Source organism: Mauremys mutica, chromosome 1 (genome assembly GCF_020497125.1).
Source record: "Mauremys mutica isolate MM-2020 ecotype Southern chromosome 1, ASM2049712v1, whole genome shotgun sequence".
Taxonomy (NCBI): domain Eukaryota; kingdom Metazoa; phylum Chordata; order Testudines; family Geoemydidae; genus Mauremys; species Mauremys mutica.
In genome coordinates, this window is record NC_059072.1 from 146,124,842 (window position 1) to 146,196,930 (window position 72,089).

The 72,089-nt window shown below is 45.5% G+C and overlaps 1 protein-coding gene across 2 annotated transcripts; it reads right to left on the reverse strand.

Annotated features, from left to right (window-relative positions):
- Positions 1-9,018: 9,018 nt before the first annotated feature.
- Positions 9,019-50,154, reverse strand: YBX3 (Y-box binding protein 3). 2 transcript variants are annotated; one of them, XM_044999102.1, is made up of 10 exons: positions 49,799-50,154; positions 43,790-43,853; positions 41,178-41,211; positions 33,669-33,758; positions 32,676-32,798; positions 18,975-19,172; positions 15,451-15,545; positions 12,985-13,156; positions 11,860-11,960; positions 9,019-9,582 (listed from the first exon to the last, which is right to left on the reverse strand). In XM_044999102.1, exons 1-9 carry the CDS (start codon positions 50,028-50,030, stop codon positions 11,895-11,897), a joined length of 1,074 nt encoding a protein of 357 aa, XP_044855037.1. In that variant the 5' UTR covers positions 50,031-50,154; the 3' UTR covers positions 9,019-9,582; positions 11,860-11,894. The 2 variants fall into 2 exon arrangements, with proteins under 2 accessions (XP_044855037.1, XP_044855046.1); XM_044999111.1 differs by lacking the exon at positions 18,975-19,172 and having other exon boundaries at positions 49,799-50,151.
- Between the last annotated feature and the right edge of the window lie 21,935 nt (positions 50,155-72,089).

Below are 72,089 nucleotides of genomic sequence, written 5' to 3' on the forward strand. Positions count from 1 at the left end.
GTATTCATACCAGTCATGCATGTGCAGAGCCTGCCCCCCGCCCGCTAGGAGTGTACCTTAATAGTATGCATGCACGACTGGTCTCCTCAGTTCCTTCTCTACAACAAAGGCTACCCCAACTCCGAAGTAGAGGGGAGGAGGGTGGGTAGTGGAGCACCCACAGGGACACTCATCTCAAAGAATGTTAGTTACTGCACAGGGTGAGTAACCTCCTCTTCTTCTTTGAGAGATGTCCCTGTCGGTGCTCCACTCCAGGTGATTGAAAAGCAGTGTGTCTCAAGGAAGTAGGGACTTCGGATTTGATAGAAATGCAGTAGATAATACAGCTCTGCCTAATAGTGTATCAGAGAGAGAGCCTTGAGTAAGGGCATAATGCTTAACAAATGTTCAGAAGTCCAAGTGGCCACTTTACAGATGTCAGCCAGGGGAATTTTGCATAGAAAAGACATGGAGGTAGTCACAGATCTAGTGGTGTGAGTTCTGATGCCGGCTGGAGGGGTCACTTTCCTTACCTCATAGCACAGTTGGATACACTCAGAAATCCAGTTTGAAAGTCTCTGGGTAGAAATAGGTGTCCCTATGGAACACTCTGTGATGGAGACAATGAGTCTAGAAGAGTTCCTAAAGGGCTTGGTTCTATCCAAATAGAAGGACAAAGCCCTGCGTACGTCTAAAGTATGCATTGTGGATTCAAAAGAGTTTGCATGTGGTTTAGGAAAGAAAGTTGGTAGGTGTATCGACTCATTGATGAGGGATGACAAAGGAACTTTGGAAGGAATTTGGGGTGTAATCAGAGGGTAACCTTGTCCTTAAAAAATAGTATATACGGTGGGTCTGCCATGAGAGCTGGTATTTCTCCTGCTCGTCTGGCAGAGGTGATTGCCACTAAGAATGCTGTTTTCATAGAGAGGTGTAAGAGGGAGCAAATGGCTAGGGGCTCGAATGGTTGTTGAGTTAAGCAGGATAAAACTAAGTGTAGGTCCCACGGAGGGGTAGGAGGTTTAATGTCTGGGTATAGGTATTGGAGTCCTTTAAGAAAACGCTTGGTGATTGGATGAGCAAAAACAGAGGTATCATTGATTTTGTCATGAAAAGTTGTAATAGCAGTCCAAATAAGTGGACTTTGATGGAGCTGAAAGAAAGGCCCGATTGCTTGAGGTCTAATAGGTAGTCAGGTATGAGCGCAAGAGGTGCAGAAGTAGGAAGAAGTTGTTTAGTTGATCACCATTGTGTGAATCGCTTCCACTTTTGGAGATAGCAGAACACAATCTACTCGCATCACCTATGTAGGAGCACCCTTTGAACCTGCTCAGAGCATGCTAATTTGTTTTGGGAGAACCAGGTAGGAACCAAGCTTTGAGATGAAGCATGGACAGGTTGGGGTGAAGAAATTGGCCATGTTGCTGCGATAGGAGGTTTGGAGTGAGGAGCAATGAAATTGGTGGGCAGAGTGACATTCTGGTGAGAAACAGAAACCACAGTTGTCTGGGCCATGACGAGGCAATCAGAATTACCGTGGCATGATCTGTCCATATCTTTGTTAGAACTCTGTGGAGAGCTGGTATCGGAGAAAATGCATATAGCAAGTCCTGGTGCCATCAGATCATGAATGCATCTCCCAGGGAATGTTTGCCCAGCAATATTCGGAACATTTCGTGTTTTTCGCAGTTGCGAAAAAGTCTATGGTTGGGTAGCCCCAAATGCAGAATATGTTGTGGATGATCATCTCGTTTATCTCCCATTCATGATCCCAGGGAAAGCATCTGCTTAATTCGTCCACTGTGGTAGTCAGAGCTCCAGGAAGATAGGTGGTTGATATCCGAATGTTGTTTGCAAGGCAGCAATTCCAGAGCTTCATAGCTTCTGTGCAAAGTGAGTGAGAGCAAGCTCCTCCCTCCTGTTTACACAGAACATGCAGGCGATGTTGTCTGTCATTATCTGTACATGTTGGCTCCGGATTAATGGGAGGAAGAGACGGCAGGCATTGCGTATGGCTCGAAGTTCTAGGACATTTATAAAAAGCGACAAAGAGTCCTGTGGCACCTTATAGACTAACAGACGTATTGGAGCATAAGCTTTCGTGGGTGAATACCCACTTCGTCAGACGCATGTCAAATAAGTCTGTTAGTCTATAAGGTGCCATAGGACTCTGTCGCTTTTTACAGATCCAGACTAAACACGGCTACCCCTCTGATACTAGGACATTTATGTGTAGGGAGGTTTCGGTTGAAGACCATTGCCCTTGGGCTCTGTGGTGAGACATGTGTGCTCACATGGGATGCATTGGTAGTCATTATGAAGGATGGAGCATCCTGAAGAAAGGGAACTCCTGAGCAGAGGTTGGAGGGAAGCTGTCCACCATAGGAGAGAATCTTTGACTCTGCAAGGTATGGATAGAGGCTTGTTTAGAGCATGTACATTCGGTCTGTAAACCATGGCCAACCAAGTGTGGAAGCACCTCATGTATAGCCGTGCATTTTTTACCACAAAAGTGCACGAGGCCATGTGACCTGATAGTTGTAGACAGTCTCGAGCGGTGACCTGAGGATTGTTGCAAAGTTTTGTGGCCAATAGTTTTATGGTGTTGAAGCAATGGGCGGGAGAGATGCTATTCCCATCCGGGAATTGGGGTGTGCTCCTATGAACTCCAGGTGCTGGGTAGGAGATAATGTGGATTTAGTTTTGTTTATTTGAAGACCAAGGGATAGGAAGCAAGTGACGGTGAGCTGCGTGAATTGAAGCACTTCGTCGAGCATTGAGGCTTTGAGGAGACAATCATCGAGGTAAGGAAATATTATGACCCCTTGTTTCCTGAGATAGGCAGTGACTATGGCTAGGAGCTTGGAAACAACATGAGGGGCGGTGGATAAGCCGAAGGGTAGCACCCTGTATTGAAAATGTGTTGAGCAGAAGCTAAAATGAAGGTAACGTCGGTGGCCCGGATGTATAGTCACATGAAAATAGGCGTCCTGTAGGTCGAGGACTAAAAAACAATTGCCCTGCTCCAGTGCTGGGGTTATGGTGGTGAGGTAACCCTTTTGAACTTTTGCTTTTTGATAAATTTGTTGAGCCACCTGAGGTCGAGGATCGGTTGCCGTCCCCTGGTTTTCTTTTCTGTTGAGAAATAATGGAAATAAAACCCCTTCCCTCTGTGTCATTTGGGCACGAGTTCCCTTGCTTCCAATAGAAGGAGATGTACTTCTTGGAGGAGCAGTTGCTCATGAGAGGGGTCCCTGAAGAGGGGCGGGTAGAGTGGGTGGGAGGCAAAGATAGGAAAGGGATGGAATAGCCAATTGTGACGACCTCTATAACCCACTTGTCAATGGTAATGTTCTGCCATTGATGGGAGAATGGTTGTAGGTGGTGTCCAAAAATAGAGACATGCAGCATAAGCACTGAAGTGGGAACACTGTTTTCTAAACCTTGCTTATTAGTCGGAGGGGGTTGAGACACTGCCAAGGAATTGGGACAGTGATACTGGTATCTTGGTCTCTGGCGTTGCTGTTGTTGTTGTTCATGTGATCTATGGAATTGCTGGGTATATGCGAGGTAGCGTGGATGCTGGTAAGGTTGATATCTATATTGTCACCTTCTGGTCATAGGGGTTTGAATTCCTAGAGACTGGAGAGTTGCCCTTGAGTCTTTCATTGAATGAAGTACATTGTTTGTCGTTGAGGCAAAGAGTTTGTTGCCATCAAAGGGAAGATCTTCAATGATATTCTGGACCTCCCAGGGAAAGGAAGAGGAGGAGAGCCATGAACCTCGGCACATGACCACTGCTGTAGCAGTGCATCTTGCTGAAGCGTTGGCTGCATCGAGGGCCGCTTGAAGAGTGGTACGTGAGATGATTTGTCCCTCGGAAACTAGAGCTGTGAATTGTTGTTTCTTTTCTTCCGGAATGTCATCAATAAAATCCATGAAGTTGTTTTAATTTTTGTGGTCATATTTTGCCAGAACAGCAGTATAATTAGCAATGCGAAATTGTAACATGGAAGATGCATATACTTTACATCTGAGCAGATCTAATCACTTACTGTCCTTGTCGAATGGGTTGGAGCGGGGAAACTGGTGTTTGGTCTTTTGGTTGACTGCATCTACTACCAGCGAGTTTGGCGCTGGATGAGTGAAAAGGAATTCAGAGCCCTTGGAAGGGATGAAGTACTTGCGGTCTACTCCTTTACAGGTAGGTAGGCAGGCTTGTAGCAGGAGTCTGCCAGATGGCCGTAACAGGTTCCAAAAGGGCTGCATTGATCGGTAATGCAATCTTAGAAGAAGAAGAGGGCTGCAGGATGTCCGTTAACTCATGCTGCTGTTCAGGAACCTCCTCCAAGTTCATTCTTAACTCACTGGCAACTCTTTTGAAAAGGTCTTGAAATTTTGAGAAGTCATCCAAAAATGTCGGGGGAAGAGGAAATAAGGCTTCATTAGGCGTAACAACTGGGTCTACTGGGTTTGAGGCAGGTCATAACTGATCCTGCAGTTGTGATGGTGCTGCCTGGTGCCTTACATCAGTAGCAGATTCGTCAGCTGGCGGTGCCGGGCCAGGTGTCATGCCTGGTTGAGGTGGCATAGCGAGTGTGGTCTCGAGGATAAGATACCCATGGGGACCAATATTGCCACTGTAGTGGGAAGGGCATAGGTGGTGCTATCCAGGGGTTTACACACCATGGGACAGGATCCTGAGAGTAGGACGAGATAATTTTTCTATGACCTCTATTGTTTGGGGTCTGAGGGTGGGAGATTTGATATGGTAAAAATTCCCCCTGCAGCCCAGCTGCCTCATCACCGGAGGAAGGCTATTGGGACCCTGACTGAGCATTTGTAGAGAAGTAGGCATTAAGTAGGGGTGACTGCAGGATAGGTGATACCAGCAAGTCCCTTGACTATGTGAATTGCAATGCTGGAGCTCCTCTGTGAGGTGAGGGCTGTGCAAGAGAAATTTGCTGTGAAGAAAAGTTCCTCTGCACCAGTGTCCTAAGTATTGTTTCACTGCCGGTCAGCTCAGCGGGTGCCGGGAAAGCAATAGCAGCCTGAGGGGGGTCAGGCATGTCAGCATGCGTCAGCGCCGCTTCCGTTGCCGTGCCAAATGGTGCCTGAAGCCTCGGCACCAGAGCTTTGCAGTACTGCTGCAGCCACAGGCTGGTTTCGTATGGCGCCGGAGGAGCCCGGAGCATCGAAAGTGCTCATCCGGGGAAGTGCCGGGAGGGAGGCCATAGATCTGCTCGGGGAAGTCTTCTCCCTTTGTGGGTGAGAGAAGGTGTCAGTTTTTTGAAGTCTTTTTTGTCCTTTTGGGGGGGGGGGGGGTGCTGTGGCGTGCAGCGGAACTGGAGTCAGCACCCAGGTCTGAAGCTGACCCTAAGGATTTTTGAAGGAGCAATTTTATTTTCAGTTCCCTGTCCTCCCATGCCCTAGATTTAAGCTTGCTGCAGTGGGCAATTTTTTGGGGGATGTGCAGTTTGAATGGCCATCTGACAGAGGGATGGCATCATTGCAGGTAGAGCAGCGCTTAAAGCCTGGGGAGCCAGGCATGTTTGTTATAGAGGTGGATGGGTGAGATTCTGTGGCCTGCATTGTGCAGGTCAGACTAGATGATCATAATGGTCTCTTCTGACCTTAAAGTCTATGAGTCTATGTCGGAAGCAGCTGCCTCTGACAGGAATGAAGAAAAGAAAAAATAATTTAAGAGAGAAAAAGATAGAAAAGTGGTTACTAAGTACTACTGGACGGTAGAGAAGGAACTGAGACCGGTTGCGCACACGTACTATTAAGGTACACTGAGAGCGGGGGCAGGCTCTGCACGTGTGTGACTGGTACAAGTACTGCTGTAAAAATCTCCGAGCAAAGGCACAGGGACACACCAACACCTGGAGTGGAGCACCCACAGGGACATCTCTCAATATTCTAATATAATTGAACAGTATTAAGTGCTACAAGGCAGGACTGTGGTGAACTGGGAAAGCTATGGGAAGGATGGAACAAGAGTTCTAGTTCTTCCCTGCACTGAGCTTGCAGTTTTCCTTTTTAGAGTGTCTCAACATGAGACTTAAATAACTAATCCCAAAAGTGAACAGGGAATTTCTATTGCAATCACCAGAGGGCAGCTGGCTTTTCAGTTCCAATTCAGGTTCCATCACATTCACACACAGGAAGTGACAGAAGGAGCAAGTGGGGCAGAGAAAATATAAAATACCCCAACTTACCCGCACTGCAGCTGGAAGCAAGATGCCTTGGATCTCAGCTCTCCCATCTGACACCCTGCATCTTACTGTATCGCAAATGTGTGCTGGGAGGTGGGTAAACCAAAGAAGTGGGTCCCCACAGAACTTGATATGATTTTTAATTATTAAGCTGCCTGCAGAATACAGGGCACCAGTAACAGCAAGGAAACCAGAAAAGGAGAAATGGACAACCACCCCACACAATGCTCCCTGCTGCTTAATCACATAGATGTGCAGATGGCATATGTAAAACTTTAACCCTTTAAACCCTTCTCTATTTGCAGCATTCTATAGAAGGGAAATGGTAAGATTTGCAGCTAGCAAAAGGAAGGTGTGCATGTGGACGCAGGTAGACGCATGGTTTAATGTGTGTAGGTGGAGCACTTGCCAGTTAAACAGGCAGGAAAGCATAAAGTGGTACAGTTAGCGGGATGGGTGGTTCAAGGAGTATTCAACATTCTGGAGGAGACTGGCCACTAGGAGTGGAGTCATGGCACTTGCAAGAGTCAGGCAATTAGGACAGGCACTGGGTGGGAATGTAGCTGAGCTTGGCTGCAGGCAGACAGGGATCAGACAGCTCTTTTGGGAGCATTAGCAGCAGGATCAGCACATGCTGGGTGGAGGTGCTAAATAAAGTTCAACCACCAACCCACACAAGAATGAGAACTTTCTTCTCCCAGGCCATTACAGTCAGGAATCTTATACTGATTTCAAATAAAGAGGTTCTGTTAGCCCCACAGGATCTATCTTGCTGCTGTGGAATGAAGGCTTGTTTCAGGGACCTTTACAGTTGTAAGACCCTCTCCCGAGTGACAGTGAACTTGTAAATTTAGGTCTTAATGCCTGACTGAAGCCAAAGCCTGATGGAATAGGTATCCTGGTTTCTCCCTACCACTCACATAGCATGGCCCTTGAACAAGGGGCTCCTGTGGTAAAGAAAATGGTTACTAATGTTATGTAACCATTGTTGTTCAAGATGTATTTCACATGTCCATCCCACTCATGGTTTGCAGTGACCACAAATAGTTGGATTGGTAAATTGACCTGTTTAGTCCTGTCTACATGGAATGCCAAAGTTTTTCTAACATCTAGGGTGTGTTAGTGTTGCACCTCCCTATTGACATGTGGTTTTGGGTAAAATGTAGGTAAATATGATATGAAAATTAGATACTACATTAGAATAGAATCTCAGATGACAGCAGAAATTTATTTTATCCTTATAAGGCAGTTTGCATGCAGTTCAGCAACCCTCCTGACCAAAGTGATGGCTACTAAGAAAGCCAACTTTAGTGATAGATACAGCAAGGAAAATGTTGCTAGAGGTTCAAAATGGAGGCCCCATGAATCTTGACTAAACTAAGATCAAGTCCCAGGGGGAGGGAAGGGGAGACAGGCTCCCTTAGCTAAAAGGCACAACTTTTCCAGGCCCTTCAAAACTCTGTCATATTGTTAGAAAAAAATACAGTTATCCATGAGGATGGAAAGCTGATACTGCTGCCAAGTGGACCTTGAAAGCAGTAACTGCCAACCATTGCTGTTGTCAGTGTAATAGTCCAGGATATGCAAGATTGAGGACTGCATTGGTGAAACTCCAGATTAATGAGACCACAGGGAAAAAATGTTTCCACTTTGACATATAAGTAGACCTGGTGGAAGGCTTTCTACTATTTAATAAGACACTGCAAACTTTTTTTCTGAGCAAGACTGCTCCTTAGGAGTTACCCATGGAGCTTCCAAACTGTTAAATGAAGCACCTGCAGTTTCAGGAGGACTGTGATTTTGGGAGATTAAGTCTGGGTCCAATGGAAGCAAAACTGGAACCTCCCCTGACAGATGCAGTAGAGTGGAGAATTACTCCTGCTGGGGCCACTAGTATAACCCGAGAGCATGGTCCCATTTGATCTTTACCAACACTCTGTGTACGAGTGTGATCACAGAAAAAGTGTAGCCGAGCTTGTTCGATCAGGGTAGGTACTGTGACCTTGTAGGAAGCAAGGTTTTGGTCGCAAATAGGTCTCTCTGGATACATCTGTGCAGAGAGAGACCACTGTGAGAACAGGCTTTTCCCCTTGACTTGAGGTAATGATCCAGAATATGAGCTTCCCCTAAACATTTTAAGCAGCTTGAGTGTGGATTGCACACAGGCATTGGCCTAACACAAGCGATGCAGGGTTTGAAGTCTGGTGACTGAAGCATCCCTCTGCACAGAGAAATGGAAATCCCAAACCAGGAACTGAAAAAGAAACTAATCCTGCCTACGCTCTAAGTACTAATCTACTATAAAACCAAAAAAATTATTATAAATGTTCAACAAAATACACTAAAAATTTACTAAGGCATGCCAAGCAATTCTAATGACTGTCACAGGCTCTGGGGAAGGCTGGACCCTTTATACCAGCATACAGTGGCATGCAGCAGAGGGCACTCAAACTGCCCTGATGGGTACCACTGAGGGGAAAAATTTCCAACAACTGCAGGTGGGGCACATTCACACAAGGGTGGAATGTGCAATCACTCAAAGAAGTTTGCACATCACACAGTTTGGTTGTGACAGCAGGAGGGTAGTCCCAGGGAGGGGATATTACAGCTGCTTTGTGACAACTGTACACTGGCTGTGTTGGCACAAAGTTGACACAACACAAGCATGTCTGAATTTTTCTGTAGTGTCCAGCATGCTTTTGGGTGCTGTAAACAAATCAAGTGTCCTCATAACAGCAGCTACCATTTTGTTATTTAAGTGCTGAAAGATCAAAGTTAGTAGTTCAGGCTGTTTTAAAAGTAAACATGGAAGAGACACATCTACCTTTCATTTGTTTTGTTTTTTGGAAGTTAAATCACTTTTATTTGTGAGGAACGTCACCCACACTGCACATTTTCATATAGATCTTACAAAGGAAAGCAGAAATTTCTCCTCCCCGTGTCCTGAAATTAAACAGGACTGGCACAAAAACAAAAAATCCCTCATCACACCTGGGAGGTTTTAGCACCAGCGTCCAGTAAAAAAGCTTTTGACTTAAAATTTCATTTCTTTGGTTGGGGTTTCCCCACCACCTTCTCTTTTCTTAGTTTGGTACCAAAAGAAAAACTGGAGGGGGAAAAAAAAATATATATATATATAGCGAAATGGTGAAATTTTAAAAAACCCCGCAGTTGCCGTGGAAGCTGGGGAGGTCGCTCTGACTCTCACTCTCTCTCTCTCTTTCTATGCATCTGTTGCAGGCGTTCCCTGGATCTCGGCTGCTGGTATATTTTTTATTTCTCTTAAGTTCCGATGTTTCAAATCTTCATTGTTTTTGTCACTTGTTTTCATTTTATTGCTTGGATCTTTCTTTGGTGTTATTTTTGTTATTACACTTTAGGACACCTGCAGAAAAGGTCAAATTAAACAAGTGATTTCTTTATTTAATTCTTCAAATACTCCCCCCTCGTTTAACTCCTAGGCCTTGTCTGCACTAACTTTTAACCAAGTTTGTAGCTACATCAGCAAGGAATGTGGTATAAAACAATAAACCTGTAAGATTGTTGGCTCTAAGCACAACTTTTATCCTTGTACAACACCGTTAGTAGCTGTGACCAGTCACAGTGTGCTTCCCTTCTCAGTGACCTTGTCTGGCACATGATTGTCTACTTGTAACCAGTTAAATCTCATTTAGTTTGCAATGTAGACAGGACCCCCACTTCCCAACAACGCTTGTATAACCAGTTGGTTGATCCACCTTCCTCCAAGATCTCTGAGTGGGTGGCCATCCTGCAGTGCACTGCATTCCAAGCTGCTGGTGCTGCTCTACGTGCATGTCCGCCAGGCGCTCTGCCCCCTGCTGAGGTGCTATGCAACAGTACCAGATATTCCCAAAATGCACCGACACAAACAGTGAGGCAGTGTAGCAAGTACAGACACAAAACACCATTGACACATGTCTCATGACCTAGTTACAAAGATACTGTTGAGTCTGTTATATGCGTATTGTCTAAAAACTGTGATGGAAAACTGACTTTACTGGAACAGTGTGTATCTCAATACAATCATAAAACAGTTTGATATTCCTTCTATGGACAGAAAGAAAAGCATGGCCTCATGTTATGCAATGATGGTACACAGGCCTTTAAATATCAGGGGACCTAATCCATCTCTGATGCAATTCCTTTGATATCACTGCAGTTATGCCAGGCTTTAATTTGGCCCCAAGGCTGAGCCCTGAGAAAAATCTTCAGGATTGCTCCTGATAGATTCTATTCTGAGATGAAATCTCTCTTGCAGCCATGTTCCTCACCCCTATTCCTAATAACTGGTCTTCCACCCACACCTGAGTCCTAGATGAAGTGTGGGTTGGATACAAGCATGGGGACAGACCCCAAAACAGAGAAAAATAATTTTTAGGAAAATAAGGATGAGCAGATTGGACTTCAAGTGTCAAGAAAAAGTAATCTCCACCTGGAAATGCCTCTGGGATTGGGGCAGGGGACCCTGCACACGCAGCAAAAGGAACGGCGGAAGATTACAGAATAATTTCTGTGCTACGGAATATAATTGTGGCGCTAGCATCCCAAGGCTCCATGGCTGCCATCAAATAAATCCAACTCCCTCTAGCTGCAGTGTCTGAGAGGATATTGTCAGGTGACTTTTGTGAGCCTGTCCTGGAGATAGACAGCCCTGTCAATGTGAAAAGGGGAAATTAAGATGGTAGTGGCTTGCCAATTACTAGGCCATAGAGCAGTGGTCTCCAACCTTTTTATGCCCAAGATCACTTTCTGAATGTAAGGGCAACCCAGGATCTACCTCGCCCCTTCCCCGAGGCCCTGCTCCTTCCCCAAAGCCCCGCCCCACTCACTCCATCCTGCCAGCTCCCCGTCATTCACTCTCCCCCACCCTCACTCACTTTCACCAGGCTGGGGTAGGGGTTTGGGAGGGGGTGCGGGCTGGGGACAAAGGGTTTGCAGCGTGGGAGGAGGCTCTGGGCTGAGCCTGGGGCAGGGGGTTGGGGTGTAGGAGGGGGTGTGGGCTCTGGGAATGAGTTTGGATGCAGGAGGGGGCTCTGGGCTGGGGCAGAGTATTGAGGTGCAGGAGGGGGTTCAGGGTTCTAGCTCTGGGAGGGGGATATGGGCTGGAGCAGGGGATTGGTGCAGGAGGGGGTTTGGGATGCTGGCTCCAGGAGGGGCTCAGGGTTGGGGTGCTGCCTCCCGCCAGGTAGCACTTACTTCCAGCCGCTCCCAGTTGGTGGTGGAGCGTGGCTGCCACTAAGGCAGGCTCCCTGCTTGCCTCGGCCCCACACCGCTCCTGGAAGGGGCCAGCGCACCCCTGCGTGCTGCCCTCTCTGCAAGCACCGCCCCTACAGCTCCCATTGGTGACAGCTCCCCGTTTCCAGCCAATGGGAGCCATGGGGGCGGTGCTTGCGGGCAGGAGCAGCGTGCAGAGGGAGACCCCTGGTACCCCTGCCCTCAGGGCTGTGCTGGCTGCCTCTGGGAGCAGTGTGGGGTTGGGGCGGGCAGGGAGCCTGTCTTAGCAGCAGCCCCACCAGATAGTGTGATCGACCGGGAGATCCTCTAGGATCGACCAGCCGATTGCAAACGACCGGTTGGTTACCACGCCATAGAGCAAAGGAGAAAATTTTGCTCAAACTCTGGATTTTCCTATATTCCTTACCTGAGGGATGGTAAAGGTGCCTCGGGAGCCGGACATTATTCAGCACTGCTCTGCTCGGTCACTGGAGCAGGGTTCTCAGCAGGTGTTTCGGCCACCTTGATCTGACAGAACAAAGTTGCATGGAGTAGGCAAAGTGATGATTTCCAGCCCCTTCCTCCATTCAGTATTAGTATCAGCAGGCATGAAAGTAACTGAGGACACGGGGTGGGTTGGCTCTGGCCCCCGGAAGGGGCGGGGCCTCTGGCGGAAGGGGTGGGGCTGGGATCAGCATCCCCCAGCCAGCACTTCCAGGCCACCTGTCTCATGCTGCCCAAGGCTCCGTGTTGATTTAAAGGGTCTGGAGCCTCAGGCCCTTTTAAATTGCTGGCCCCAGGGCAATTGCTCCCCTTGCCCGCCTGCCCCCCTCCCACAAGTCAGTGGCTGGGTGGGGGAGCGGGACAGGCGCCAAAGGGGCATCCTTAAAGCGCTGCCAGCACTTTAATATGGGCTGGGTGTGGGCCGGTGCGCATACTCCTGAGTATCACTTTCACCCCTGAGTATCAGGAATTGAGGCTTGGAAATCCCAAGAAAAATGAATCCTCAAATATTGACCATAGTAGAGTTTTGCCTTTAGCACACTACTTCCAATTCAGCTACAGCATGGAGGGAGATCAGCTGTCTCATGTGGTTTGGGGAATGAAACTCAGAGCCTTTCATCACTAAGCTTCTTGCTGGACTCTGCAACTAGACCCTGTTTGAAGAGCGATGGATGGCTCAGAGGGAGTGGGGAAAGGCAATGGAGTTCCATCACCTAAAGGACACTGGTTCCAGTTCAAGAATGGTCAATAGTTATTCCCATCTGATGGCTGTTTACCATCCTGTGTGAAATGAGTTGTTGGTTCTTGAGCAAGTTTCTAGTAGGACAGGTGATTATATCAAATACAACCACCCTCACATTTAGCACCAGTTTTGGCAGCCTCAACACTTAACTATGATATCCCCTGCCCAAGTCTTTCAACACAGGGTTAGGCACATGGGCAGCAGGTGAGGGAAGCTAATAGCTACAGAGCTGTCTTAGGTGTACATGTTGGTAGCACCAGTCCCAGAACTCAATATACCTCTCCCCATTGCCAGGGATGCTCTCACCTCATTGCCATCTTGGGATGGAGCATTAGGCGGGCGGGGTCGGCGCCGATAATTGTATGGGCGCCGGTATCCACGACGGGATGGCTGCTGGCTCATAGCATTAGCCTCGTGCTGGTTCTCCTTGTTTTCAACCTCTCCGACCACTGGTGCAGGGCGTGGACGTGGGGGTCCCCTGAACAGGGGGCGATACAGAGAAAATAGGTATTTAAAAAACCCAATAATTGCTACCAGTAGAACCTCCCCAGGTGATAAGAGCCATCTCAAGCAAGTTCCCTTTGAACTCTATCAGACCAAACTTTAACTGGATTCAGCTGTGAATCAGAGATGGTGCAGACCCATGAATTCATCCAATCCATCTCGCTGCAACAACAAAGGACAAGATACCCACCCCAACCCCTTGTAGGCTTCCTTTCCTACCCTACAACACCACTTTTGGAGAGTGTCAAGCCAATACAATTGAAAACGGTGACCAAAAATATGTACTGCCCACCACCCAGTTTCCATTAGTTACATGGCTTAAGCCATCCTGACCCTCACCATAGGAACTAGGGGCCAATACAGCTTTCCAAAAATAGAGGTTTAACAGCAAAGCCTCAATCACTCTGGATTTACAGCAGGGCAAAATCCTGCCCACTGATCTCACACAGAAAACAGTATGGAATTACTCTGGCTTCAAATGTAGGAGTGAGTGATGTCATCCCCATAGGAGGAGCACACAGAGAGGATATGGACTAATAATAAGTCCAAGGTGTGCGAGGCTTGTGTTTTGGCGCTAAAGGACAATGATTCTAGTCCCAGTTCTAACAGAATGAGTGTGATTCATGCTGAGTCTGTGTGAAGAATGTGGCGTCATTACAGCTGAGTAGAAGATCTGACCTTACTCCAGATGAATGCAGTTCAGGACCTCTTATCTCACACTCACCATTCATGCCCTCTTTGTGGGATGAATGAGACACATCCAGGACAAGCATCTAAATGGTCCTTTCAAATTGGAGGGGCTTAGCTCATTAGAGGTGGGGCCAAGTCTCAAAAAGAAGTTTGGTGGTTTCCAGGTTCAAGCCTTGGATGAAAATTAGTCAAGTCTTGATTTTACCTAAACCTGTTTGTTGCACCAGTCCTACTCATGAAACCAAAGAGGACTCAGAGATCTCCTCAACCGATATGGTGGAAGCTCCACTGAGAATCATTTAACACTAGGATTGGAGAATTTCCTGCTGAGTGAAGGGAACAATCTTATATTGCCAGTGGAAGATGGAAAACATGTAACCCAAAAAGAGTCCATGAACTTGCTGTTGGAAGGCACCAGTGCTCATGTGAAATCCACCTGACCTGTCACTCTGTTATTTTTATCCCAGTCATCTAACCGGTCATTTTGTTTTCTGAGAGGGGAGTGAAAAGTTCTCTAACCTCTCCCAAAAGCACTCTGATGAGTTCCCCCCTTTAAAAGCACTACATTTTCTGACAGGAATGTCAAGAATAACTCTGCAATAACTCTCCTTGACCCCTGCCCCCAGTCAGTTATCTTGAGCATTCAACAAATTTAGGGAAGACACTGTGGAATAAGCTGAAGTTTGAATTTAAAGCACAATAGCTATTCCAGACTCTTATTCCACAGTAAGAGTGCCTTTGTACAGTTTAGCTTAATCCACTTTCCCAAACTGATTTAATTTAAGACTTGGAAGTGGATTAAGCTAAACCACATGAAGGCACTCAGTGTGGAAGAAGTGTACATAAAAGGAAACTGTTGTAGAATAGCCATTTCCCCATGCAGACAAGTCTTTAATCTTGAGGTCCTCCCTCACACCTAGCCAACCCCAAGTCCCTGCAGAAAGCGTCAGAACAGCAGGATACTACAGAGTAATTGCAATGCCCTGATTAAATATCAGGACTCTAACTGTCCTTATAGATCTTGAAGGGTAAGACTCAAATAGTCTGTCTACACTGCAAAAAACCCCACAGCAGCAAATTTTAGAGCTAAAGTCAACTGACTCAGGCTTGTGGAGCTCATACTACAGGGCTAAAAAAAGCAAGTGTAGTTGTTCCAGCTTGGGCTGGAGCCCAACTCTGAAACCCAGCACAGGTGGAGGGTCTCAGAACCCAGGCTCTAGTCTGAGATTTGCTGCTGTGTTGGGTTGTTTTTCTTTGTTTTTTTTTTGGTGCAGTGTAGACATACAGGAGAACAGGTAATATGTGACACATTTTAGAATGTTGCCAATTGTTGAGACACCAGAGGACAGATTATCACATACCCTAGTCCCCCCCCCCCCCCCACACACAAAGGGCAAGTCCCATCACCCCTCCATCAGCTTCCCCTTTGTAAAATGGTGAGAATGCTTTTTACACACAAATCTTTGTAAAGTATTTTCAGTTCTGGGGAATCTGTACCAAAATGATATTAGGTACTATATAAGCATTGTGACTGCTTTAATCCAGTAGTTTGGATAGGAGGGGGTGTATGGTACATACCTGCGATAGCGTGCGCGATAGGAGGGATTCCGATGGATCTGCTGATGAAGCTGTGCTCCTTCTGGGACCCCATCCTTGATTTCCCCATCACCACCCTAAGACCAAACAAAAGGATTATGGGATGTGTGGGCAGCTGATGGAGGATTTCTAAACTACAGATGGTTGGAGTGAAAGCCAGCTAGTCCTTCCTCTTCTGATCACGGGACATGATATGAGAACAAAGGGGAACATGGTAAAATTAAACAGCCAGTAAATTTAGAACAAATCAAAGGCAATGCACGTTCATGCTGCATATGGCTGACCTGTGGAACTCACTGCTGCAGGGCATCAGTCAAATACGGCTAAATTAAAAAAAAAAAAAAAAGAACTGTATAACAACTTTGTCCATTAGAGGAATGGAAAACTCATACTTCAAGGTACAAAATAAATCAGTGGCAGCGGACAAGAAGCTTTCAAAGCATTATACAATTAGCCAAGTGCATTACAGGGATTTTTCCTTTTTTGGAATTGAAGGAATATCTAATATTCGAGGCAGTATACTTGACTATATGGACCAACAAGCAGAACGGTCAGGAGCAAGATATCAGGACAGATGGGCCAATGGTCTGTATGGCAATTCCTATGTATCAAAGAAGGAACAACAACATGGTCAGAAGGCTCTTAACTCTGACAAAGAAGAAAACTGGAAGTACACGAGCCAGCAATGCCCCCTCTCCTTCCTCAAAGGAAACAGATGGTAGAAAAGCCACCTGAGGATGCCTATTCACTGTTCCAGAGAGAGGCAGAAACCTTACCAAAAATCCTTCTGACACATGCTTGTGAGTGCCCCAATCCAGTGCACCATGTGCTCTTGTATTATTCATCGCAAGAATAGATGCACTATGGGAAGAAAGCTATTGGTGCAAAGATGCTATTTCTAAACACTTTTGGGACCCCAGATATCAATTTGTGTTGAACCGCTCTTGGTTGAAAGCCACTCTCTAGCTCTGTTAAGTCACCTGAAAGGAATGTCCATTGTGACAAAGACTGTTGCAAGAAACGCCAATATTATCCAATCCTACCCAGTCAAAACTATTCCAAACCCAATCTAAACTGTATCTCTTGCCACCCAATGAAGTAAAGCCAATACATACTATGGAGGGTTTGCAGGATTGGGCTTTCAACATAAAATAATTCTTCCAAGTCAGTCTAGGGCAATCTATATCAATCCAACTCATGCAGTCCACATTTCGATCTACTCCAACACAGATCAGCGCCCTCCCCCTGTTCCCCCCGCCTCCTGCCTGCGTTCAGGAGGCTGGGATTGTGTGGGGGGGGCGGGGGCCGGAAAGAGCGAGGACGTGGCACGCAGCCTCCCCCCTCCCTCCTGAACACTGCAGGCAGGAGGCAGGGGAAGGAGGGGGTGGCTGCACGCTGCATCCTCGCTCCTCCCCCCCGCCTCCTGAACGCCACAAGACAGCTGATTTCCACAGGCAGGAGGTGGGGGGGAGCAGGTGGGCGAGAGGCACCGGGAGGGTTAGAGGGGGCTGTCAGCTCTGCGCAAAGCAGGTGGCCAAACAACATTATAGCAGAGCATTGCACAACTTTAAACGAGCATGTTCTGTAACGGAGCAGGGACGTAACATCAAAACAACATTAAGCGAGAGGACGTTAAGTGATGAGTTACTGTAATCCATACCAAATCAATCCAATTCAAGTTTATTCAATCCAGGCCACATAAACACAGCATCTCTAAACCAGCCTAACCCAGTTTTCATCAAACAAATGCCAAGGAAATTAGAGATGAAAAAAATCCTATTAGGTCATCTTGTCCACGATGCTGACAAACCAGGATCGTTCCTTTCCCTACTTGGTATTGTCACCCTTCAAATACTTGAAGACGAGTTAACAGTCTCACTTAATCATTATTTATCAAATCTATAAATATTTAGTTATTTTAATCTCTCTTTACAGTACATCTTGCCAGCCCCTTGGTAACATGTCTATCTCACTATTTTATGATACTAAGGTTTATAATTTAAGTCTGTATGTCTTGTTACCAAGATTTGCTTATATCATTATAGCACACAGGACATCAGGAAACGAAATACAGAATCTTTTGGCTTTAGGGCACTGATTCTAATTGTGAGTTTGGGGCAAAAGCTATCATCAAAGGCTGCAAAAGAGATGTCAGATATGGAATGATTTTAGTGAGTCTCAACCAGTTCCTAGTTAGTCATTATACCACCACCACCACATTTAGCATTAACTGGATTTTTAACTTGTGATCTTAGTAGAGGGGCCATGGAGAATTAACTTTCTTCAAGACAGAGGTAAGATACAATAGAAAGGGTAGTTATGTTTGGGAAGCTTGTAGTGCTGCTCCTCAGTGTACCAGATCTGAGGGGAAAAATGGACTTTGGTCTCCAAGAGTTGACAATCTGTGTCTTTTCACTAATGCTTAAACTCATGGGATTGGAATAGGGATAGGAGGAATATTAAAATATCAGGCCCTTCCTGGGTCTTTTCTTCCTCCAAAGTTTCCTAGAGGCACAGACCTGCACTAAAGACACTTACAGTTTCACATGCTGTGCCTGCATATAGCTATGCCAACTATTTTTAGCAGCCTGACAGGGGCAGCTGCTGAGGTGGAGGAGGGGTGGAGAACAGTAGGGAGTGGAATCAAGACAATGAAAAAAGAGTGAGCGAGCATGCAAAAGAAAAGGGTACATCAGGTAATGCCTTTGTTGGTGGAAAAACTGACAGACAGAAAAGTAACTAGGAGGAATCCTCATCAAATGCTGGCTAAATGGGTAGTACAGATAGGAGTAACCATCGACAATCTAAAAGGTGTGAACACCCAGGAGGGAAAGACAACTTGGACATTTAGAGTAGTTTGAGATAGAACTATTACTCTTATCCCTTTGGAATAAGAAGGCTCTCAACATACTACAAAACAGGTGACACTAAAATAATCCCACAGTTTCAGAACTCTCCCCTTGCTTTCTTTCTTTAAAATGAACATGGAAGAGCCTATATGGATGTTAGGAGCCCATATTCCCTCCCCCCCCCCCCCCCACACACACACACCTTTCATGGGGTGGATGATGTCTGGGCACAGACTGAGTAAAGACAGACAGCTCTAGATCAATAGTTTCCTCCAAGCCAGATCCACTGAACAGCAGATGATCCATAAGAGGCAACATCTTTCAGACTTAGCAGAGGGGATGGCGGGAAGGATGGAGAGCTACTGGCTTGTCCACAAAGAACGAAAAGTTGGAGAACTACTGAAATATGAAGGCTACAAATGCACAGAAGAGGCAACAGGTGTCCCATGGCTCCAGCGAACTCCACAGGTCATTGCAGTAGGTGGGAGATTGATGGAAGTGCACCAGCAGAAGACCAACCTAGAAGTTCAGTCACAACTGTGTCTGAATCAGTCCACTGAGAAGCAAATTCACAGACGTAGAGGCAGATGGGGCAGCAAGGGAGAAGGGAACAGAGCAGGGCAGGGGGATAATCACAGTTTCCAGATGCTGTTTTACCTGCGTGCCATCAGCATGGGAATAGACCCGTGAGCGGCGGTCAAAGGTCTGTCCCCCACGGTAAGGTTGGAAGAAGCGCTGCCGGTATTGTGGGCGGCGCAGCTGGTTCCGTGACCCTGGGATATGCCCTTCGGTGATGAGAGGATCCAATCCTTCACTGCTCCCGCTCCCCTCCTCCTCCTCCTCCTCACCCGGGTACTGGCGAAGCAAAGAAACAGAGTGAGAACTAGGAGGAGGAAGGAGGGGGCAGATGTCAAACCAGTGCCTCCCCTACACAAAACCAATGCAATTGTAGATTACACACACACTTGACCACCGTATCAGGGAGGAGACAGTCCCTTTCTGTGACTCCAGTGCAAATGCACCAGGACAGCAACATCCAGCTCCAGGCACTGCAGTGCCAGAAAGATGCAATGAGGAGGAAAAAACAAAACAAAACAAAAAAAAAAACCCAAGAATGATGAAGGGGTTGGAAGTCCTGATTTAAGAGAGAGGGTGGAAAGATAACATGCAGCCTAACTAAGGAAGAGTGGGGAGGGGCATAATGTGAACATCAAGGAGCAGGAACTGGTTCTAGGGAGATGAAGGTACCAAGGGACATGATTGGAAGCAAATACCATTTCATCGTTACCTTTGCGTATTTGCCTACTCTGGTCTTTGTACCTTCTTCCATGCTAGCCACAGGCCTGCACTGTACTCCCTTATCCTAGCATGTATACCCACCAAATTCCTCAAGACTCCCTTGCGCTGCAAAGCCCAATCCAGATCAGCAGGCTTCTCCCCTACCCCCTGTAATGGATGTGTGTGCTGCAGACAGATTACTAGAAAAGTCGCACTCCCCCACATCTCTGAGGAGCCAAGACTAGAACCCTAGTACTTCACCTTGAACAATGTAGGCCTGTACCATGTGAACTACAGGAAATCCCCTTTACCAGGCTTAGGGCAGGTCTACACTTGCATCAGCACAGCTGTACCAAGGCAGCTGCACTGCTGTAGTGCTTCTGGTGAAGACTCTCTAAGCCAGTGGTGGGCAACCCACGGCCGGCCCATCAGGGTAATCTGATTGTGGGCCGCGAGACTTTTGCTAGCTTTGACTGTCTGCAGGCACAGCCCCCCCGCAGCTACCAGTGGCTGTGGTTCGCCGTTCCTGGCCAATGGGAGCTGCGGGAAGTGGCGGCTAGCACGTCCCTGCGGCTACCACTGAAATTTCATTATGACAATATCACTAGCGCTACCAATTTTTCAACTGATCATTTTAGCAATAGCTTCCAGCCAATATACATGGCCCACAATCCCAAACCATTTCCCATGCCTTTGATACTGGAGAAAAGTCCTGTGACAGCCTACGTATTTGCCAAAACCTTCATCTTTCCCATAACAGCTTCCAAAATGCAATTTAATTTAAAACTCTTGCAGCATATAGAAGAGAAAATTCAGGGTCAGTGTAAAACCTGTGAATTGAATACCAAAATAACTGAGGGAATACTATAACTTGATTGGTCTTTTCATTTGATTTAATTAATTTAGTAAAATCCTCCCCCTTTTCATTTAAATGCAGCTTCTGCAGAATTTCTAGTTTAGACATGGAATCCAGGATTTTACTATAGTTTGTTCCTACTACCAATGAAGTCAATGGCAGAAAACTTGTAACAAACACTTACTACCTCCACTCCATAATCTAGAAGTGACATGCAAAAAAAAAAAAAAAGTCTCCTTTTTCCTTCTTTAGGGAGGTACAAAGAAAGTAAGTGTGTGTTTCTCCAAAGTGGATTTTATCTTATTTTTAGGCTTTGAAACATCAAGACAATCAAGTCATGTTTTCCCTGTTTTTTGCTAGAGCACTACTACAACAACCAGTGAATAGGAGTGGTAGCCTTTATTGCCTGCAACTGACAGGAATTAGCTGTTTCTGGTTTTTCACTAGGATCTTCTTCTCAGGTTTTTCTTCAGTCCTGACAAGCAGTTCACACCTTGATTCTCCACACTGTTACACCATGTTTATGCCATTGTAACTCCACTGACTTCAGAAAAGGTGAAGAGTACATAGAAATGATTTAGCAGCGTTAAGAAACAAGTGTATTAGTGTTTTTAGACAATCAAAATAAAATCCTTTCCCCTCAGTTCCACAGGAGACTGAAGCCTGGATGCCATAATCCCACCAGTTCTTTAGCCATCTATAAAGTCTTCCAGGAGGGAGTAGAAAATACCTGAATTTCTAATATACAAAAAGACACTGTGCGGGGGAGGTCAGGAAAGACAAAAACATTTTTAAATATTCCTCCAGGTTTCTTCCCATTATAGATTATAAAGCAGAAAAAAAGGCACAAGTCCAATTCTTCCACTTTTGCAGTAACATACCAGTTACCTTAATGGATCAGACTCAAGGTCCATCTAGTCCAGTATCCGGTCTCCAGCAGTAGCCAGCATGAGATATTTCAGAAAAAAGGTTAAGAATCCTGCAGCTGGAGTGGGAGACCTCCATGAAGGCCTCATCCTAATAGTCAGAGACTGGCTTTGATCATGAAACTGTATATCCCTTTCAAGACCTTCCTTTGAGCATTAATTATTATAACTCTGAATAGTCTTATACCTATAAAGAAGCTCCCCGACTTACGCAAGCGTTCCTTTATGCCTTTCATAAGCTGAATTTTGCGTAAGTCAGGAACGTATCTCCAACAATTACAAAAAAAAGCTTACGGAACTTTTTCCGTAAGTGCGGATTTACGAAAGTCGGGTTTGCATAACCTGGGGAGCATCTGTAGTGCTATCCCTCTTTGAATCTTTCTAAGTTTTTGGCCTCAAGAACGTCCCCTGAAAACAAGTTCCACAGTCCAATTATATATTTCCTTTTGTTAGTTTTGAATTTGCCACTTTTCAATTTCAACATCCCCTTGTTTTCCTGTTATGAGACAGGGAAAAACAGAAGTGCGCGCACACATACACACACTATTTACTTTTATCATGTCTTCTTTTAGTCATCTTCTTTCTAAGGTAAGCCATCCCAATCTTATAATTTTTCCTCATATGTCAGTCTTTTCCATGCTTATCCATTTTCATTGCTCTTCTCTGAGCCGCTGTATTTTTTGCAATATTGTTTTAGCAGTGAGGTGACCAACACTGCATGCGGTATTCTGCAGTGACCCAGTCCTCAGCTAGGCTATTCCTACTGTGTGGAAAGGCAGAGGCAAACCAATTCAAGATAGATAATCTTAAAATTTAAACTTTAAAAAGGAAAAACCCAGAAATTTGGTAAGGACAATATGCTCTACAGCCAAAATGCTTCTGAAATAAATGTAGTCAAACTTTACTAATTCTGGGTCACTGAGAACGAAAATGATGCTTAAAATTGTTGATTGGCTCTAGTTTTCAAGTTATGCTATTGGGTCAGTATATACGACCCTTGACTTGGGAATGGCGGAGGATAAGTGAGTTATAAAGGGAAGGGATCTCAATTTAAACCAGAAATGACTAAAATACATCTTTGACTGGATCTATGAATAAATCTACGACTGGGTTTGGACAGTACTTGCTCTTTAGGCAAAACAATGAATGATGCAATCTGAAGCTGGTATTGCGTCATACATGATATGAATTGCATCATGTTATTCCTAGAAGTCATGGATGATGCAATCATAACGAAGCTTACATCACTCTGCTGAACAAATTGCCCTATATCAGCTCTAGAAATCATACAGTGTCGTGCTCTCTTATTTGTCAGTGTTTGATTTTGCAAAGGGACGCATTTCTGTTTAGCCAAAGTGAGCAGAGATGCCTCGTACTTGTGTGAACAGTGCAGATAACTTCTGCTATGTTTGTGGTGAAGTGACTTTTGCATCACAAAAGCGCAGTCTAACCACTATGGTTAAGAAAGCCTATCACCTTTATTTTGGCTGCAAAATTGGAGATCAGGACAAGAGGTGGGCCCCACAAATATGCTGCAACACTTGTGCAACAAATCTTCGCCAGTGGTTCAACAGGAAAAGGAAATCTATGCCTTTTGCAGTGCCAATGATTTGGAGAGAGCCAACAGATCATACCAGCAATTGTTACTTCTGCATGGTGTCTCCAGTTGGGAAAGGTGTGTCAAAGAAGAAAAAGTGGACTGTGCAGTATCCAAACATTCCATCAGCTATACGCCCAGTACCCCATGGAGAAGGGCTGCCGGTTCCTGATGCACCAGAATCATTCTCACTTGAGTCAGACGAGGAAGAGGATGAAACTTCTGGTCCTGAACCATCAATGTCACAGGACCCACATTTTCTCTCATCCTCCTCCTCTGAACCACACCTCATAACACAAGGTGAGCTGAATGATCTTGTCAGGGATTTAGAACTACCCAAGAGTAAGGCAGAGCTGTTGGGCTCCAGACTACAGCAGTGGAATCTCCTGGCAGGTGATGTTATCGTTTCCATGTTCCGTGACCGTCAAAAGGATCTTGTCCCATTCTTCTTCATGGAAGGTGATCTTGTAGCCTGCAACAACATCGATGGTGTGATGGCAGCCCTCAACATCATTCACGATCCAGATGAGTGGAGACTGTTCATTGATTCATCGAAGACGAGTCTTAAAGATGTTTTACTGTTTTACTGCATAATGGCAATGTTTTGCCATCAATTCCAGTTGGTCATGCAGTCCATATGAAGGAAACCTATGACAACATGAAACAACTTTTGAGGTGCATAAACTATGACCAACATCAGTGGCAGCTTTGTGGCGATTTGAAGGTTGTTGCTCTCTTGCTTGGTCTGCAGACTGGATACACAAAGTACTGCTGTTTTCTCTGCGAATGGGATAGTCGTGCAAGAGATTTCCACTACATCAAGAAAGATTGGCCACTCCGACAGTCATTGGAGCCTGGAAGGGAAAGTGTTCAGTATCCACCACTTGTTGAATCAAGGAAGATTTTGTTACCACCCTTACACATTCAAGCTGGGTCTGATGAAGAACTTTGTCAAGGCCATTGACAAAACACAAGCAGCTTTCAAGTACCTCTGTGGAAAATTTCCAAGGTTAAGTGAAGCTAAGATAAAGGAAGGTGTCTTTGTTGGTCCTCAGATTCGTGAACTTCTTCGAGATGATGCATTTGACCATGCACTGCGTGGGCAAGGAAAAGAATGCATGGAAAGCCTTCCGGTTAGTGGCAATAAATTTTCTCGGAAACAACAAGGCAGACAACTACAGGTTGTTGGTGGAAAACCTCCTCAAGGCATACAAAAGCCTTGGTTGCAACATGTCACTAAAGATACATTTTTTGCACTCTCATCTAGATTTTTTTCCACCAAAAACTGCGGAGCAGTGAGCGACGAGCACGGCAAGCGATTTCACCAGGACATTGCAACAATGGAGAAATGCTATCAGGGCAAATGGAGCCCATCAATGCTTGCAGACTATTGCTGGACAGTGACAAGAGATGCTCCATTTAATGAATACAAGAGACAAGCCAAGAAGCGCCGAGTAGACACTGAATAGGACTAAACTATGTACATAATAGTTTTTTGCCTTTTGTTTCATAATAAATTTTAGTTAGATAACCCTTTTGCTGATTTTTAAAGTGTTACATAAACAGGACAGGTGAAATATTATCATGTAAAGCAACCATAAACACATGGAAAGACCTAGGTTTACAATTTATGATTAAAACTCTATCTACACAATATACACAGACATAAAATGTAAAAACTATGTAAAAACTTAAATACCTTAGAAACAGTAGCCAGTTGTTTTAATTGTCATATTTGAATTCAGCACATCAAAATACATAATAAATAGCACATTTTATCTCTGAAGCAGACGACTTCTCAAAAATTGTAGACCAGTGTAACAGAACACTAATATAAAGTAAAAAATACTTGCTTAGGAAAATAAACTGTAAAGTACCATCACAACAAAATTAATTTGTTAATACCATGCTGTGTCGCCCCAAGAAAGAATCAGCTCCTCCTCTCTCTGAGCATCACCCCAGTTATCCCAGCACCTTCAACTCTCTCTGGCTTGCGATGCTCCTTTGCTTTGACACTCCAATGACCACATCGCTTTCCTCAGGTCCACTTGTGAACAATAGCTCCTCTACCTGGACAGCCACACTCATTCCCAAGGCACCCAAACCGTATTCCCTGTCAAAGTCCCAGTGGTCAACCTCATCATTCACATGGAGGTATGCCCCTCACATCCAGGCTCCTTGCACACCACGTTTCAGCCAGCTAGCTTCCTCTGGCAAATCCCTTTTACCCCAGCACCGCCTCTTTTTGTTGTCTCCTCCTTTAACTGCCTCCCAACTCCTTCCCCCTCTTTCAGCAATCTCACTGCCAGTCTCTCTCCCAGGACAGCATTCTATGCTACTGCATCACAGCTGCGGGCCTTATCCCTCTTGATTGAAACTGCAGGAGGGGCTAGTCCCAGGGCCAGGGCAACTACAATTCCAGATGAAACATACCACTGATTCATGTAATGGCATTATATGCCATTTCTTATGCAACTTGTTCTCCTTTGACTGCAGCTGCACACTGAGTAGAGGTCTACACTGAGTTGTCTACCATGATGTCCAGGCCCTTTTCTTGTGTAGGATAGTTAAATTAACATTTGCCCTCATGTTGCCCATTTACCTAGCTTGGTCAAGTCTATGTAGTTCCTCACAGTCCTCTCTGTTTCTGACTAACCTAAATAAAAGACGGTTACTCACCTTTGTATCTGTTGTTCTTTGAGATGTGCTGCTCATATTGATTCCAAATTAGGTGCGTGTGCACCGTGTGCAAGATCATTGGGAGATTTTCACTCTAGCAACACTCGGTGGGCATCTGGAGTGGCATCTTTATGGCACCGGATATATGCCCCTGCCTCAGTTCCTTCTTGCCAGCTACTCTGACAGAGGGGAAGGAGGGCGGGTTTGGAATGGATATGAGCAACACATCTCAAAGAACAACAGTTACAAAGGTGAGTAACCGTCTTTTCTTCTTCGAGTGCTTGCTCATATCGATTCCAATTAGGTGACTCCGAAGCCTTACCTAGGCGGTGGGATTGGAGTGAGATGTCGCGAAGTGAAGGACCACTGAACCAAATGCAGAGTGGATGCAGTCGCAGCCTGGCATGCCTGGTCACAAACGTGCAAGAGGCCGTGTGTCCCAGGAGGCATAGGCACGTTTTCACAGTCGAGGTCGGGAAGCTTTGCAAGCTGTGGACAATGTTCACCAGGGATTGTAAGTGTGCTTCTGGCAGAATTGCCCGGGCTAGGCCTGACTAATACTGCTCCTATGAATTCTATCCTCTGGGTTGGTACCAGAGTGGATTTCACGACATTGAGCAGGAGGCCCAGCTGAATGAACATATTCATGGTGAGCTGAACATGGGACTGCATGTAATCCCTGGAGCGACCCCGAATAAGCCAGTCATCAAGATATGGGAACACTTGGACCCGTTGTCGACAAAGGAAGGCAGCCACCACAGCCATGCATTGGTAAATACCCTGGGGGCCATGGATAAGCCAAAAGGAAGCCCAGTGAATTGGAAGTCCTGTTGATTGACCACAAAGCGAAGAAAGCATCTGTGCACTGGGTAGATCGCAATGTGGAAGTACACATCCTTTATGTCGAGGGCGGCGTACCAGTCTCCAGGATCTAAGGAAGGAATAACGCTCCCTAGTGAGACCATGCGGAACTTCAACTTTACCATAAATTTGTTGACTCTGCGTAAATCCAGAATGGGCCGAAGCCCGCCCTTGGCCTTGGGGATTAGGAATTAGCAGGAATAAAAACCCTTGCCCCTTGACTCTCCCGGAACCTCCTCTATCGCTCCCAAAACCAGGAGTGATTGGATCTCCTGTAGAAGGAGGTTCTCGTGAGAAGGGTCCCTGAAGAGGGACGAGGAAGGCGGGGGGGGGGGAGCAAATTGGAGGGAGTATCCCCTTTCCACCGTGCTTAGGACCCAACGGCACTCTGTGGAGCAGTTCTTGGTGGGCGTGGAGGTCCATAGGAGAAGGGCCCGAGACCATATTCCCCCCACTGCCTCATCAGGCGAGGACGAGGAAGATACCCCCAGGACTAAGGGAGCCTGCGCGAGGTCCTCTTGTGGAGGATCTTGTTGCTCAAGGTGGGCCTGCACTGGCGCTGGAGCAGTCGCCTCAGAGCCTCTGGCAGGGGAGACAGTGGCCTCCGGTACTTGGGGCTCTGAAGGCGTGGAACGGGAAGCCCCCGAAGGAGCCTGATGGTATGCCCAGGGGGGTCCAAAAGGACCACTGTGGGGGTTCGTGGCCCAGTTCCTGGCCTTCTTCTAGCCACTGGCCTGTACCGCCTTCGCCCTGGTCATGATAGCCACCTTGCGAGCGCGACGACGCAGAGGCGGAGCGGGATGGCCAAGGCGGTGCTGTACACACCGGTGCCGAGTACCTGGTGCTGTATGGTGCCGGGGACCAGTGCTGTGAGGCAGAACAGTACCGAGACGTCCATCGGTGCCTGATCTGGATCTCGATGGCACTCTCCGGTGAGATCTGCGTTGGGATTGGCTCCGGATCAAGTGCAGCTTTGACCGGTACCGGAAGCAGTGCCGGGAGTCTGATCAGTACCAGCCGTAACTCGATTCGGATCTCTGTGAGCCGGAGCAGCGTCGCGAGTACGACTGAGGCCGAGAACGAGAAGAGTGCTGGGATGAGGATCGGTATTGGGACTGGTGTCATCCTTCGCTTGGCGACAGTGGTCGCATAACGGACGGCTTTCCTTTCGACAGCAGCGTCCGTGCCGGAGGTGCTGCTGGCTGCACAGGAGTTGGCTTTGTGAGCACGATCAAGTCCCGTGCCGTTGAAAAGGTCTCCGGTGTGGAGGGTAGTAGTCTCAGCTCAAACGCAGTGTGCACCAGGGAGCTTACATGCACTGGCCTCGACGGCCCTTGCGGTGCAGGAGCCGATATTTGTCCTATGCGCTCCAACTGTGGTGCAGGAAGTGATGGCAGCTGTCGAACCGACAAATAAGAAGTGGCCCGCACCTGCTTGGGCTGCTTCCTTCTTCTGGCTCGGAAATAGAGACCGGCACCGTGGTGGCGGAGGTGCCGGGGAGATCTGGCACCGCGAGTCTTTGGTAGAGTCCAAACGCAGTGCCAGACCAGTCGGTGCCACAAGGGCACTCCACACCAAGGACAACGGTGCTGAGTCTTGGCGCGCAGAGGAAGCGACCAGGCTAAGTGCTGCCTCCATAAGGAGCTGCTTCAGTCTAAAGTCCCGGCTCCTTCCTGGTCCTCGGCTTGAAGGCTTTGCAAATGCGGCACTTGTCTGCTTGGTGGGATTCCCCCAGACACCTTAAGCAAGAGTTGTGGGGATCTCCCGTTGGCATCGGCCTCTGGCAAGCCGAGCAGGGTTTGAAGCTCAGAGACCCAGACAAGGGCCTGGGTACCGGGATAGAGGAGAAGGGAGAAGACTGTGTCCCCCCCCGCACTACTTAAAACTAACTAACTATACTAAGTAATTCACAACTATTAACAACTATAACCAACTAATCAGAAACTATTAACAGATACTAAAGCAAATGCTAGGGAGAGTGGAGATCAGCTAAGCTGCGCTCCACAGTTCCAACGACCATCATGGGTGGTAAGAAGGAACTGAGGGGGCACTGCGTCGGCCGGGGCATATATCCGGCGCCATAAAGGCACCACTCCAGGGGGTGCCTCAGCTGACCCACCAACTGTTGCTAGGGCAAAAATCTTCCAACGATCGTGCACATGGCGCGCACACACCTAACTGGAATCGATATGAGCAAGCACTCTAAGAAGAACTGTTACCTGCAGATTTTGCTACCTCACTGCCCTTTTCATTGTTAAACACTAGACCCAGTACAGAACCTAGAGTCACCACACCACCTTTTGCCATGATGAAAGTTGACCATTCTACTCTGCCTTCTGTCTCCTAGCCAATTTCTGATCAAATGACAACACTTTGCCTCTCACCCTATGATACCTGGCATCTTTAGTAGTCTCTGGTAAGAGACCTTGTCAGAGACCTTTTGGAAGTCTAAATGAATTATTTCAACTGGTTCTGCTTTGTCCACTACTTCACTGACAAGGCCAAAGAATGTTAATAGTGTTGCACTAATCTATTTTCCTTTGCAAGAATTGTAGTGAGTAGACCCTGTAATAAAAATAATCTTCTAGATGTTTTAGTTATTGTTTCAGCCACGTTACCAGGTACAGATGTACAGCTTATAGACCTATAGTTTCACAGATCACCGAGCCTTTTTAAAATAAACATATGTTCGCCACCCTCCAATCCTCCCATATAGCAGCTATATTTAATGAGGCAATGATTTCTGCTGTTATTTAGGGGCACCACACTGTCCTGTTTATGTACTGGATGGAGCACATCAATAGACTGTCTGGAATCCCAGGTGTTCCCTATGCCGTATATTTTATGGCCTTGGCAATACACACCCTAGTCAAGATCGAAGGCATTGGGGCAACTATGCTGAGGTGGGAAGCAATAGGTACCATCCTGAAAGTTTCTGACCCAACTGGCATTCAGGACCACTCTGATAAAAGGTGATCTTTTGTGCAGGTTGAAAAGTGGATTCCTTCCAGTTAGTTAACAATCCCGAAGACTGGAAGAAACTGTATACACTGAATCGCTGAGGAGAGATCCTGGTGAGAGCTAGCTGTTAGCCAGTCAACCAGACATGGGTAAACAAATATTGCTTGGTGTCTGAGGAGTGCAGCAACCACTATGAGGCACTTGGTGAACACTCACAGGGCTGTGATTCAGGAAGGACTCTAGTGTCTTGTCCCAACACAGAACCTCAGAACTTGATGCAAGCATTTGGATGCTGCATGAAAGCAGGTGTTCTTTAAGGAAACCATAAATGCCCCCCCATCGTGAACATCCTGAATGTGAATGGTTATATGTACCTGTTGAGGTTTCTGAGGTCCACAATGGGTTTCAGGCCATCATTCTTCTCAGGGATCAGGAAAGAGAAGAAAAAATCTTTTCCCTTCAGCGTTTTTGTGGAAACTCCCCTATAGCTCTTCTTGAGAAGATAATCCACTGCTTCTGATGGAACTGTCTCAGAATATGGGTCCCTGAAGAGGGAGGTGGCAAGGTGGCACAATGAAAAACTGGATGGAGTATTTGTCACTGATGGTGTCCAGTACCCAGCAATTAAGTAGGAACATCTACCAAAATATCCAGTTTAATATCCCCTCTGACAGAGAGGGTAGAGTGGGACACCTTACTGACCCTTCTTTCCTGTACCCAAAGGATAGGGAGACATGATGTAAATTGGTGCACAGCTCTCAACCACACCTCGCAAAACTTTTGGTTAGAGGCCAGTGCTGAGGGCCACGTGGCAAGGAAACCTGATTCCATACTGTTGAGGCCAGTAGCAAGTTTAGGAGGTGGTTCATATCACCTTTGGGGTTGCATGCTTTTGTGCTGTGAGGGAACCTGACTTTGAAAGAGCAGACCTCCTCTGAGTTGAGGAAGAGGACTGTTAGCCACCAAGAGCAGGCAGAGACCTTAATGTTCTCTAGGACTTCATCTGATTTGTCATTAAAGAAGCCCAGGCCCTCAAAGGAGTACACTCTATACAGATGGGCAACTGTTCTTGCACTTCTGTGCAAGGCATCATATGCTGCTTTTAGGGAGCACTCAGCAAGCACACGTCCCTCAGCGACCAGTGTCCTAGTTCCTTTCTTCGGTTCCTCAGGAAAAGATTCCAGGATGTGGCTCGTGGCATCCACAGGGCATAACCGTAATGGGACATGTGGCTTATAGTTGGCCACCCAAAATCATAGTGAGACAGGTAAGTAGGAACATCTACCAAAATATCCAGTTAATATCCTCTCTGACAGAGAGGGTAGAGTGGGATACCTTACTGACCCTTCTTTCCTGTACCGCAGGAGTTTGCCAAGAAACACTATAACTGATGTCCTTCACATGGTTTAACATAAACCCTGTCTGCTCTCTTGGAAATGAGAGCAGAGAGCCAGATATCCTAGGGTACAGCTGTAGACAGAGCAAGTTTCTCCCTGGGCTGCATATGTAATATGATAAACAGGGGATTGATCTCTGGTGCCATAACCCGTTTGCAGCTGGAGAACACTTGCTATTCTCCCCACTAGTTACTGAAACAGTATCTGTTCATAAGGGAAACCGATGAAGCATCAATTTGTTCTTCTGATGAGATGCTATTCGTATGTGCCTACAAAAGGAACTTGAACGTTTCCTCTGAAGGAGTCTCATACTATTCCGCAGATGAGGATAGATCCAAAGGGGCTCTTACTGTTATCAGTGTCAAAGACAGGCGGTGTCAGTGGCAGAGGAGGAATAGGTGCTTGTGAGGGCATTGGTGCAGAGGGAAGATATAGTGTTGGAAGAGGCACTGGTGCCAGTGTAGAGATTGGCCTCAACCTCCAGCAAGGCTTTCATGGAGTCCTGTACACAGGGCAACACAGGTTGAAGATGGCCCTGCAAGATATGCTTCCATGATACCTTGAGCTGAGGTGGGGGAAGATGACCAGTGTCTTGAGGTTGAGTCAGGAGATCCTCCAAGTTAATCTCCAAAGGGGCTGAAGGTACCCCCAAGGCAGTTCTGGATGAAGACCAGAGAAATCAGTAAAGAGACAGAGTTCAAGCAGCAAAAAAAGCAAGTGGGGGGTTGGCTAGTTCCCTTTGTCAGTGTACACTCCCCCTCCCCCCAACTCAGGCACACAGATATAAAAAGGCATCACTGCCACGTGAACCAATGAGGAATCCAAATTAGTTATTCCAGTTCCTGAGAAGCATGGAGAACAGGTGACAGCAATGCCATGAAAGTCTTCAAGGCCCTCATGGATTGAAGGGTATGAAGGAGAGGGATGTGGCTTCCTCCCTCTTTGTTGTTGCCGCCTCTTGGGTCAATGCTAGGTTTGAGATCTTAGCAATTGGTGCAGATATTGCCACTGTGTAAATCTAAAGTGACACAGAGCCAAGGAAATTCCGATTTTCAGCCCATGATAGTTCTGGTCTCAGGGCTCGCAAGTGTGTGTCTTGGACCCTGTGTCAGAGGATCTCAGCACAGAGGCTGAACTAAATACCTTTGGCAGACCTGTCAGGTTATCAGGCTGTAGGCTTAGGTTTGAGGCTGCAGGCTCATCTCAATCTCCCATGTGGTGCACGGAATGAAAGTATAGCACTCTGCACAATGCTTTAGTGAATGGGCATCAAACTCTGGAATAATCACTGGGCAAAAGGTGCACTGCTTGAAGCCCTTGCATAGATAGGGGCATAACATGGTCCCTGTACAGGCAAGGAAAGCAATCGTTTATTCCATTATCTTTTAGGCCAGCGTAGACAGAACCAAAAAGGAATGAGTGAAGAGAATAGAGTGAGTACTTCACTGTGCAAAGAAATAGAGACACATTTTTAAAGAGGAAAATACTTTCACAATCAAGCGCCACTTTTCACATCCTCCTAGACACAGACACCAGGGAGGTATCTCTTCAGAAAAACTCAAGTGGCTGAGTGTATTGTGACAGCTCCAACATTGTGGGCACATAATATTGGTAGAAGACAGTGGCTGGTTAACCTCTCCCCTCTGGGCACATCAGGAGGAACATACCACTTGCCTCCAAGTGCAGCTGGATTTGTTCTTCATGACATAATGCTTAACTTGGAATTCCCCAATCCTCATGCAGGGAATCTCAGGATCTGGGGTTGAAATGGGAGTGCTGGAACAAAATATGAGCCCAACTTACATTACGAGGTGGTCCACGGCGTCTGCCATAATAGCCACGTCGGTAACGGCGCCTATCTGCAGCATAACGACTGCCTTCCACGGGGACTCCATCTGGACCAGTGACATTGGCTGCTTCTGCACCCTGATATAGAAACAGAGAGAAAGGACGTGATGAAAAACATGCAAGAGAACAAGAACCAAGTGGAAGGTGGACAGACCCAGAGAAAGGAAGCAAGATAGGGAATCAAAACACCTCCTTGTTTCCATAATTACAAAATTAAGATAAGAGGTGACAGTCTTCCCTCCAAATAGCACGTTTCTTTGGCACTGCTTATTTTTCCATTTCTCACAAGCTGCATATGGCAAGACTGCACAACCAGGTCAGGTATTTTCAACCTCATTACCAGAAAGAGATTCACAACCTACAGGGAGTTCAGAAGATATCAGCAAAATGATCAAAGGGACAGAAAAATTGAACTGAATTTTGAGGAACAAAAACTAAAAAACACAACCAACCAAACCACACACACACACACACGCCACCAAAAAACACCCACACTCCCTGAATATCTATAGATTAGCTAAATGACAATTAACAGGGAACATGAACCTACAAGTATTTGAAGGGTTCAAATACCAAGGACAGAGAGAATTATTCAGCGGGGTACAAAAATGTGCATGTACAGACCTACAGCCTTCCTATTTAAAAAAATTAATCTGGTCAAATAAGAAAATTTTATAGCCCATAGGACTAATGGGATGAAATTAAAGAGAACCAATTTCAAAGTGGAGATCCTGATATATTTTGTAAAGACTTATTAGACAGGACAATAGTCTCCCAAGGGAAATAGTAGAAGCTCCATCAGTGCAGTAATTTATCACTAGACTGGACAGAGCACAAGAGGATGTATACAAAGGAATGATCCTACATCCAACCCCATTGGGAGAAAGGTGGCAATGGACTACCCAAGACCACTTAAGGCCTTTTGCCATCTCTCTCAGATTCTCTCACCTTCTCTCCCTCGACCACATCAAATTCTACAGTCTCTCCATCACCAACACTGCGTAGGTATTTCCGTGGGTTGTTCTTCTTGATTGCAGTCTTTAAAGAGACAAAATAGTCATCTTGATCAAAAGTCAGAGGTGGAATGCAACAGAAATCAGACTCTCCCAGAGCAGTTCCCCAATAGCAAGTTAGTGGCTCGTGGCAAGGAAATGGAGTGGCTGCTACCCTTGCCACTGCCCAATCTCAAACTATTCATGTACAGCCTCACTCTGCTTTATTCAGAAAGGGCACTATCAGTGATTTAAATGACACTGAGCATCTTAGTACCTCAGTGGTACAATCCTTAACAGAGCATACCCTCTAACTCACAGGGTGTAGTGAGAGATATTCTCATTTTTAGACATCAAACAGAGGCACTACGTAGATAAAGTTACTTGCCCAAAGTCAAACAGGAAGTCTGCTGTTGAGCCAGGAACCGAACTAAGGTCTCCTGAGTCCTAACTCACCCTCTTATGCTCTAGACCATCCCTACCATCCCACTGGCATCCACATTGGCAATTTATCCCCATAGAGTTCAAAGAGTACCACGGTATCTGTGACAAATACTCTTAATGCTGTCACTACAGTGATGTTTCTGTATCATATAATGGAAGGGATATTTAACCCTAGGTGTTTTTCTGGGTAGCAGAACCAAGGGCAAGAGGAGGCCCTTTCTGAAAGTCACTTAATACCTTACAGTTAAAAGGTCATTAATAATGCCAGTCCAAGTAGCATTAATGGTTCTAGCCCTCTTCCTAAGCAGCATCCCCCACTCCCCTCCAAAAAAAGTTCAAACAGGGTAGGTCAGAGAAAGGATCAGATTGAAAGCTGCTCAGAGTCACAGGAGGATCTGAACTTGCTAAGAGATACAAGTTAGTTCTGTTCCTGTAACTCAAGAGGGAAGTTCACCTAACTGCTTGTGGTGAAGCATAAGATTAGACTAGACTAAATATGCCCATATGCGATTTTTTCTCTAATGCTCTGGTCCTTTGTTTTAAGAAGGTTGTTGCATTGGTTGCAAGTCCCCAAAGGGAGGAGACACAAGTGCCTGAAACCTGACTGGACCTGCATGGTGATAAGTGTTTGGTATACATGGGATAGCGTACTTAGGTCCTGATCTAATTCCACACAGAGACAGGTACGGGCAGGAGGCCCAAGATCTGACATCCTTTCAGAGACCATAGAGGACAGAGGTGCAAGAAGCCACACTACCCTGACAGCATCTTGAATTTCTCTTCTCTGTGAAATTATGAGGTCTAAATTAGCTGTTACCACTCAAGTAAGAGATCTTGGAGTCATTGTGGATAGTTCTCTGAAAACATCCACTCGATGTGCAGCAACAGTCAAAAAAAGCTTGAAATCATTAAGAAAGGCATAGATCATATGAGACAAAATACCATATTGCCTCTCTATAAATCCATGGTATGCCCACATCTTGAATACTGAGTGAATACTTGAATACCCCATCTCAAAAACAAGATATACTGGAATCGGAAAAAGTTCAGAAAAAGGCAACAACAATGATTACAGATATGGAACGGCTGCTGTATGAGGACAGATTAATAAGACTGGGACTTTTCATCTTGGAAAAGAGACAACTAAGTGGGGATATGATAGAGGTCTATAAAATCATGACTGGAGTGAATAAAGTAAATAAGGAAGTGTTATTTACTCCTTCGCATAACACAAGAAGTAGGGGCCACCAAATGAAATAGGCAGAGGTTTAAAACAAACAAAAGGAAGTATTTTTTCACACAATGCACAGTCAACCTGTGGAGCTCCTTGCCAGAGGATGTTGTGAAGGCCAAGACTATAACAGGGTTCAAAAAATAAACAAACAAACAAACCAGATAAATTCATGGAGGATAAGTCCATTAATGGCTATTAGCCAGGATGGTCAGGAATGGTGTCCCTAGCCTCTGTTTGCCAGAAGTTGGGAATGGGCAACGGGGGATGGATCACTTGATGATTACCTGTTCTGTTCATTGCGTCTCGGGCACCTGGCATTGGCCGCTGTCGGAAGACAGAATACTGGGCTAGACCCAGTATGGCCAATCTTATGTTCTTAAGGGTTTCCCTAGGCTCTAAAATTTGATGTAAACAGGCAAAAAGTCTGTGCAGTATCAGCAACAGGTTTGAAACCAAGTCTGACTCAGCCCTTCCATCTCACAGGCGATTTAAGACACACTGGGCACTCAATAGTTAAAATAAACCCAGGGCTGTGAGTTCAATCCTTGAGACAGCCATTTAGGGAACTGGGTCAAAGATCTATCTGGGGATTGATCCTGCTTTGAGCAGGGGGTTGGACTAGATGACCTCCTGAGGTCCCTTCCAACCCTGATATTCTATGATTCTAACAGTATTTCCTTCTCAAAGAGAAGCCTATTTGGAGAAGTTTTCCTCATGTATCCTTGGATGATAGAGTCATATCATGTTACTATATGACATGTTAAAAAATAGCCATGCTCCATCCAAGAAGCAACTGCATTTCAGTGTACACACCTTGATGGTTGTCCCATCTCAAAAAAAGATGTTAGAATTGGAGCAGGGCAACAAAAATGATTAAGGTTATGGAACAGCTTCCATATGAGAAAAGAATAAAAGGAGTGAGACATTTCAGCTTGGAAAATAGATGACTAGTGGGATATGACAGAGGTTTATAAAATCATGAATGGTGTGGAGGAAGTGAATAGGGAAGTGTTATTTACCCCTTCACATAACACAAGAACCAGGGGTCACCCAGTGAAATGAAGAGGCAGCAAGTTTTAAAAACAAAAAAACAAAAAAAAGGAAGTAGTTCTTCACACAACGCAGTCAACATGTGGAACTCATTGCCAGGGGATGTTGTGAAGGCCAAAAACTATAACAGGGTTCAAAAAATAATTAGATTAGTTCATGGAGGATAGCTATTCACCAAGATGGCCAGGGATGCAACCTCATTCTCTCGGTATCCCTAGACTTTGATTGCCAGAACTGGGAGTGGATGACACGGGATGGGATCACTCAATGATTGCTATTCTGTTCATTCCTTCAGAAGCACCTGGCATTGGCCACTACTGGGCTATACGGACAACTGGCCATACTGGTCAGACCATTCTTATGTTCTTAAGCACCAAAGAGAGATAGGGATTTTTAAGGATGCTAAAGGGGCTGCAACTAGAAGAAATTAGTTAAAATTTCAGGAGGAAAGCTCCAGGAAATATTTCTTCATTTATTTCAATTTGGAATAGCCATAGCCTCCCCAATGAGAATAGTAGAGGCACATCACTTGGGTCATTTATAACTGGTAATAAACAGAGACCTAGATAAGACACCAAAGAATGATCAGGCTGTGGTCAAGAACATAGGGAAAGTTAAGCAAGATGAGGCCAAATAGGTCTTTCTAGCTCCAGATTTTACATGATTTGGAGCCATGGCAAGAGAGAAACTGTTAATACAAAGCAGCCATGTATGCTCTAAGGAGAGAAGCATTTTAATCTGTATGCCCTGTGTATATATAAATAGCATCCAATAGTAGCAAATAAAGAGTGTTAACCCCCACCCTGATCATGAGATCTGTCTGCTCTCTCCCACTGTGTGTGAGTGGAGGGTGGGTGTGTCCCTTCAACTAGGTCAGCCTTATTCTAAAAAGATTACATGTGTAATCCAACCCCTCCTCCACACTTCCCAAGTGCTGGGGGAGGAGTCCACAGAGGCAGGGAACAGTCACTACCCAGAGAGGAAAGAGCCAGTTCAGAGCAGGATGTTTGTGTATGTGATTGATAGGACTTTGTAACTGCCACTCCCTGCCTGACTGTTCCCTTTCCTTCTCACTCAGGCAGGCCTCAATCTGCTTGACTGAATCACTGTACCATCCCAAGGGGAGCTGAGATCCCTCCCAGCTCCCATAAATTCAGCGAGGGCTGGTTTAGTTTGTACTTGGCTGAGAATCCTACCAGGAAAACCACACTACTGCAGTGGGGATATCACTTCCCCAATCAATACCAATACCAACTCCAACTGCCTAGTATTGCCTGAAGGTGGTCAGGCCTTCAGAGTTTCAAATGCCATTTGGCTAGGGCTCCTGACAGGGTGGTAGGACAACAAAAGAAAGGGAAGGGAGCATGAGTTCAGGAACATCAAATCCTGGACCAAGTCTAAGACCAGCCAGAATGGTCTAGTTATGGACATTGAGACAACGGGACAAATTTAATCCTAGAGTAAGTAGACATCTGAAATAAATGGAATTTCACTCACTAACATCAGGCCTGACTTTTGCTCAAAGGGCACACTCCTAGAGGATTTTAACCATCCACTTTACCCATATATTGACCTGTGGAAGGACAAAAATTCTCCCCATTTTCCCACTATAGTGCCTTAATCTACATAGAGAAGGGGAGATATGTGATTCCCATGAGGACAGGAACAAAGTGGTGACAAAGAGAGCGGGCAGAAACTCTTCTGCATCAAAACACAAAACTATTATTCTTCACATTTAAGAACCCTTATCTACCATCATCTTTTACGCAGTAATGCTACCAATGCCATTCTGATAGCCCGTTTTAAAAACTTTTCAACAAGCATTGCTGTGCCTACTCCCATGCCACTGTGAATAGCTGGAGAGCCACCTCATTGTCCTTCTTTAAATTTCTCCTTAAAAATACTTCATTGTCAAACTTTTAATAGGCATCATGGCAGTGATTAGGCAGCTGACTTGCTGCTATCACCTTTTTTCACCATGGTGAATATCTCACTGATCCCTTGTGCTGACCCCATCTGTTAGTGTATCCACCTGCTGCCTATAGCCTAGAACTTACGACTGTCAGCTCTTTGGGACAGGGACAGTGAGATATTGTACAATGACTAGCACATGAGGCCATAGCCCCTAATGCAATATAAATCGCAGTGAATTACACACAAACACCCTTGCTGTCCCATCTCTCATTAACATGTTCACAAACTCTTAAAAACTATGAGGTTAACTCTGACTCAGGAACAGTCACACCATCAAGCAGAGCATCCTTAGCACCAGTAATGTTATATGCACATACACACTAACCGTTGTTTAACATGCAGGCTATGTGTGTGTCTTGTCTACTCCTAGTGGCTGGCTCACACAGAGGATAAAACCTCTTACACCTGATGGAGTTACTCCTTTAACTTTAAGTGGTAGAAGCCTGTGCTTAAGGTTTGGTGCTAGCTCATCAGGGGGCATTTGAAATTTTGTTGTTTTGGGGCATTTGGGACAAGCTTCCCATCAGGGAATGCATGTAACCTTGTAAGGATAAGGCCTTTCTCTGTAGCCATATTAGAAGAGCAGCAGCCATTAGCCAAGAAGCAGAAAGTCACATCATCACATTCCTGTTTTAATAATACCTACCATCACCAGATAAAAAAAAACAGATCTTAAAACGGTTCAAGTGTTTGATGGCATTCTGTCTGGCAAGAAATCACTTATCGACAAGCTGTGGTTGTGAAATCCCTACTTTATTGTTTTGTCTTTATGGTCCCCCATTTCTCTATTATCTATCTGTATGGTCTCTGTCTGTTGATTCTTTCTGCCTGTTACATAATTCATTTTGCTAAGTGTAAACTAAATTAAGGTATAACTGGTTAAAGAATTGTTTTACAGTATGTTAGAATTGGTTGGAAAATTGTTAACCAATCATTTAATTAAAATATTATGATTAACCAATAGAATATCAGGGTTGGAAGGGACCTCAGCAGGTCATCTAGTCCATCCCCTGCTCAAAGCAGGACCAAACCCAACTAAATCATCCCAGCCAGGGCTTTGTCATGCCTGACCTTAAAAACCTCTAAGGAAGGAGATTCCACCACCTCCCTAGGTAACCCATTCCAGTGCTGCACCACCCTCCTAGTGAAAAAGTTTTCCTAATATCCAACCTAAACCTCCCCCACTGCAACTTGAGACCATTATTCCTTGTTCTGTCATCTGGTCCCACTGAGAACAGTCTAGATCCATCCTCTTTGGAACCCCCTTTCAGGTAGTTGAAAGCAGCTATCAAATTCCCCCCTCGTTCTTCTCTTCTGGAAGAACAGGACTCAAGTTTCACTATATAAACTGGGGTCCAAAAGGAAGTTCTTGGGAACCAAATCCAGGACACAGCCCCAAGATCAGAGCTGCCAGACCTCAAAACCCTGCCAACCACACTGTAAAAAAGCTGGAGTCCCCCAGATGACCTGATCCTGACTAGCCATGAAGAAGACTGGGAGTTGTGAGCATTGTATGCATAGTGAATGCATTCATTTTTGTAGGGAACTGTTAATAAATAGAGGTTAAGTAGGATATTACTGAGTAAGGCTCTTCTACTGGTAAAAGACTCTGCAAACCCGCAGAGTGTAAGGTTATGCCCTGAGCCCACAGAAGGGTACGGGTGGATGCCTAAATTAACAGGATCACACCTAAGCCCTAAGAACAGGGTAAGGTAGGTGCCCTAGAGCCTAAAGTTATGCCTGAGCCCCAGGAATAGGCTACGGGTGGGTGCCTAAATTAAGAGGGTTATGTCTTGAGCCCTAGGAACTGAGTAAAGGTGGGTGCCCCTAAGATGTGTGAGTAACAGAATTTTGTGTGGGTAACAACTTCTTGGTCAAATGTGCATCTCTCAGATATTACAGTAGTGAGTGTGATATTACAGTAATGAGCTGCTGGACATTTAACCCTCAGGAGGTCACAGCCATCCTCAAATCTCAGAACAGAAGTCCCAGGTCATGGGGAAACACTTTAAAAGCATGACCTGCTGATGGTTCAGGGAACCCCTTGTGCACTAGCAGGCTTCTTGTTGACCACTCTCTGCCCAGTCACAACTGGTGCATTCCCTCTTGCCTGTCATTCTTGGTTGCAGCTGTCTCACATTGTGACAGCTGATAATGTCCAGGCTGGTTAAGGATCTGACTGGATCCTTTTCCTTCAAGAATGGCAAGAAAGGGGACAGAAAGAGAGATTGATAGTAGAGCAAGAGGAGGAATAGGGCTGAGAATTAAAAGGAGAAAAGAAGAGTGAGAGGACTGGAAAGGAAGCCAGGAGGATGAACAACAGAGGGTCTGGGGCAGAAGAAAAGGAGGGTGGAAGGATGAGGTAGAAAACAAGGTTCATTTCACTTCATTTGAGCCAGATACTTCCTCCCCCACACCAACTGAGCAGTTACCCTGCTGGAAAGAAAAAAGCACCCTGCCTAAACCACAGTGGGCAAGAGAAGACAGAAGCAGCTGAAAGATAGAGAGGGGGATCTGTAAGTGTTATATACAGAGGAAGCTGGGAGAGTTCTGACTAGGACAACCCCTTTTACTCCATATAATGAGAGTGGCTAAGAGAAGGAAGTTTGTCAGTGATACACATGGGGCTGAAGCAGTTCAGGATGACGCCTTTAGCACTCATAAGGAGAGACTAGGGCTGAGAGATGAGTATGGACAGTACGTGGCAACAAATTTTATAATGTATAAAATCTACAAAAAGACAGTCCACTGCCTCTCACTCACCTGATGAACAAACACATCTTCTTTTGTGTCATTTCTGTGGAAAAAGTGTGGAGAGAGAGAGAGAGAGATGTAATAATAGGACATCTGATTTAGGCCTGCAGCTTTACTGGAGATAGTCCCTGGGGTTCAACTTACCAGTCCATGTACCTCTTTTAAGGAGGAACAGAACCTGGAAATACATCTCCTGGAGCCTCCATAGGGCACACGCCCCTTGGGATTCCAGGTGCAGTACAAACCTACTTGGTCTCTCCATTCAGACCTGGCTGTGAATTCCCTCTGTATCATTTCCCCAGCAACAGGGGATTTTCCACCTTCCCCAGGGACCACCCTGTAATCTGTGGGCAGACATCCAAGGTGTAGTCTGACATAGGCAGCCAGACTATTATATTCTCTCCCTCTCCACGACCACAGGACCTGCAACTGAAGCTCCCAGTACATTATCTCACAGGTCAAGTGAGACTGTCAACAGGACTGTGCACAGCTGTTAACATAGCTCCCCTTACACTGAAACCCAAAACATCCCAGGAGAGGAGTGACTAGGAATACTCACTGGGAGGGAGAGAGCTACATATGAAATAAAAGGTACCAAAAAAAATAAAAAAGGTACTAGGTTGTCTAGACAATCCTCTACCCGGTATAGGATTCTACAGGATGACATATCTGAGAGAACTCGCATCCAGTGCACGCACACAGATGCAGAAGCTAGGAACTCTTAAATACTCCAAAAGAATTTCAGTCCCACTCTACTGTTTACAGTGGCTTGTGAAAAGGTGCTAGATTGACAGTCAAGAAATCTGAGGGACTCCCCCCTGCCCTTCTCCCAAATATGCTCCTCCTGATTTAGGAAGATAGAATTGTATAAGAATATAAACCTTTTTATATCCAGGCATAAATGTCAAAAAGGGGTTAGAAACTTCCCCTGTAAGCTGGTTGTTCCATAATTGACTACTATATGGTCTATGCATGTGGCATTGGCTACTGTCAGAGTCAGGATACTGAACTAGAAGCACCATTGTAATCTCTATGTTCCCAGGAAGCAACGGAAGTCTCTATGGCCTATTCAACCGTTTGGCTTCCCTACTGGGACTGATAACGGGAGGATCAGAGAAAGCAGGGGAAGACAGTAAGTGTGCAAATTTTGATAATGGTTTTATTGTGCGGAGACTTCTCCCACTGGACTGAGAGCCAGAAAATGCATTTCACTGAGAGAGCATACACCTCAACCTCAATATAACGCATCCTGATGAAACATGAATTCAGATATAATGCGGTAAAGCAGTGCCCCGGGGGGCGGGGCTGCGCACTCCGGCGGATCAAAGCAAGTTCAATATAACGCTGTTTCACCTATAACGTGGTAACATTTTTTGGCTCCCGAGGACAGCATTATATCGAGGTAGAGGTGTAATTGGAAAGAATCACTACCTCAGAGGGGCTGAAGTAAAAGTAATGACCTAGAGATGGAAGGCTTGATGTTATTTTCCTTAACTCCAAGCCATTCATTACCCGCCTGATCTTGCACGACCTTGGAAACTGTGTTTTAGAAGGGGATCTGGAGCTCTCTCAACATGAATCAGATCCCCTCTTCCCATCCCCAATATGAGTGCCCTATATGAGGGGCAGTCAGCCTCAATGAGCTGTGGTTGCACTGAAAGATTCCATACCCCGGTTTTCTAATTCATCAGACATCGAGTCCGCCACAATACAGTGCTGTATTGGAAATGATTTCTATGATGTAAAAGACTATCTCCTTCAGTTATCGAACTCCCTAAACTGAGGCTTGTCTGGATTCTTTTGCTATATCCATTTTCTGGCAGAGGATTTTTTTTAAAAGTTTGAAAACTATTTAAAAAAAATAAAAAATATTAATAAGCAAGTTTCTGTAGCTTGTCAACTGTAAGTTTATCATACTGTTTTCATGAGCAAGCCATATACCACTAGCTTTTAGCTCTCCCATTTTTTGCCTGAAGTCACTTAGAAACAGTTTAGTTACCCACATGAGTGGGTGGTAAGATGCCCTTGAGGGTGGACTTAAGAGTACAAGATGCAGCTTCTTAAAATTCAGTGTGGGCGTGTAGACCTAGAATTTTGGTTTGACCTATTAGAGAGAGGGACCACTTCCAAAATTCAGATGTGGATATGGACTTGAGCTTTGGAATACCCCGTAACTTCTGCATGTTCAAGTCTGTGCCCAGCTATAACTATAAAACATTGAACTGTGGATTTTTAGTGGAGATTGTAATTGGGATGAGTGAACGTGTTTGGACAGAAAGTAAGAACACCTTTACCAAAACTTTCTCCAAAGCTCAAATCTGTGTCCCCACCACCACCACCACACACACGTTTGGAAAGGTTCAATAATGTCCTCCCACATCCACCTATCATCTAATTTTAACTCAGAACCTTAATGGTTATCAGGCTGTCAGAGCTAAAGTGCAGCATCAGAGGCCAACCCTGTGGTATTTTGAACCCAACCAGAAACAGGAAATACCAGAAATCTCAGAAAACCCCTCTTCCTGTGAGATTTCTAGCCTGATTTTGAAGGCTCAAGAGTTAATAGATCCATTAAGCACATGAACTGCGGTGCTGCACAAATTTATCAACAACAAACATACCTGTTGATAAAGCCATATCCGTTTCTGACGTTGAACCACTTGACAGTGCCAAGAACTTTAGTGGCTGAAAATTAAAAGTAAATTAATATCAGTCACCCTCTAGTAACACACATCTAGTAACTTCCTGCATAAAACGCAACAGGTGTATGTTCCCCTTCCTTTACACCTGAAAATACCATACTGAGTTATTTAGGACAGGCCAATACATAGCATAGCCTTATTAAAGTCAAAGAAAGGCTCCCTTATAATACTTTGCACTTACATAGCACTTCTTTAGTTTATCAGTTTATTTTACCCAGGTGGGGACAAATGAATAGTCCCGTTTCACAGATGTGGAATGGAGACTGAGGGTAAGCAATTTACCTGAAGCAGTGGTCTACAATGTGTTACCTGGACCGCAGGGTCCAGGTGGCAGGACAGCGACAGCTCGGAGCCTGACCCTGGACCCCTGCCACGTGACTGTCCCAGATTGGGGGTGGACCGCTGCCCCAGCCCCCAAAACTTGCAGGGGCAGCCTGGACCCCTCCACTCCATGCAGTAGGGAACCTGGTAGTACCTTTAGCACGCAGCTGAGCTGGGCTGCAGCTGTGCGCTAACTGGGCCGCATGCAGCCCGTGGGCTGAGAACCGCTGACCTGAAGTCACATAGCAAGTCAGTGGCAGAGCCAAGAATAGAACCCACTTTTTCTGATTTCCATCCCCATTCTCTCACCACTAGATCACATCTGTCACTTCTAGGCTATCTTTCCAACTTCTACAATCCAGCTGCTGCCTACTGATCCCCATGTGCAATCCCTAGCTTCAGAATGGGCTGTGGCAAGATGCAGGATATACAAGCAGAGAATCCAGCTGCCAGACTGGGGCACCACTTAGTTGTGTTTAACTCTAGTATCCAGCTACCAAAAAGCAAACATGGCAGGAATGCCTGCTCAGGACAACTAGAAGTAGACAGAAAATACCACAGAGAACTTCATGCTGCATCATCTGGAGTGTGAGTGACAGGCATGATGTGACCTGACAAGTCTTTTCCGGCATCACTGGAGCAGGGTGGCTTTTACCACTTTCCCTAAAGAGATTATACCACAGGCTGATAGTTCTTACTGTTAGGAAAATATTTTCTGATATCCCGCTAGAAATGCTCACCCTTTGCTCTTTTCCACCCTATAGCAGGGTGGTCCCCTGCTCCTGCCCTGAAGGGCTTAAAACAGCCCAGGAGAGGGCTGTGGCTGGGGCAAAAAGCCTGGGCTGATTGGGGAAAGTAGGCTCAGCTGTGGCCATGCTCCAATCAGGCCCAGCTGGCCCCTATAAGAGGCTGTGAGCCGGAAGCCTAAAGAGTCTCCCTCTGCCTGTAGAGGAAGAAGGGTCTGTTGGGAGCTAGACACAAGGTACCTGAGTGGAGCAGGGCTGGGGAAAGGCAGAGGAGCTGGGGTGCTCCAGCCTGGAAAGCCCCAGGCTGTGGCCTAAGATAAGGCCAACAGGTTCCGGGGGTTGCAGAGAGCAGCCCAGGGGTAGGCAAAAGCAGCAGGTCCAAACCCAACATTGCCAGTGATGAATAGGCTGATACTGCAGTCTGCCCCAGGGCGTGGGGGCTAGATGATGCCTGCAGTAGCCTGATTCTGAGGTGAGATGGAGATAGTGGGTGGGAGTTCCCTGGGAAGGGGAGACCCTGGGAGAAAGGGGTTACTGCCAGGGGGCAGCACCGCAGATAAAGGGGCACCGGGTCCTAGGAGGGACATGGGGGCCAGAGGACAAGCGGATCACCAACCTGGAGAGGGTGCTCCAGGCTGGAAATCGAGCTAATTCCCTGAGAAACCAGCAGAAGGCACTGCAGGGGTGAGTCTGCACATCTACACACCCCTTTATCCCTAGTTACAGAGCCTCTTGGTTTTCCCTGAACAGTTTTTTTTTCTTATACAAACTCTTACATTCTATGGATACAGATATAATTATACCCGCTCCTGGGCCAATTCTTCCTTTCTTTCTAAAAAATCAAAAGAGACTACATCAGTGAAACAGGGAACCTCTAAACAGATGGCCTGAGTCTCATCTATTGGTCTCTGGTGTTTTCCTCCTTCTCTGTTTTTTCCATGATAATTGAATCCCACAGTTAGTGAGAACTCAGCATGATCTTGAGCCCTAAAATTCCACAGCTCTTTATTTGAAACATTCTGCTAACAGTCCCCAACCACCTTCTTTCACATGGACCCTATTACACTATCTTGGAGGAACAAGTTTCACCAGGTCCTATAGCATGGGATGTTCCCCTAACCAAATAAGTGTCTGCATATTATATCTGGAAAAAACATGTATGTTAAAATAGTAACAGACTTTCTTGAATTTTAGAACTTTTAAAGGATAAAATTTACTTTGAAATTTAATTTCTAACATTTAACTTATTTTTATTGACTATACCTGCTTCAAAGAACAAGAAAAAGAAAGGGAGCTGTACAGAGAATTGCCCAAAACCCTTAACTAGAATGATAGGAACACAGATATTACTAAACTAGATCAGAGCAGGGGTCCATCAATATCCAGGCCTCCACCACATCTTGTGGCCAAAGCCAGTACTTCATGCTTCAGAGGAAGGCACAAGAAACCCCAAAAAGGGCAATTATAAAGGCCCTACGTGAATTGTGGGATGACTGTAAAAAAAATTGCAACTGAGTAGTGGACAAGCCATGCAAAATTAGAAGAGATAATGGACATTTGCAGTTGATAATAAACTAAGTCCATTATTATTTTTTGGCAGTTTTCCACTCCTGTCAAAATTACGATGGAAGCCGAATATTGTGGAATCTGGATTTTCCAAAATATCTCAAGTTAAGTGGGGTTTTAGCAATTATGGAATAAGTTGCCACCAGGGAATACCTCTACTTAACCCTAGACAGTTAAGCATGATGGTCTAGACTACTTATACATTAGACAGATTTTAAAAAAGTAACTGTGGAAGTTGTCATTATCTATACAAATGTATCTCATCCCCACCATGGAGATATCATTTCTAGAGATGAGAGTTCAGTACCCTGGCCTGTCCAGTTAGTCTGCCAAAACGGGGATCAGTACAGTGCCAATCATGGAGGTGATTTTTGTGGTATGCACAGGTGTCCCACTAGGAACTGAATTAAGCCAACCCTCTCATTTCAACAGGTCCATGGAAAGCTCTGACTGAAACCAATAATTTCCCAGGGAACTTCAGAAACAAGTTTCAATTTTTTCTTAATGAAGAGTCAACAATAATTGGTGGGTAATTAATTTTTCTATTTATCCATCAAATTCAGGTGGTCTCACCATGTGTTACAATATGCTTTCAGTGGCACTTAGCATACATATTTGCAAAGCCATTAACACAAAAGTTTGAGATTAACAAGATAAATAAAAGACTTGCTCAGGAGACCATTTTCAACCAACCAACGCAGTCAAAATGCTATCCTTACATTCTCTGCGTCCAAAAAAAAAAAAAAAACCCCACAAAACCTAGCAATAAGGCTGGTTTGCAGACAACAGCAATGTTTTGACATTTAAGATTTTATCATTCTTATTAGAAAAAAATAAGTAGTAAAGGCACAAGTTAGCTTTCCAGTCAGGAAAGGTTTACTTGTAAGTGTATTTTGAAGCTCCAATAAAAAGCTATTATACCTTATCGGCTATTTCCTCATAGTCTACCAATGGCTACTGATATGCACGGAATTGCTCTTGATGAATCAGAGAGCAAGGGAAGTGGGGGAATGCACAGTGATGTTCTCCCTCTTGCATTTTGCAAGACTCCTTCCACCCTCATTCCCAAGGATATTTTTTATTAATCTGCTCCTGTATGTCAGTAGCCATAGGACTTTGAAAGCTTCTCTTGGGAAGCCAATTCAAGTGTCTCAGTCCTTATGAGCGTAAAGGCCTTTTCCCTACTAGTTAGTCTAATAGCCCCAGTTTTATTGTGTTAATCGTTTAACCATTAACAAGTTCACAACATAGGTGCAGGAATCAGGGACGAGGGGACTGCTGCAGCACCCCTATGTTTTACCTGGGGTCCCGGCAGCTGGCCACCACGTAAAACGTGTGGGTGCTGCAGCACCCTCTGCACTCCTAGTTCCTGCACCTATGTCAGTTCCATAGTAATAGTCCTGACTCCTAACAATGTAGAACCTAGTTCCACATACACTATGAAATGGTACTGCTGCAATGTTTTTAATGTGCACATTAGGCATTTAAACATTAACTGAATACATTACTGGTAAAACTGATGCTTATCAGTTAACATTTTACATCCCTGGTGCAAACATAGCATGCAATGGTGTAGTTCCTAAAACACATTAGGGCTTTTTAAGCCATCCGACAAGCTACTCTATCCAGTAGAAATTGGAATAGATGGCAGCAGTACTCCAGAATACATAACTGCTGATATACTCCTCAGGTATCCCAGGTGTGCCTGAACCATGAAATCCAGTTGTGCAAGTTTGGTTTCTCAAGGTTAGGATCTAGGAGCACTTGTTTCGATGCATCTTTGCCCATGACAGTATATTGCAAAAGAACCTTAATCCAATACTGCCAGAGCAACTGTACTCCAGAATGCTGATAAATTATCCCACAGTTAGTGAGAGTATGGCTAAAATACCCCTAGAACACTGCTGATATACCTCCACACTATATTACTGATCTACCCAAAATGGATCTAATATAGTACTACTAAAGGAAACACAGAATACTGCAAAACAGTCTAGGAAGCTGATGACCAATATCAGTATCTGACCCCCCCACAAATGACCTGGCTTTAATTCCACCTGCTCATTTCTCTCTCCCCGCTGCTACCACCACATTTAATATCCTCAAAAAGCTCTCCTGCCAGGCCAAGCTCCTGCTCCTTTCTCAGTGCTGGCCCCCCTGCACTAGGATACTAGGGAATCGCCATCCTTCACCTAGGACACTCAGAAGTCCTTAAGGAATTCATTGACAAACAACAGACATCTGTGTCCAAGTGTGTCAGATCAGGGTGAGTCAGGTGAAACAGAAGCATGCATCCTCACAGGGCTACTTCTGATGTCGGCTGTGACTGACAGGCCACTAGCTTCCCGAAAGGAATGAGGGCAACAGAAGCTACTTGTGAGAGGAAGCAGCAGATCTCCCAACACCAGGATCTTTTCCTCCCACCGTGAAACCTCCTTTACACCTGTCTGTCTCCATGAGCAAATGGATTTTGAATATCAACTATAAACCACAAGGTGTTATCTTTTATTGGACCAATGTCTGCTGGTGAAAGACACAAGCTTTCAAATTACACAGAGCTCTTCTTCAGGTCCAGGTAGATCAGAAAACTTATCTCGTTCACCAGAAGTTGGTTCAATAAAAAATTATTACCTCACCGACCTTGCCTCTGTAATATCCTGAGACCAACATGCTGCAATAATAGGGAAAACAATTGTAACCCCCCCGCCCCCAATCTCGGACACAGGTCGAACCGCCCCCGGGGCCTTTACTCCAGTCCTTGCGGACAGCGTGAGGCTTCCCAGGCAGCGGCGCGGGGAGGGCACGGCACTTCCGACAGCCTCGCGGAGCGTTGGCCCCTGGGCCCGGCGCGCGCAGCTCAGAGGCCGGCGCGCCCTGTTTACACGGAGACTTTCTACGACGTTCTCGTGAGCGCCCCCGCCCCCGCAGCAGCGAGCAAGGGGCCTGGCGGGCCGCGCAGCGGGGCAGCTCCCGGCCGCGAGTCCCAGGGGCGGGTCGGGGCGGACCAGTCAGCTCAGCGAGCCCCGGCAGCCGGGGCGCGGGACGCGCGCTCCCGCCCCGGACACAGCAGCAGCAGCCGCCGCCGCGGGGGCCACATGCGGGATCCCCGGCCCGCTCCACGTGCGCAGGGCGGCCCGGCCCGGCCCAGCTCCCAGCCGCGGGTCTCGCCCCGGAGCGCTCGGGCGAGGCGGGGCCGGGCTCGCTCTGTGGCTGTCACCGGCCCCCGCCCGCCGCACGTGCGGAGCTGCCCGGCCCCCCCGGGTCCCCTGCGCGCCCCCCCCCGGCCGGGCCTCACCCAGAACTTTCTTCTCCGTGTCGGCGGCGGCGGGGGCCGCGCTGCTGCTGCTGCTGTCCCTGGCGGGGGCGGCGGGGGCCGCGTCTCCGCTGGCGCTGCCCGCCGGGGCGCTGGGGCTAGCGGGGCTCTTGGGCTTGGCGTCCTGGGCCGGGGAGGCCGGCGCGGCGGCGGGGGAGCCGGTGGGGGATGGGGGGGCCGCCGCCGTGGGGCTGGTCTGCGCCGCCTCGCTCATTGCGTCTCTCCGGGGCGGTCGGTGGTGGCCGCGTGCTGGCGCGCGGCGCGTCGGGTGGGTCGGTGTCTCGCGCTGGGTCGCTCGGGCTCCGCGCTGGGTCTTACTGCCCCCAAAATGGCCCCGCCGAAGTTTTTAATACAGTCAGCGAGGGCCAGCCCCGAGCCTGGGGCGGCCTCATTAGCATTTAAAGGGGCCGCGCCGCCAGAGCGACCTGGCCCCGCCTCCCGTGGGGCTGCTCCGCGCGGGGCAGGGAAAGTTGCAGAGGAGCGCGCGCGCGCGCGTCCCCATTTTATCACCATCGGGGTTTGGGTGCTCAAGTGACACAGCCCGAGGGCTCAGGAGGACAAGACATATTGACACACCTAGGGGCCACTTCTGCAATCGTGTACCGCCCCACACGCCCATGCAATCGGCTGGGGGTAAAGGGGCCCTGGCGTCCTGCCCTACACACCACATGGGCAACTTGGGCCTAGTTTTACACTAGTGTAAATCCACTGATTTTAGTGGATTCTCTTCTGATTTGCACCAGCGGGAGACCAGATCCAGGCCCATTTTTTTCTGCCAAAGGAATCTGATAAAACATAAAAACATCTGTGACTTAAATTAACTTTCACTATCTTAAAACAACAATAAGTTGAAATCTAATCAATGTTTAAAGGGGGGGGGGGACTTTGATGTCCTACCAATGCCCCTGGGTCGTGCTGCTAAGTTTTGTGGTGTTTACAACTGCATTTTCCTATGTTTTAAAAAAAGTTTTTTCTTTCCTCTTGCTGTTTAAAAAACCCTCACAAACAGGGGAAACTGACAGACTACACAGGGAAAAGAGTGAAACTGTGCTCAAAAGCCAAGCTTTTAAAATATAGGTGCATAAAGTTAGACTTGTGTTCATATACCTAACTATGTGGCCTGATTTTCAAAAATGCTGTCAACCCAGCCACTCCCTATGAGGACAATAGGAGCTGCATGAGGCTCCTGGTGGCATGGACTGAAATCACTAAATAAGAATAAATAATAATTTATATTAAGTTATTCAGGGAAAGCACTGTGTGTTTGTATAGCACCCAGGGCAATGTTAATAGGAGGGTTTCTCCTCATGCTACTGTAATAATAATAATAAATAGGTCTTTTTCTCCTAAGTAGGTGTTTTGCCTACTTTTCCCTCTCTCCTTCCCCTCCCCCTTGCTGCTCCTGTGCCAGGTGTCTCTTTCCCACTCCCTGCCCTTACCTCTTTTTCTCTCTTGTTGCTTCCCCATATCACTGCTTCCCCTCTCATTGCCCCTCCTCACTGCCTGCCTTCCCTTTTCCTCTTCTTAACCCTTTGCTGCCCCATCTCATGTCTCAGCTTCCTACTGTCACTGTTTCTGTCTTCAGCTGTGAATACACTGCCACTTTTAGTGCTAAAAACACACCCCTGAGCGACAAAAGTTTTAGTGCTGAAAAGCGCCAGTATAGACAGCGCTTTATCGCCGGGAGCAGATACTACCCCTCGTTCGAGGTGGTTATTTTTTTTTTAATCAACGGGAGAGCTTTCCCCCGACAATAAGGCGTGACTACACTGCCCACGTCACAGTGCTGCCTCAGCCACACTTTAACATCGGCAGTGTAGACATAGCCTTCATGTCTCTCCTTTCCCCCTTGCTGAGCCTTCCCATCTGTCTCTCCTGCCCTCCCCCCAAATCCTTATAGTGTTGTCCCTATTGCCCCTCCATCAATGCTTCTACCTCCCACTTTGCTGATCTCTTCCATCCTCATCCTTTACCCCCTCTTCGTGTCACTTCAGTCCCCATCACTTCCTCATTACTGCTCTGCCACCTAGGCCTTGTCTACACTAAATTAACTATTTTGATATGCAAATAATCTCAGGCTTCAGAGTTAATGCATCATTAAATATTACAGAGTTAAGTCAACTTAAGTTATGTTGACGATCATAAGTCGCTTTAATAACATCAGTGGAGCATATCCACACAACACTCCTTGTGTTGGCTGACCACGTCCAGAGTCATTGCTCATGTATCAATTCCTATGGCTGGTGCAAAGCTGCAACTGCATAGCCTCCTCTCCCCATATACTCAGCAGATCCAACAGCTTCAGTGTGCTCCACTCAGGAGTGCATCTGCTGCAGAAAGCCAGTATGGCCAACTGGAAAGATGCTGTGTGAACTGCTCAGGCCAAGTAAACAGGAAGAGGAATTTCAAAAATTCTTGGACCTTTAAATGGTGGAGGGGCTCATACCTGTATAACTTCAGGGCACCAGAGTTTAAACTGCTGACCAGAGCTATCATGATGAACACTGTGGGATGCCTCCTGGAGGCCAGTTAGGGCGACACTGACGCTGCATCACTCTAACTATGTCGCAAAAAGCTCTATGCCGCTCGTCAAGGTGGTTTTATTATGTCAGCTTAGCAGGAGAGTGACATCAGTGAGAGAAGTATGTACACTTCCACTGTTTTGTTGACAAAAGCTGACTTTTCTCGACAAAACGATGTCCTAGTGTCTCCCCTTCCCTTCATTATCCCCTTACGTCTCTCCTTCCCCAGGAGGTAGAAGTGTGAACCTACATCTACTTTGACCCTGCTGCCACCTGTCCCCTGATATCCGGCTGCTAACCTATCCCAGATGTGAGCTATTCAGGCCCTCTACTGCTTTCTGCACATCAAGGCCTGAACTACTTGGAATGTGATTCTTGGCCTATACACCTGTTATTCCCATCTGATGTCCAGAAATACCTCAATTCACTGAGAACTCTGCCAAACAGACAGTTACTTTCTTTTAAGAGCATTCCCTGCTGAAGAGTACCAAGGTACTGATAACATGCCTCTGTTCTAAGATGAGGCACTCTCTGCCAGTGAGCACTTTGGTACTGGTTTGAACTATGCAAAATCATGTATTATTGAAACTTTTTGTGAACCTTGAAGAAGCCTCTGGACTTCACAGGTGTCAGAGCGGGGGGAAAATGTAACAGTGCCCTTTCCTCAATCATAAGCCAAATCCACAATACCAAAGTTTCTACTAAAATGATCAATAGTGAAATAGTGAACTATTTTCATATGCAAATTATCTCTAACTCTGAAGCCTATGCATCATTAAATATTAGAGTTATTGCTGACCACTCAGACATCAATGTTCCAACTCACATCTGGAGTCTATCTACAAATTTCAGTAACATTTTTTTGCCCTTTTCTAAATCATGAAGATAGTGATTATTACAGTAGTCTCCATTGTGCTAGGCTTTGAACATACCAATAACAAAAAGATGTAAGCTCTTTGGAGCAGAGATCAACTCCCCTCAACTCGATACTGTACTTGGCAGATTATATTATAATTATGTTATAGCCCTTTGCAATTTTCAATCCATATGAGTATTCGCATCCAAGCCAGTTTGTATTAATTTTGAGTGTAAGATTTTGTGACACTGAATCAAATGCTGTATTAAAATCCAAACCTGTTGCTACTGGTTTCCTTCCTTCCATTAATTGTGTAGTTTTGTCTAAAAAACTAACTTACTCAGATCAGTCCAGGAAAATCTACAGTTATAAGCCCTGCTGTTCATGGCTTTTACGTTCTTCTCTAAAAATGTTTCCTCTTAATATTTGTCAAATTATTTTAATAGGGAAATAAGAGTATCAGGGAAGTGATTGCCAGCATCATTCTTCTTCCCTTTCTTGAAGATTGGTACATTTCCTTTTCACCAGTCTTCCATGACTTGTCAAAAACAATTACTTGCGCTACAGAAAATTCATTTAATAGATTCATAGACTAAGGTCAGAAGGGACCATTATGGTCATCTAGTCTGACCTCCTTCACAACGCAGGCCACAGAATCTCACCCACCCACTCCTGTAATAAACCCCTAACCTATGTCTGAGTTATTGAAGTCCTCAAATTGTGGTTTAAAGACCTCAAGGTGCAGAGAATCCTCCAGCAAGTGACCTGTGCCCCATGCTGCAGAGGAAGGCGAAAAACCTCCAAGGCCTCTGCCAATCATTTCCTAACTCCCTTAATAAATTATGATACATATTTGTGGGGGCTGATATCTGTATCTTTATATTTCCAAGCAGTCTTCTTCCTAGTTTTTAATGAATAACTGTTTTATTTAGGTTTTCCTCATTGTCAATTTTGTAATTTTTTCTTTATTCTTGTTGAAGATTAATTTTTAAAAATAAGTTTGTCATCTTAGGTATATCCAAGTCATTAATTTCATGCCTCTCTATATTCATAGTAGACCTAAATTGCCAATAGTACATCAGTTGCTTTCCTCTAATATTATAGGTGATGCAGTTAAGGTTGCCAGATACTTCCATTATAAAACCCTGTATTCAGTTGCTTATAACTTTGCCAGACTTTAACAATTTGGGCTGAAATTTTACATGCTGGGTGTCTGAATTTGGCTGAATTTTTCTCGAAAGTTTCAGCAAAAATTGTTGAGGTGTTTCCAAGAGTGAGATTAGAGGGAGATGTGTGTTTTCTTCAAATTAATTAATTGGTTGTAAGAATTTATTTTAGAAGCTCTAGTGCTTCCATGCTTTGGAGCAGGGACTTGAAATTTGGCAGGGAAAAGCCATCCTAGAGTCAAGGGAAGTTACTTTAGCGGGTTGGGGGGGGGGGGCGGGATGTTGGCCAAGTTACGAGCCTTTGACAAATCAGTTTAATTTGGCTGTTAAATTCTCTTACGATTCTGTCTGTATTAAGCATGCTTCAGCCCCTCTCAGTTCCTACCAGCTGACTAGACTGTATAGGTGCCAACCCTACAAAGCAACCTCCAGTCCAGGGCTCTGAGCAGGACTTTCCTTGCATTTGGCTGCTCTGTGCCACTGTAGCACCAGCCACAAAAATTTAGGGCAGGCCAAAAAAATCTCTCCTTTGCTCTCAAGGTTCCCCCTGCTGGTGCTGAGGCAGTGAGAAGAAGGAGGAAGCAGCCTGATTTAGAATGAAGTGGGGGGAGGGGTGGGGCAAGAAGGAATATGGGGAGAAGGGGTTGCAGGAGCCAAAGGGTGGAGAAAAGCAGAGGGGATGGGGGATTCAGGGACTTGGGAAAGTGGGCAATGCTAGGGATGGACATGTGCAGTTCAAAAATTAAAAGACAGATAAACAAACCCAAAATAAATTTTAAAAAAATCTGATGATTTTTGGACCAATCTCATGGAGTTCTGACTCATTATTTTTGATTGCTTTGAGATTGGCAATAATGGTGCTTAAACCAAAATGTTCACAGTTGGTCACAAATTGTGTATTTGTCATTTTCTCAGTGCCCAACACGAGACACTTGGAGCGAAATTTGCAAAGTCCTGAGTGCTCACAACTGAACCTGAAGTCAATGTGAACTGTGCTTTGAACATATAAGGTGCTAAGTACTCTGGAAAATCAGGGACTAGGTGTCTCAAATTGAGCATCCAAAATTAGTGGACACTTAACAAGTTATCCTTAATATTCTGGGCTAGATTCACAAAGGGACTTTAGTCTATCTCCTAGGTGCCCTACTACCAGTGGAATTCTCAGCTCCCAGGCTCTCTCTACAATGCATGGGGAGAGTTAGACTCCTAAGAAAGGGATTCTCAGAAGCCAGCAAGCCAAGTAGGAAGCTGCCTAACCTAACCAGGAAGAAATGCAAAAGAAAAGTATGGGGCTTAGGGCCCAGATCAACAAAGGTCCTTCGGTGCCTAATCCCCACTGATTAGGACCTTAGACACCTGACTGGCAGGCTTGAGGCAGACTACTATCTCTGCTTGGGATTTTCAGCTGGGACCCCTCTCCTGGAGATAGGTGCTTAAGCTAGGTCAGCGTCTCATGAATAAACAGAGAGACCCCTACCCCATTATAGCCAATTGCACAGTAGTTAGGATACTCACTTGAGATGTGGGAGACCTGGATTTTAATTTCTGCTTTGCCTGATTTGAGGAGGGACTTGAATTCAGGTCTCCTACATCCCAGGTGAGTGAATGAGTTTCTGGCTATTCTGGGGTGAATTTTCTCAATCTCTCCTGTTGGAGCTGTTCTACTTTGAATAAATAATTAAATATTAGTTGGAGCAGGCCCTCCTTACAGGTGAGGGCCATAACCACTGGGCTATAAAGTCAATCTCTTCCCCTTTCTCTCTTTGTACTGAGGTCCCTGAAGAGGCAGTTAGATGCCAAAGTACGGTTGTGAATCAAGCCTTCTGTGCTGCATTCACTGTCAGTAAAATGGGGATAACAATACCAGCTATTCTCACAGGAGCGTTATGAAAATAAATTGATGAATGTTTGTGAGATCACAATAGCAACATGCAGGAGGAAATCAATAATTTTGCATTGTGGAAGGTTTGAATATTATGGGGTAAATAAGTCCTTAGGCCACACACGTTGACTAAGGATTAAAAAAAACAGACCCCCCCCCCCATCAACAAATAAAGTAGGAGTCCCGTGGAGAAAATAATGTGAGCATGTAACTAAAGACTGTATCATAATGCATACAAATGGGGGGGGGGAGAGATTAAGGTTTAGGGCAGGGGCAACCTTATGTCTGGTATTTCCCAACTTCTCAGTGCTTGATTTTGTAACCACAATGTTCTTTTTCTAAAGGTTTTTTGTTTGTTTTAATGTCATTATAACTCTTCTGCCAGCTGTTGTCAACAGAAAAAAGGACTAGGTTCAATTATCTAGCGGTTCTGTCTGAAAACTTAATAAATAACACTGGCTTTAGCCCTTGTCCCCAGACCTGGGAAAATGAAATACCCTCTCCTCTCTGCCCCTACTCCCCACCCAAAGCACCCTTGATAGACAATATTTTCCCTGCACAAGCACTGAGTATATTGTACAAACAAGATTTCATGGGGGGGGAAAGGGGCATAGAATAAACTTGAGAAAGCCAATAATAATTAATCAACAATATCTGTATGTATCTATTCAGATTGTAAGCATTCAACAAGGTAAAACATTCCTGCAAGAGCCACTTCCCTCCCCACACTCACTGTTTGTTGTCCAAGGTTTGTGGAGTCCAGAATTTGGGCAGATCTATCTCCAGCCCCTATGGTAAGTGCTACCTGGTTTACCACCTAATCCAAAAGTAGTAATCACAGCTGTTATTGATTGCTGTATAAAGCGGCTCTCAGTGGAGTCCTTCAATTATACTATTGGCTTATATCATAGCTTTAGCAAAGAAACATCTCTACACCTCTCCTTTACAAAAATTTTAGAGAAGAATCAACAGCACTAAGGACCCAAACAGAATTCTTGCCATCTAGAATACACTGTTATAACAAAATAATAAATTTCTTTTTTTTCTCTCTTGGTTTATTTATAGCTTTGTCCAGGCTCTCCAACCCAATCATGCCAGTCTGTGGCTTTGGTCAGGGTGACCACTCCACCCCAGGCATAGTTGGTGTGGTTGTCTTGTCTTTCATTATCTGACAGGGATAACAATGTTTTATTACCCTCAAATCCAAAACTTAACTGAATTTTGACCAAACTGCCATATAACAGAAATGCAAATAAGGCCTGGCCCGTTCTGTCATTTACTCTTGCCTGCCAATAGATGGCAGCAGAGAGCTCTCTCCCCTGCAGAGGCTTGGTCTCCCTGGAGTTCTCAGGCAGCTCTGGGCCACTTTTCACCCTGTTAAACAACAGGTGTCAATAGTGATCCTCCTGCTCTCTAGGGCTTCAGGCCACAAGGCTTACAAATAACATACATACTTTAATTTGTCTTCAATCGTTTGGTTAACATTCATTCAAACCATTTTATTTTTGGCACCCCTCTTCTTTGTGAGCTTTAACTGTCTCTTTTGTTTTGTTGATTTTTCCTTTTCCAATTAAATGCATTTAAGTGCCACTAAAACAGTTCTAGGGAAGGTGCCTCCTTCCCCCTTACTGGCAGTGCAGCTCTGTTGGAGCCACACTATAAAATACTCCTCCAATCTCCACTGCTCCTGAAGAAGTCTCCTCAAGGAGTATTAACTGTTCAGTGGATTCTGCAGGTTGATGGATGGGATGATGAACATTCCCCAGCCCTCTCTCCCTTCTCCATTCCTCCACAGAAACAAGAGGGATAGTGTCATGGAGGCTGCTGACTCCCAGTTCCATCCAGGCTGAAGTGAAAAGGGGTGTGTGTATGGTCTAGACCAATGTCTAAGATGCTTCCTAGCTTTCTTTTACACTGGCAGATTTTAATGCTTCTTCCCCATTGCAGTTTACTCAGTAGTTTTCTCAATTCTCTAGAATTAGCTTTCAAGGAATCTAATAGCTTGTGCTGCTGCTTTTCTTCCTGTGCTAACTGCAAGAACCCTGTGGACATTGATTCCACGCTTCCTTGTATTTTCACATTCTCAGTTAGCTCCTCTCTAACAGTAAGTAGTGGATCCAGTTCATCTCTCCATCTTTTCAGGAAAGGATTGCCTATTAGCATGTGCATTTGGACATATCTCAACTGTGAAGTAAAGAGGTCAGAATGAGGGCAGTGGGGCTGGAAATCCGTTTCTCAGTCCCTCTGCTGCAGAATGGGGAAGAGGAGTTGAAAAGCAACTACCTCTTGAAGATAGAGGGTGTATCTCAGATACATATCTGTGCTTGGGGTGAGTTTACCAACTTCTTGGAAAGTACAGGTGGGACTGCCACCTGAAAATCTAGCATCCCAAAGACATTGACAGAGGTATGTAGAATGACTGTTGGCCCTACTACAAGGAGACATCTAAAGGTAAGTAGGAAAGCAGGTGAAGCTGGGGAAAAGAAGGGACTGGAGGAGCAAAACTCTCACTTTTGTATATGAAACCATCAAAATTTGCCAGGTTCAAATAGAAAAGAGTTTCAGACAAACCTGAAATGTCTAATGAATTTCTAAGGATGAAAACCCAAAGTCGTACACACACTGAACATCCTACCACTGATTCATCCCAAGCAGCAGGTTTCATGCCACACTAGTAGGGAGTTCCTCCTTCTACAGCAGCCTCAAATCATGACATTCCTTACCAGCAAACACTGGGTTTTAATTAGGTAGAGCTAGCTGACAGTCTGCCTGCAAATTCTTCTGTTCTGTTTCTTCTTCTTTAAAAAAAAAACCAGATCATATTCTTAGCAGCTTCTTCTTTCTGCTGACTCATATGTGCCCCCTTCATTCTGGTCTATTGCGCCATCCCACCCCCCTTTACCTCCTTGCTCTCTATCTGTTGCTTTCCCCTTCAGAGAGTCACAGAGTCTGCTCCTGCAGAGTCTGTTTTGTGCTAGGTTTATAGCAGGGCAACAGATTCCATAGTGAAATTGACTGGCTTTGGTTATTTTCACTTCACAGCCTTCAGAGTTCATCTCCTCCATTCTCCTACTGCACAGGGAGGTAAGTGAAGGTACCTATGGTGGTCAATTTCACATCAAAGTCTATTGCTGTGCTGTCCACCCCACATTAAGGAGACTCTGCAGGGGCAGCTATGCAGGGAGCAAAGGAGAGCAAACTGGTGGGAAGTGAAGGCTTGAGGGGACTGAGAGTTAGGTCTCTAACATGAGACACTCCCACTTTACGGGAAGACTTGGGAAACAGACACATCCTGCTTTTCTAAAGGAGCCAAGCAGGCCTTCAAGTACCATGGTGATGGTGTCAGTGTGGGCAACTCTCACCATTTTATTGTGAGTCTTTCTACATTTGCTGTTTTTCTTAAAGCCAAAGGCAAACTAAAATTAGGCCAATTAAGGGTCATAGCAGAGAAGCCACTCAGCATGAGCTCTCAGTGCCATACTATGGCAAAAAGGGCTAATGCAGTCCTTGGATGTATCAAGAGTGGAGTAGTCAGTAGTGATTTTAACTCTATATACAGTATTGATGAGACTGACATTGAAATATATACTGTGGACAATTCTGGTGTCCACATTTTTTAAAAATGATGTTGCAAAATTGGAGAGGATGCAGAGAAGAGCAATACAATTTATTTGAGGCTGGAGAAAATGCCTTAGAAAATTTGTTTAGCTGATCAAAAAGAAGATTGAGAGATGACTTAATTTCAGTGTATAAGTACCTTCATGAGGAGAAAATATTGGGTCCTAGAGGGCTCTTTAATCTAGCAAAGAAAGGCATAATAAGAACTAGTGTTTGGAAGCCAGATAAATTCAAATCAGAAATAAGCACAAATTTTGAACAGTGATGGTGATTAACTATTGAAACAAACTACTAAGGGAAGTGGTGAATTCTGCATCTCTTGATGTCTTCAAATAAAAATTAGATTCCTTTCTCAAAGACATGCTTTAGCCAAACACAAGTTTTATTGGGCTGAATATGGGAATAAATGCTGGAACTGAAATGCCTATGATATACAGATTATCCAATGGTCCCTGCTGGCCTTTAACACTATGAATCTCTGAAGTAAAAAAGAACCCCAAATATATTTAATTTTAAAAATCTCATTATTTTAAACCAATCTCATGACTTTTTGAGACCTATGATTTTTTATTGCTTTGGGTTAGGAATACTATGACATAAAAATCTAGATTAGATAGATAGATATGCCTTGTCAATTTATAGCTGGGGATAGTTTTCTGCTAATAAAATAGCTCTCCAGGCCCCACATACTACTGCCAAGTTTGAGGGGAAACTAAGCACCATGAAGATGAATCCAGTTAATCAGTTATTTTTACAATCTAAGCTCATGAGGGTAGGGACCCTGTCTACCGCTCTGTTTGTACACCGCAAAGCACAATGGGGCCCTGATCCTGATCTGAGACGTTCAGTACTACCCTCATATAAATAATAATCAGTGTCAGTTCTTTGTATGAAGTACTGCAGTAGTTTCTTGTGTGCCATAGGTTCTAGTGCCATTGTGCGGACATGTCTGATAACACACAGTTATAGCCCTTCATTTAACTTTTGGGATTGTAGCACTTCATAGGATTGCAGAAATTAAAGACAGAGAAGGCGAATTAGGTCAAATGCCATTCATCCCCCACGCAAGACAGGAATGTGGGAGGGGGTCAAGCAGGTTTTCCCCCAAAGATGTATTCTGAAGATGTATTATTTGCTGCTTCAGTACGGCAATGTGGTCTAGGTCAGTTCAGAGGTGGGGCAATCAGAACACTGGGTTCTAAGCTCTGTCACTGACTTCCAGTGTGAATTTAGGCAAGTTGCTGAATTTCTCTGTGCCTCAGTTTCCCCATCTTTGAAATGGAGACAATTATTCTTAACCCTTCCCCACTATGAAACACTTTGAAATAATTGGACAACTCATAACTGTAAAAAAAAATACTATTATAAAAGGGAGCTGGAGGTATCCCCCTACATTTAGATTGTCTAACACTTTCCATTATAAAGGAATCTTGCCACCTTTTCTTTGAGAAGTTCTCATGCCTCTATTGTTTGTGGCAGATATCCAGCTGGGGGAATTCCTTCAGGCTACAGAAATGCCTTTTCTTTGTCCCATGAAATTCTGTTCAGCTTATCCTAAGTTATAAAGTGTTAGAAGTCACCGTTTCCTTTCTCTATTTGCATTCTTCAGGAACATTTTGGCAGCCTGTCAAAACAGTAAGGAAACCAGCAAATATTCTAAGGCCTGTTCATGCTGCCACTAGAGCAGCAGCAGCAGCAGCCTCACACATACCGGTAGTACTGGAATGCCCCATGAGCTGCAGCAGTGGCAAGGGAGAAAGAATGCTGGGATCCCTGGACCTAGCATGTGGCCCAGTCGTCCATGCTGCCCTCTGGGGGCACCAAGTGGAGATGGCACTCCCCCAGCTCCAGAGGGAGAGCTGGGTCAGGTTGGGCCCCCCTGCTGACCACCCAGGATTGGGTAATTCTGCTTTATCGTGGGATAACAGCCTTCTCCTACTGTCAGCTAATGTATCTAGACCTCTAGTTCATCTGGTATAAGTCTGGGTATCATGTTGTCTGAAGGTTCAGGGGTCACACCCTGCTGATGAGGCACTGGGGTAGGGTGGTTGTTACAGCTGCACATAAAATAATTTGTTTTTCATGAATGATTATTAATGCCAAAACTAATAAAACTTTTAGCATTTGCACACATTTTTACAAAGAAACACTGGAGGTAGCATCCCTATACCTGGGATCAGAGATCTTCAGTAGCAGAGCCCATTGGGCCGAACATGCGCTCCTCCCTATCTTGCGCTGCGAGCAGTGGTTATATAGCACTGTGCAGTCCAACTACCCTCAGTTCCTTCTCAACCGCCCTTGGGCTGGGATGAAATCCTAGCAGAGCTCTTCATATACCTGTAGTGCCTTTCGTAATATCAGTGCTTCTGTTGCAAGTTCTTAGTACCTGTTTCCTTTATTTTTTCTTCCCTTTACCCCTTCTTAAAAATATTTATGTATTTTTTCCCTTCATTCTTTCCTCCCTGTTACTCTTTAGATGAGCGCAGGTTTCCTTTTTTACACCCTTCCCTACTGGGAAGTTCTCCCTACTTGGGGTTATGCCCAGATCCCCCACTTTTTTCCTGCTTTAAGGGTGAGAGCTGGGAGAGAAACCAGACCCCCGTCCAGTACAAGAGAGGAAGCCCACAAATGAGCTCAGCCAACATGATGAGAAAGAGGGAGCCTGGCCCTGTTTGTCCTGCGGGTGACCATGCCATTTCCGCCAAGACTGCCCCTTCATGGATGTTTGTATGAACAGCCATGGACAGCAGACACCTGAGCCAGGAAGAAAAGGACAGCCAAGCTGCACAGTGCTATATAACCACCGCTTGCAGCGCAAGACAGGGAGGAGTGCATGTTCAGCCCAACGGGCACTGCTACTGAAGATCTCTGATCCCAGGCATAAGGATGCTACCGCACCTACAATGGAGCACCCACAAGGGGGACACATCTCAAAGAACCTCAGTTATTGCACAAGGTGAGTAACCCTCTCTTCTAAGCATCAAAATGATTAAAGGAAATGTTGAATAGTGAATAAAAAATAGCTCCCTCTCATGTCTTTTTGGATGAATGATTATTAATGCCAAAACTAATAAAACTTTTAGCATTTGCACACATTTTTACAAAGAAACACTGGCCATTCGAATACTTGAATGTATAGCATACCGACATGAACTCAAGTTTCTTTGTGAAAATATTTGCAAATTGTTTTTTGTGTTACTCAACCAGCTATACTCACAAGTCTCTGGTCCCCACAAACATAAAAAAAACAATGCAAATTTTTTTCTCAGGTCTTGTTACATGATTGTTATACACTGAAATGTTGATTTTCATAACATAAATGATTAGCCACTGAGCAGGCAAAAACATGAAAAGCCACTTTCATTTGAAAATTCAGACATGAATTCAGAAAAAAACAGTGATACTAAAAGCCACCTGGTCTAATGGATTAAGAAAAGGATTTGGAGCTGGGAAGTACTTAGAAATACCAAGAGGAGGCACTGTTAGTTAATGGGTCAGGCAGAGATTGCAGATAGAGCTGGTTGGAAATTTTCCAACAGAACTTTTTTTTGTCAGAAAATGCCAATTCATCAAAAGCAATTTTTTTGTGGAAATATGCCAGTTCTGACTAAATTTCATTTCTGGGGAGGGGGAAGAGTTTTGATAGGATCAAATGGAATATTTTAATTTTTCATTTTGAAATAACTTTTCATTTCAAAATTTATTTTATTTTTAAAAAGTTGAAATCAAAACAACTTTTCAGCAGAAATTTTTTTAAATGTCATTTTATGGGACATTTTGAAATATTTTGATTTTGTTCAGTTTTGGAATGGAAAAAAAATCGAAATTGTGGAAATTCCCATGAAACAGAAAATACAGTTCCTGCCCAACTCTGGTTGCAGAGTCAAGATGCTAATAGATTTTAATCAGGAATGTACATTGTAAACTTTAGCACCTAGCATAATGGGGCCCTGATCCTGGCTGGAGCCTGTCAATGATACAGCAATACAAATAATACATAATAATCTGACACTGATTCAGGCAAATCTCTTAAAACCCCTGCTCACTTTTCTCAATGAAAAATGAGAGCATTGATATTTACCTACAAAAGGATGTTTGTAGAATCTTATATAAATATTATTAAGCCCAAGCAATTCTGCTCTTCCTAGTGCCAACCAAACACTTAGGCCCTGATCCAAAGTCCAATGAAGTCACTGGAAGTTTTTCCAGTGACTTCATTCACCATTGGATTAGGCCCTTAATCTTCTGAATTACAAAATTCTCATTCTCTGCCATCAGCAGCTTTTTTTTTCAATTTCACAAATTTTAATTTTCACAAACAGCAGGTTCTTGATATTTCACAAGATATTTCACAAGCATTTCACAAAGATACATTAAATTATTTCACTGAGAAGCGTTGTAGACTCCACAGTAGGCACATTTTTATGAAAAAAAAATGACATTCCTATAATTACTTTCATCCTGATGTTTCCAAACCACTTTACAAACTCAGTGATTGTGGACTACTTCAACCAGGTCTGAACCACACATCCCCCTTGGTGGAACACAGCCGTCATTCTGAGTCTGTGACACTATACAGCAGAACCATAGGAGGGGAAATAAAGAATAAATTCCCTATGGAAATTGCAGGTGGGCTTTCTTGGGAGATATAGTGAAATTTACTACAGTCGGAAATGAGCCAAGGCCCTAGTGCTCGTCCTTTGCTTAATCTTTGTAGAGTTCTACATGAATCACCCATGTCACTCCACGCAGCACAGCACCCCCAGCACCACACTGGGGCATTGGGCTCAGTGCTGACTCAGGAGGAAGACCCCCCCTACTGAGTCACCTACACCACTCCCTGCAGAATAATACCCTCCTATGTACCTAATTTGCTGAGTATAACTCATCTTCAGATGAGTGTTCATGTCTACATACTGACGCAGCTGTTAGCATTGAATCCACTCTTTACTCCATAACAACCCACCCCAGATAACATGTATCTACTGCATTCCACTTGCAATTCCCTCCAAAAAATTGCCTGACTCTCCCCCCACCCTCAGCTATTGAGCACTTGTGCAATTCCAACAAGAAGAGTAATCTGAACCAGTTTCTCTCTCTGCTGCTGAAATCCTCTTACAACAGAGGTGAGCAAACTACGGCCCCTGGGCCACATCCGGCCTGTGGGACCATCTTGCCCGGCCCTTGAGTTCTCAGCCAGGGAGGCTAGTCCCTAGCCCCTCCCCTGCTTTCCCCTCTCCCCTGCGGGTACGCTGCCACGCAGGCAGTGCGGCTTGCACCCGCCCACCTGCCAGGCTTTCCAATAGGCCAGTCCTGCTGCTCTGAGTAGCATGGTAGGGGGGCAGGGAGTGGGGGGGAGTTAGATAAGGGGAAGGAGGTCCCGAGGGGGCAGTCAGGGGACGGGGAGCAGTTGGATGGGGCGGACGTTCTGGGGTGGGGACAGTCAGGGGATGGGGAACAGGATGCAGTTTGATAGGCGTGGGAGTCCCAGGGGGCCCATCAGGGGGCGGGGGTGTGGCTAGGGGTCAGGGTAGTCAGGGGACAGGGAGCAGGGGGGGTTGGATGGGTTGGGGGTTCTGAGGAGGGCAGTCAGGGGGCGGGAAGTTGGAGGGGGAAGATGGTTGGGGCAGGCTGTTTGGGGATGTACAGTCTTTCCTACCCAGCCCTCCATACAGTTTCGCAACCCTGATGTGGCCCTCGGGCCAAAAAGTTTGCCCACCCCGTCCTACAATCTTCTCCCACCAACAAGCATCCAGTCCAGCCCCCCTCACCTGCCAAAACCAGCTATAAGGATCTGGACCCAACCCCCCTATGCAGTCTCCCAGAAACTCCCCATTTCCATGTATCATCATAAATCCTCCTGGAACCCAGGCAGTGCCTTAAGGGTTAATGGGATACAAGGTGAATGTACAATGGATGATATTATTCTAATGGGTTATAAACTAGAGTGTACCTGGAAGGAGCTTATCAAGATAAGGGCTCTCTGTGCTAAATTGTGTAGTGACATTCACATCATCTCAGTTCGGTATCTTTGTTCCTTTAATATTTAAGAAGATTGGATTTGAGCCAGCTGTTGGCCCCATCTGAAATGGCAAGGGCAAAGGAACAAGTGGTCTGTGTGCTTAAAGGACATTGCAAGGTATAATTTGCGCTACAGTGGCATAAAAAAAAAAAGACCGATTATACCTGAACTGAAGGCTGTGGAATATCACCACAGCCACATATACACATCACAGATCACAAATACACACATCCCTTTTCACACACAATACACAGACCACACACAATTATCCCCAAACACATTCTGCTTAGGGCACATGCGAACATGAATTTGTTCACATTACAAAACTAAAATACAATTGGCATAATCTGCTGTGGCCTTCGCTGTCTGGTCAAGGGAGACAAGGGTGTGTATTAGAAGGGTCCAGAATGTGGTGCAGTAGCAGAGATCCACGGGGAGCCTACAGCTGGATTAACAGAGAGTGCTGCAGGTTCAGACTGAGGTGCATTGGTAGAATTTAGTGAGGCTTTCAGCCCTTAAGTAATAGGGGATGATGCAAGAAAATTACCGAAACTCACCATGATATTTGTGTGCCGTCAAATATCAATCTTATTCTGCCCTCCATCATTTCTCTGAGAAACACACTCTCTCTTGCCTTCCATGATTCTTGTTAATGTCATGAATGTTAGCTGACTTCATATTTTCCACAGTAAGACCAGCTAAGGAACTGGAGAGTAAGAGCAAATTTGTATACAAGGAGTGTACTCTGACAGTATGACAAAAAGTATATATAGGGTTTGGCCAATTGAGGACGAAGGGGAAGATATGCCCTGTTCATCATCTAACTGTAGGCTTTTATAAAATGCTCATCACCATAGTATATAAGCACTGTACAAAGATTAAAAACACCATAAAAGCTGTCTAGGGCAGTCAATTCTCTATCCATCTTTAATGGTATGTCTGTACTGCAAGTGAAGGTGTGATTGTAGCACAGTTAGAAATGCCTGAGCTAGCTTTAGTTTAGCTAACTTGAGTAACAACAGTAGTGAAGACGTGGCAGCATGGGCTTAAGTGCAGGCTAGCAATCTGAGGCTGCGTCTACAGTATATACCACTGTTGGCACAGGGTATGTGTAACTACATGCTGCAGTGAAAACCAGGCTTTGCCCACCTTGCCATCTTTAGCTACACATTGTGTAAGTGAAAGGCTCTGGGAGGGGGAAAGGCTTCAGCAGCTCCTCACTGCCAAACCCTTTCATCACTGTCAGGGTTTTTTCTTGCAGTGAGGGAAAGCCTCCAGCAGTGGGGAGGAGGCAGGACGCTATGGGTACATCCACACTGCAATAGAACACTTGCAGCTGGCCTGGGTCAGCTGACGCGGACTTGTGAGGCTTGGGCTGCATGGCTATGAAATTACAGTGTAGAGGTTTGGGCTTGGGCTGGACCCTGGGCTCTCGGACCCTCTGTGATGTTCCCCTGGTGTTATCCGGACCGGTGATCTACTAGGTCACTCCAATCCTTAACTCTGGGAGCCAGCCTTACCCTGTTCTACTGTGAGAACCCCCACTCCTGGGCTGTTCACACACAGCCTCTGGCATGTAAACTGCTCCTTGGATTGTGCAACCAAATGACACTAGCCAATATCTCTGGTCCCAGACACAACCCTAGGAACCTCCATCTTGCAGTGTCCAATTATGCCCACTGGATGCTGCAAGCTTATATGAGTTTGTCAATTTAACAAAGAAATTGATATGTACCAGGCTTGTTATCCCAAGGGGAGTCTCTGACACACTTCAAACCAAATGCACTGCTTCAAGTAGAATAAGCAAACACATTTATTAACTACAAAAAATAGATTTTAAGTGATTATAAGTCAAAGCACAACAAGTCAGAGTTAGTTACCAAAAGAAATAAAATATAAGCTGTCTAGGGCAGTGTAGCAGGGTGGACCCTGCTCCTTCCCTGAAGGGGTTAAAACCAGCCCTGGGATAGGGCTGTGGCAGGAGAAAACAGCCTCTAGGCTGGGCTGATTGGGGGAAGTGGCTGCAGCTGGGGCCACGCCCCAAACTGAGCCAAGGGCCTTATAAGAAGGCCAGGGAAGCCAGAAGCAAAGACAGTTTTCCTCTGCCTGAAGAAGAAGAAGGGCCTGGCTGCTGGGAGCCAGACATAAGGTACCTAGGATGAAGCAGAGCTGGGGAAAGGCTGAGGAGCTGGGGAGCTCCAGCCCAGAAAGCCCCAGGCTGCGGCCTAGCAGTGGGCCAACAGGTACTGGGGGTTGCAGAGGGCAGCCCAGGGGTAGGCCAAGGCAGCAGGTCCAAACCCTCCTTGCCAGTGATGAGTAGGCTGATACTGCAGTCTGCCCCAGGGCGTGGGGCTAGACAATGACTGGCAGTAGCCAATACTGAGGCAAGGTGGGGATAGAGGGTGAGGGTTAGGGTTCCCCAAGGAGGAGAAACCCAGAGAGAATGGGGTTACTGCTAGGGGGCAGCACCCCATGTAAGAGGGCATGGGGTCCAGGGAGGGACACGGGGGGCCTAAAGACAGGTGGATCATCAGCCTGCAGAGGGCGCTCCAGCGCTGGACAGAGCTAATTCCCGGAGTCACCAGCAGGAGGCACTGCAGGGGTGAGTCCGACCCGTTGCAGGCAGTCAATTAGTCTATTAGACTGGGCAGCAGCAACTAGATGAAGCAGTTTTTCTCACCCCACTGGATATTGCAGTCCTTAATATACAGGTTTGTTCCTTAAACCTGGGCCAATCTCCCCTGTTGGAGTCTTGTCTTCTTCTCAGTTGCTTACAGCAAAGGTGGGGGCAGGAGAAGGGCTCAGTATGTGTCCACTCTGTCTGTTTTATACCCTCAGTCCATGTGCTTGGAGAGCACAAGGCCAGGCATGTCTGGGGGGCATTGCTGAGTCTCTCCAAGCAAGGTTGAGCAATTCCCCTGGTGGGGCCTCATGCAGGTGAGTCTTTGCATTGTAGCTCCCTTGCTGGTCAATGGCTGTTGATGGGTTGTTTGACACCCCGCCTGGGCATTGGCTACTTTCCTTGCTGTTGCCTCTGGGGAGCTAATATCTGGCTGATTCCCCCAATTTACGGCATGTTTTAGTGACCGCCATACAACACAATTCTCATAACTTCATATGCATTAATGATACACATATATGAATAGAGAAATGACTTTCAGCAGATCATAACCTTTCCCCCGATACCTTACAAGGCATGCTTTATATGTAAGATCACGATTATATGAAAATGAGAAATATGGGGGTTACAGTATGCTCCCCCAAGGTATAGAGTGTCACACCCTCTCCCCTTGTGGGGTCTCAGAGCTTGGGCTGAAGCCCAAGCCCAAATGTCTACACTGCAGTTTTATAGCCCTGAAGCCTATGAGCCCAAGTCAGCTGACTCATTCCAGCCATGGATATTTTATTGCAGTGTAGACATACCCAATATGGTTAAAAAGCACCGCATAGATGAGAAGGCACGGCTTGGGCAAATAGAGAAAAGGCGTGTAGGGTAAGTACTCAGGTACATACCCATACCCTTCAGGTGTGTCTGTACTCTACTTGCCTAAGCCATGCCTCACCATCTACACTGCTACTTAAACCTCTGCTAGGAGGCTACCTGAGTATAAACTGTATGCACTGCCAAAAGAAGTGAGCTGTGTAGACATAGCCCTGGTCTACACTAAGCTCGGGGGTTGAACTAGGGTACGCGAATTCAGCTACGTGAATAACGTAGCTGAATTCGAACTACCCTAGTTCGACTTACTTACCGTCCAGACGCCGCGGAAGCGAACTCCGCGGCTCCAGGGTCGACTCCGGCAACTCCTCCTGCCGCGGTGGAGTACCGGAGTTCGAACTAGCGCTTCCGGGGTTCGAACTATCGCGTCTAGATCAGACGCGATAGTTCGAACTCCGAGCAGTCGAACTCGCCGCGTCGACCGTCCCGGTAAGTGTAAACGTACCCATAGTCTGAGTACCTAGGCTCCCCTGTGGATTTGTACTTGGGCAAGTGATCCCTGCTGAAGCCCATGGTGTCACGTCTACACTACTATTGTTACCCATGACAGCTAGATTAAAGCTTGCATGGCTATGCCTAACCATGCTACAATCACACTGTTTAGATGTACCTTAAGTGTGATTAGAGACTCTGTTAGCTGTGAGGTATCAGGTTCCTGTTCCACCTTTTTTTTGCTATCTCTTTTGAGCATGACATTGAGTTTTCCTCTCTTCTTTTGGCTCCTTAGGCAATGCTATGGTCAGGAGGGATGTCTCAGATGGTGCAGTGGATATGGCAAGAATGTCTCCTTTGAGACAGTGTTCTGGAGTCATGGGCCTACTGTTAAGAAGCAGCTGCCTTTTGCTCTCTTGTGTTTGGGTTTTGATAAGCATAATGCACTGGATGACTGTGGTGCTTTGCACAGTTCCAGAAGGAGAGATGGTCTGGGAGGTAATATGGGCCCAGCATATTGAGGGCTTTGTGATAACCATCTACAGTTATTTCTAGGCATGTAAATGCCAAGGAGAGAAGGGGGTTCTGTAGGGCCGTGCAAAAGGGGTATGATTAGGAGTAAAGAAGTGAAATTAAGGAAAAGGGACAATATAAATGAGTAAAAGGAAGTATACAGCACCTATATCACAGTGATAGATAAATAGATTAGATAATTTGGTAAAAATGAAAAATCCATTAGATCCAACAGAAGTGGTATAATACCCATTTCCTTTATCATTTAAAACTAAAATCAAGTCAATGTCCTGGCAAATAGACTGTTGGGAACAATCCTGCCCTGGGGAGTAAGGAGAGAGGTGGGTAAGGTGTAACTTAATACTAGGGTTTTTTCCTTCCCATTTATAAGAGCCTATGAAATGCACAGGCCTCAGGGATGATCTACTTAGACTGGTGATTTGAGCTGAGCCCCAGTGCACTCATCACACTTTGCAATGGACTGGCATCCTAAAAGAGAAGAACAGCTTCTTCAGGGATGCTGCCATGGGTCTAAGGTGACCAGATGTCCTGATTTTATAGGGACAGTCCTGATTTTTGGGTCTTTTTCTTATATAGGCTCCTATTACCCCCCACCCCCTGTCCCAATTTTTCACATTTGCAGTCTGGTCACCCTACACGGGTCTAACCAACACATAAGAGTATGGATTTAATGCCTGCTGCTCAGACTCAGAACTGTGTAATGTATTCAGATAGAAGGGTTTATCTCATTGCTGCACGTCATGGAAGCAGGGAAGGAACCACACCAAAGGTCAGTCCTTTCTTCCAATATAATTAAGATCCAGCCAACATTGTTGTATTTTTCTAGCAGCAAAAACTTAAACCATTGATGTTTGGTGAACAATTTGTGCCTGATTTAATGCATAACCTATAATTCTTGGTGTACACATCAAGGGGATTATAGTTTTATCTGGGAAAGCAGTGGTACAAAGGGCCAATTTCCTGAGGTGATGCAATCAAATTATAAGCTCTGTGGAGGCTTCATGTGACAGACTAATGCTGTTATTGGCCAATGATGCACATATATAGACGTGCACCAGGGGATTCCTCTGAGCTCTAAGGTGAAATCTTCCTCCGTTCATCTGCAAGAGATTCAAGATGCTGCTTGTGTCCACTTTGTTGGTCCTGGCTGCAGGTAAGTCTGTAGAACTGTAATGCTCTGGTTGATTCTCAAAGTGAATGTTAGGATCTGTATTAGCTGCTGGATTGTGAGCTCTGGGGAGTGAAGTCCTCTCTTTGCATAAAAAGTGCATGACTTGGACAGTTGCAATGCAAGTCTTCCCACTTCAGTGTGCTCTGCTCTACCCTGGACAGACCATTTCCAGGAGTGAGAAGGGAATTTAGTGCATCTGCTGGGCTTGGAGGGTTTGTGACATGTGCACTTATCCATTAGGAAATGGACTGAGACCACCAAACTTAGTTCACTCTAGCCAAGGAGAAGAAATAACTTTCAATTATTACTGATATAGGACACGATTGGAACAGGTGCTGTAGAGCTGGTAGGCACAAAACTTAACAGAATTGTTAAATATAAGAATAACTGCTTATGTATTTTAAAAGGCTCTGATTCAGATGCACACAATGGGCAAAGTTCACCCCTATTGTATAACCAGTGAGGTCTATATAAATGCATCAGGGATGAGTTTGACTCAATAACTGTACCAGACACCCATTAGAATACACTGCAGCATACCACTGATGGTACTGTAGGGTATGTGTAGCTG

What these genes read in the sequence shown, in the direction of transcription:
- YBX3 (XM_044999102.1), bottom strand. Translation starts at nt 50,030, where the DNA reads ATGAGCGAGGCGGCGCAGACCAGCCCCACGGCGGCGGCCCCCCCATCC. An exon ending in GCCGTGGACCACCTCGTAAT is followed by an intron (nt 19,173 to 32,675) that starts GTAAGTTGGGCT and finishes TTGCTTCGCCAG; the next exon opens with TACCCGGGTGAGGAGGAGGA. An exon ending in CCCATGCTGATGGCACGCAG is followed by an intron (nt 15,546 to 18,974) that starts GTAAAACAGCAT and finishes GTTTGGTCTTAG; the next exon opens with GGTGGTGATGGGGAAATCAA.